The 72,089-nt window shown below is 42.4% G+C and overlaps 1 protein-coding gene across 1 annotated transcript; it reads right to left on the bottom strand.

Annotated features, from left to right (window-relative positions):
• Window positions 1-44,865: 44,865 nt before the first annotated feature.
• LOC120939660 (aquaporin-4-like) lies at window positions 44,866-61,437 on the bottom strand. The gene is made up of 4 exons (XM_040352001.1): window positions 60,948-61,437; window positions 57,234-57,392; window positions 54,611-54,691; window positions 44,866-45,582 (listed from the first exon to the last, which is right to left on the bottom strand). The coding sequence occupies exons 1-4, from the start codon at window positions 61,326-61,328 to the stop codon at window positions 45,307-45,309; spliced, it is 897 nt and encodes a 298-aa protein (XP_040207935.1). The 5' UTR covers window positions 61,329-61,437; the 3' UTR covers window positions 44,866-45,306.
• Window positions 61,438-72,089: the final 10,652 nt, after the last annotated feature.

The raw sequence follows: 72,089 nt of genomic DNA, 5'->3' as shown, positions 1-72,089 counted from the left end.
GACTTCAATGGGGTTCTAAATGTTTGCGCGAACGATCGGTCTGTTTGAACGTTCTGGTGCGAACCGAACGCGGGTATGTTCGGCTTATCCCTAACCTAGACCCCTTATTGACTCAACTACAGGAACAAACCAAACTATGGATGGATTTGCCTTTGGATCTTATGGGCAGGACCAACACCCTTAAAATAATCGATCTACAGAAGTTACTGCATGTTCTGGCTAACTCCCCTTGCAAAATCCCTAAATCTATTTTTAAGCGTATAGACACGATCTGCACAGCATTCTAATAGAATGGCTGACCCCCCCAGGTGGCACTTGAAGCGATAAGGTTGCAGACACATCAGGCAGGTTTGGTGTTTCCTAACTTTTATCTATACTATTTAGTATCTTAATATTATGGTCCATATTAATGATTGGCTGCTCTCAGTTGCAGCAAATGCATGTACTGCTACAGAGGGAGCCATTGCCTCTTCCTTAGAGACCCTCCAAAACATTATTTATAGAGGTCTGATCCCAGCACATCCCTTCACATCTATATTAGCTACTTCTCTTTCATTATTTTGCTCAATCGTTTCAAAAATATCCAAACATTCCTGGTCGATCTTCCCCAATAACCCTCAGGCCGCGTACACACGGTCGAACATGTCCGCTGAAACTGGTCCGCGGACCAGTTTCCGCGGACATGTCCGACCGTGTGTACGGCCTAGCGGACAGGTTTCCAGCTGAAACTCGTCCACTGGAAACATGTCCGTCGGACATGTCCGATGGTTAGTACACCAAATCGGACATGTCCGCTGGTTATGACGTGTAACCAGCATCCTGAAATCCCGCGCATGCGTCAAATTGATTTGACGCATGCGTGGAAGCATTGCACTTCTGTGTTTGAGAACGTCGGTGTCTTTTACGTCACCGCATTCTCTGTCCGCTGGGATTTTGGTCTGATGGTGTGTACACACATCAAACCAAAAGCTCCCAGGAGACATGTCCGATGAAAACGTCCGCGGACCGTTTTCATCGGACATGTCTCCTCATGTGTACGGGGCCTCAGTGGTTCAATCACAATCTGCAGGAACTGTACTCGATCCCAATCGAAAGGATGGACACCCCTGCTCTACAAATATTGAAAGGACTACGGGGGGTCATAACTTAACATTATAAATTAGTTTTTACCTGTTATTTGTAAAAGACATGTTTTGTTCTAAACTGAAACTATGTAAGCTGTTTATAAGATTTAAAATAAGTTTTTACGAGCAACTTGATTAAAAGTCAAATGTAGTTTTATGTTGTCTTTTAACGGCAGCCAGATATCTTGAGCTAAATATAAATCTATTAAAGATAACATCGCTATGTTGAAAGAGTAGAAATACGTTATTTGCAAAACGACATAAAAGGTACTTTTTCCAAAAAGTTTTAAGACATCATATTTCTGAATTCTGAAACATCTACAAGTATTTAAATTTCTAAAAACTACAGATCAGCAGGACTGTGATGAGCATGATTAGCAGACATGTATTCAATATAATGGGCTTGTGTAACATCATCTCAGCACAAACAGACAGCAAAACAGATTAATCCAAATTGGTTGGTAACGAAAGAACTAAAAATCCAATTAAAGTGTCTATTTGACAAAGTGCTAATCCCCTGTTTTATTTCTCTGAAGTTATATCACTGTGCACTAATTTGTATTGTGGGGGTGAATTCATTTTGGAGTAGCTTTACATCGTGCTAGTTTATCTTCACAGACAAAGGCAAAATTTTACATAGTTTAGTTAAGAATGTCGTCATCTGTAGAGAACAGATTCAGAAATTATGAAACAAAAATGTAAAAAATCATGATTTAACTATAATATGAAGCATATATAATCATGTCTGTGCCATTAATTTTATTATAATCCTAGTAATGCAAAAAAAATGCAGTGAAACTCTTGTCTTTCCCAGTAATCATTTGTTGTACATTTTCTAAACAATTAGCAAAATAGAAACGTCCTGCTCTGAACATTTCTTTTCATTAATTGACCATCACTAAGTTTGCATTATAATAGTTATTTTTTTTTATATTTGTGATGGGATGGAAGACACCATCATGGGAGCAGCACAATTGGATTATGTAGCTTCCAATGTATGAATGCTGATCTTGTTCCTCTTTTGTGTTGCGTTACCTTTAAAGGAGATAGGGATACTTTTTGGTAAGGTTGATCTCAATGTATCCATCCTTGTATAAATATGTCTCAGTTAAGATGCTCACAGTGACCCATTTCACGGATGAGGCTGGTTATGGCAATTTGGTTCAATATAAATGGCTTTAGCTAGTTTCTCTTTGTTGGCAGGATTGAGTGCTGCGGAATTTTCACACTGTGTAATCTTCCACAAGATATAGGTGGTTACTTGCCTAGGCTAGCCATATATGTAAGATCTCACCATCATAATGGATTGCCATACTTGTTGCGCTGACCAATAAAAAGGAAATGTCTTCAGTAGCCTGGTTTTCAGGTGTAAAGGCAGCTAAAATTATTATGCATAAGTGAATCCTTATCATAACGTAATGTACCATTTATGTTATGATGAGGATTATTTTGTGCAGGTTGGCCCCCACCCTCCTGATGTTATCAGGTACACACAATGCTGGTCATGCCTGCAACATATATCTGCAACCAAATATCAATCAAATGTTGTCCTTAGAAATAATTTAGAAACCTTTACACAAGAATAAAGCTCTTTATTTTCAGTCATGTGAGTGTGTTTTTCAAATTTTCTTGAGCCCAGCTGAAAATATACATTGCTTTATTAAATTAATAATCCTCATCCTGTTTTGTAAGCTTTGGAAAAATAAGTCAATCAAGGCTTCTGATGCATGACAATTCTGTCATTACAAAAATGGATGGGTGACACCAATTTGAGACACAGGGGTAGATTTACCAAAAGCAAATAAACAATTGAATTTGCAAGAAAAGTTGCAGTTTGCAGAATGAATATGCCCCAGGTTTGTGGTGGAGTTTCACTTTAGAAAAAAATATTCAATCATGTGCAGAGGAAAAAAGCAATTTTGCTTCTACATGATTAGAAAAATTGGGAAAAAGTCCTTGCAATATGCAACTTCCCTTACAAAGTGAACAGCCTATTGGTCTTAACCCTTTAAAGTTTTTTTAATGAGTTAGCGTGACTCAAAATGTGCGCTCTACCAAACGGTGGAGCAGAACGTTAAAGGGTTTTTAATAAATTAGTAATATGTAATACTAAATCAACCTCACAGTGTAACAAGAGATGTCATGGCAAGGTTTATTGTGGCCCCAGGTGCAGGCCAAAAAAGGCCAGTCTAAGAACCCTGGGGAGATCTAGCAAGTAAACACAGACATTGCCTCATTTTTTTTTTTCAAATGATTTATTGAGATTGGTTTGGGCAGGAAGGGAGTAAAAGTGGCCAGTAGGCAAGTGGTTAAACAATATAACAGGTTTATTAGGCTGAGCCAAAGCAGGCTGACTACGATATTACAGTTCTTACTTTTAAGCAAATCAGAAGAAATGCATGTTATGTAGCAAAGATCCCATTCATGTATACAGCATATTGTTTTACTTGACACTTTTTGGATCAGTTCATCAAAGTCCTCATTAGTGGTGGCTATATAACCTGCGTTTCTCTCGCCATATTGCGTTCCACGCTGGAACGCATACGTCGACCGCACGATGACGTCATCGCCCGGCGTCGCGTGCGTTCCAGCCTGGAACGCAGAAGTGCACCGCGGATCACCGCTGTTTGCTCCATGCAACTGTCAGCTGCCGTCAGCTGCCTATAAAGCCTTCTAGCCCCATTCAAACGGGGTTCTATTATTGTCGGCGTAGCCGGCTTGGCTACTTTTAAACATACAAGCTACTGGCATATCACCTGAACTGAGTAGCAGCGCCAACCGGATCCATGCTACCTCTTGGTTATCTACTGCCTCCTTCCACGCTGCCCATCTAACTGCTGTGGCTGGGGACATCCTAAGATATACCCCACCATGAGACCCTGCACTGCAGAATCCCAAGGCTGCTGCGATACCTGCTTACTGGAAAACACTCATCGCTGCAAACGGATAAGTGCCATTACTACATCACATTTGTTACTGTACAAATACCCGATTCATTTATAGCATTATTAAGTACTGTATTTGAATCTGGCTCTAGTAATTACTGCAATGCTGCTTGGGATGACTAATGGTGCCTTCATGTAACAGTTGTGGACTATGTTAAAGAGACATACACTTTTAAGGCATTTAAACTGAAATTGCCTCTCACAAGTTAATGCTACTTGCATACAGTATTTTAAATATGCTACATGCTTAACATTCGTTGTTATTTGTATACGGGCTTCTGCCCTAAAATGCTGAACATGTTCACTCTAACTTTTTCATGCTAAGGATAGAAGGTATTTTATACCTACTCCCTTAGTGACCTAATGCATTCCCTTATGTAAAATGATATGATGTAGAGAACCCCCAAACTCCTGTTTGTTGATTGGAGTGACACCTGGCATCCTGTACTGATAATCACTTGCATAGAGAAGTGCATTGGAACCTTTAATGCAGTTGTGCTCATTCATACACGTTTGTCATAGTCTTTCAACGCTAGGGCTTGGTGGCATGTTGTAATACCTCCTCCCTTAGTATCTCAACGCATTCCTATATGTGAAACTGATATGACGTAGAGAACCCCCAAACTCCTCTTCTTTGATTGGAGTGACGCCTGATATAATGCACCACATAATATAGAGAGGTGCATTGAAATCTTTTGCTATCCGCAGTTGTGGTTCACTTTGTTCACCGTAGTTTGTGACAGGCTAATATTCTGTGCTGAAATAATTTAATGGTTAGTGCTCAACACAGTACTCTTGGTGTATGGCTGCCAAAATATTATGACAACAATAGAACCATGCACGCTCTTTTCTCAGTCTTCACTATTCAACTAATTCTTTACCTTGTAGGCAATGGATGGTCTGAGGCAGTGTCCTCCATAGGCAGTGAGGAAATATTCACTTCCAATATTGGAAAACCTATGTCTTATTTTGATCTTTAATACCACTTCTACAAAGATGATACCCAGATCTATGTACCTAATATTGATAACTTCCTGTATTAGCAAATCCTTTAAATCACATAAACATTTTTTTGTTATAGCAACGGCAGATAGAAAACACACTTTTTGTACACGTTGTATGTGTTCTACAGCTGTCTATAAATAAGAGGCAGCAAAATCATAAATTGGATAACCTAGGGTTTTTTATATCTGCCCTGCAGAATCTAGGTCAATCATGGTTCTTGACTAGAAAACATCTTTAGGCATAGCAAACCATCTCATGTTTGAGTATATGTATGTAAAGTTCTGCATAAATTGACAGCACTATATACAGTACGTACCTGTAATAAATACATGAATAAATAAAATTTGCTTAGTAAAAACATTTCTTGGTGCATTATGGCAGCATGAGGTAGCTACACCCCTCAACCTGAAAGGACTGGTTAACTATGAATTTGAGAATGATCTTGCCTGTGGCATTCTCCTTTTTGTCCTCACCTGTTAGGACTGGTTTGGTTGTGGAACATCCCTTACCGCATAGTGCCCCAGCCTGGTTCAGCCTTTCTAGGGTGAAAGTCCTCTCCAGTGTAACCTCTAAATGAGCGTTGTACACAGTGTACTAATATATACACACATATATATATATATATATATATATATATATATATATATATATATATATACTCCATATTCAGTGTAAACTATATATACAGTGCGTTCAGTGTAGTTATGTATTGCAAAAAATGGCGTGGTCATTAAGGGGGTAAAACTTTCCGGGGCTGAAGTGGTTAAGCTATACCTGGGGCACTTGGCAAACTAGCAAACTAGCATTTTGCATTTTCATTTAGATACTGGGGTTGCTATCCTAAAGGAGTACAAGCTATTCACTTGGCAAAGTTTTCTAACTCTTCTAAGGAAACAATCTATTTTCCTTTAATAAATAAAACCCACTACATGCTATGACATCCTTGACCTTATACTTCAAAGAAGATAATAATAAATAAGTATTCATTAAGACATACTAGAGCATTACCTAATTATCAGTGCCCCCGCAAATGTATAAATATTTATTCTTTAGAATTTAAGTTAATTAACAGAACAAGGGTTACAGCATCTCTCCACCAAAACACGCAAGTGTGTTCTGTAAAAGTCACATGTTTGGTTTATATTCAGAAACCACGAGAATATCTGGAAATGAATACTGCTGAGAGCTGAAATGTCCCTGCTGAGCAAAAAACTAATAAAATAAGTTATTAGTGAAGTCTGGCCTGATGTCTGGCATTAATGTTGTGGCAATCGTATTGGTTGGCTTAATAATACAATTATAGGTCTTTTACTGAACTAATTGGTTAATAAGGTTCTCATTGGTAGAAATTTCTTGGGAAATTGTTTGTAAAGGGATAATGTCCCTTGTCTCTTTCTAGCCTTTTATTCATTACTTATGTTGCTGCCCCTCACTGTATAATGTTCCACCACCAATCACATCTGATGGGAATCACTAATTTGCAAATCCAAGTTTATATAGCTGCTTCAAAGAATTTTTTTTTTTTTTACCAAGAATAGAGGTTCCATCAGATAAATGCCACTGTAACTATGTAGAAAGTGTTTTTTATCAAGGACCAAAGGAATTCCCAGTAAATTGTAGCTTTACAAATTGTATCTATTCTAATGCTGGTTATACTTTTTGGACAGGTTCACACTTACTGTATCACATTGTCAAGCTGTTGCAATAAGCCATATTTATATAAAAAATAAAGTTAGCCATACATGTTACAACCACGTTTTATAATCTCTGTACAATATCCTTTAGATTTACCAAAACAAAGTATTGATTCTCTAAAGAAAATTTGATTGAATCTGTATGCATGCAGTCAGATTTAAAACCGACCTTACTTTGAAATACATTTTTTTCCAAGAGTTTGTGGAACTTTCCCAGGTAGGATTAGTTGGCATTATATAGCAGAACCTAAGTTTAGCCAAAAATGGCTAAAATTTTAGATGATTCCTGATGAATCAGATGAAATTTGAGCCATTGGTGATTGCATCTTATGAGATGCAGTCAGTGGCCCGGATTCAGATAGCAGTTACGACGGCGTATCTCCGGATACGCCGTCGTAACTGCTATCTGAATCCGGGGTCGTATCTATGCGACTGATTCATAGAATCAGTTACGCATAGATTTCCCTAAGATCCGATCGGCGTAAGTGTCTTACACCGTCGTATCTTAGGCTGCATATTTACGCTGGCCGCTAGGTGGCGCTTCCGTAGATTCACGCGAGGAATATGCAAATTAGGTAGATACGCCGATTCAGAAACGTACGTCCGCCCGGCGCATTTTTTTTACGTCGTTTACGTTAGGCTTTTTCCGGCGTAAAGTTACCCCTGCTATATGAGGCGTATCCTATGTTAAGTATGGACGTAGTTTCCGTGTTGAATTTTGAAAATTTTACGTCATTCGCGTAAGTCGTTCACGAATAGGGCTGTACGTAAGTTATGTTCACGTCTATAGCATTGACGATTTGCGCCGTAATTTAGAGCATGCGCACTGGGATTCTTTCATGAACGGCGAATGCGCCGTTCGTAAAAAACATCAAATACGTGGGGTCACAATTAATTTAAATAAAACACGCCCACATCATCCACATTTGAATTAGGTGGGCTTACGCCGGACCACATACGTTACACCGCCGAAACTTAGGGCGCAAGTTCTTTCTGAATACGGAACTTGCACCCTAATTTACGGCGGCGTAACGTATCTGAGATACGTTGCGCCCACCGATAGATACACCATTATATCTGAATCCGGGCCAATGTTTGCTAGCACAAACAGCCATGGGTGTGACAGCTTCCTTAATACAATAGAGATTTCTCCATCCACACTGTTTACATGGATTTGTTTACATGAATCTGGGAATTGACAGATTTTTTTTCACTCTCCTTCAAGCTCAATGGCTTGAACAATTGAAATTCAAGCTATAGCTACTTTAAAGTAATTGTAAAGTCTATTTTTTTTTCTATAAAAATACATGTCATAATTTCTGTACTTGCTCTGTGCAGTGGTTTTCCACAGAGCAGAATAGATCCCCCTCCCTCTTTTGTGATACTGGCCCCTTTCTCCTGTTTTGTGCCCACACAGCAAGCAGTTTGCAATGGGGGCACTCAAGCCGAGTCACTGCTCTGTGTGTCCATTTAAACACAGAGCTGTGGTTTGGCCCTGCCTCCTCTCACTCCTGATTGGCTAGTTGACTTTGATTGAAAGCAGCAGGCGCCAATGGCGCCGCTGCTGTGTCTCAGCCAATTACGAGTGAGAGTCCTAGATGGCCGTAAACTTGTGGACATCTCTAGACAGAGATGGGACTCAGGTAAGTATTAGGGGGGGCGAGGGGGACTGCTGCACACAGAAGGTTTTTTATCCTAGAATGCATTAAGATAAAAAACCTTCTGATGTTACAACCACTTTAACCACCCACTGTACATATAATGTTATTGGACAGAGAGAGAGGCTATCAGCGGGTCCTGAGGCCACGATGGACACCGCAATGGACACCACGAGCCGCTGATCGTTCTGTAGATGCACTTATCAGCAGTGTGCCGATGTAAACAAGGCACACCGCTGATCTGTCAGTGAGGGAAAGAGAGATCTAGTGTTTTAGCTAAGCTTAAAAAAATATTAGCTTTCCTGCAGTGTGTCTGTACCCCATTCAGTTAGAAAGCACCTCCCTAGAACGCACTTAACCCCTTGATCACCACTAGTGTTAACCCCTTCCCTGCCAGTGTCATGTATACAGGGATCAGTAATTTTTTTTTAGCACTGATCCCTGTATAAGTTTTACTGGTCCCCAAAAAGTGTCACTTGGGGTCAGATTTGTCTGCCATGATGTCACAGTCCCCCTAAAAATCGCTAATCGCCGACATTACTAGTATAAAAAATAAATAAATAAAAGTCCCATAAATCTATCCCCTATTCTGTATGCGTGATAACTTTTGCGTAAACAAATCGATATATGCCTACTTTGTTTTTTTAGTTTTTTACCAAAAATACGTAGAAGAATACACATTGGCCTACATTTATAAATAAATTATTTTTTTATATATTATTCTTTTTTTGGATATGTATTATAGCAGAAATAAAAAAATATTGTTTGTTTTTTTCCAAAAATGTACGTTTTTTTTTGTTTATAGCGCAAAAAATAAAAACCGCAGAGGTGATCATATATGACCAAAAGAAAGCTTTATTTGTGGGGAAAAAAGGACATCAATTTTGTTTGGGTAAAGTGTCACACGACTGGGCAATTAAGAGTTAAATCGACGCAGTACTGTATCGCAAAAAATGGCCTGTTCAGATAGGAAGTGGGTAAAACCTTCCAGTGGGATGAAGTGGTTAAGTTTGCCTGAGAATACAAGAATGCATGTCAGTCTGTTCATTTGTGGCTAGCAGCTTTTCTAAGTTTGAGTTATGTTCAGTGACTTAAATGTACAAGGTAACAAACTATATAAATTTATATGGTCACTGAAATGCTCAATCAATATAATACATTTAGGATCCTCCACACTGGTCAAGCCCTTGGTCAATCAGTATGGATAAATAAAAAAAAGAGAAATTCAGCCTAAAACTAACTAACTCTAATAGCTAGATTTAGAAAGAGTTAGGCCGGCGTATCAGTAGATACGCCGACCTAACTCGGAATCTGCGCCGTCCTAAGTTTGAGGCCTCGTACAAACGACAGAGTTTCTCGGCAGAATTCGGCGAGAAACTCGGTCAGAGCCGGATTCTGCCGAGAAACTCTGTCGTGTGTACACTTTCTCTATTTTCTCGTTGTTCTATGGGAGAACTCGGCCCGCCGAGCTCCTCGGCGGCTTCAGGGCTGAACTCGCCGAGGAACTCGATGTGTTTGGCACGTCGAGTTCCTTGGCCGTGTGTACGAGGCCTTAGTGTATTCTCAAACTGAGATACACTTAAACCTAGCTAAGATACGACAGCCTGCGCCGTCATATCTTAGGGTGCAATATTTAGGCTGGCCGCTAGGTGGCGCTTCCATTGAGTTCGGAGTAGAATATGTAAATCACTAGGTAAGCCTATTCACGAACGTACGTGCGCCCGTCGCAGTAAAGATACGCCGTTTATGTAAGGCATTTTCAGGCGTAAAGTTATTCCATCAAATAGCTGGACTAGTAATGTTAAGTATGGCCATCGTTCCCGCGTCGAAATTTGAAAATGTTACGTTGTTTGCGTAAGTCGTCCGTGAATAGGGCTGGATGTAATTTACGTCCACGTCAAAACCAATACGTCCTTCCGACGTACTTTGCCGCAATGCACACTGGGATATGTACACATATGTAAAAAAAGTCAATCACGTCAGGTCACCCCCCCATTAGCATAAAACACGCTCCCTCAGCCTAATTTGAATTAGGCGCGCTTACACCGGCCACATTTACGCTACGCCGCCGTAAGTTAGGAGGCAAGTACTTTGTGAATACAGTACTCGCCTATCTAACTTAAGGCGGCGTAGCGTAAATACGATACGCTACGCCACCTTAAAGATGCGGCGGTCTACTTGAATCTAGCTATTAATCTACTGGCAGCCACATTCTAAAGCCTGGTACACGTTGACGTGGAGCTGTCGTTTCACAAAACATTTGTTGTCGGAAAATTGGAAAACAATTGTCAAAAGGAGCGTACTAACCATAAGAATTTCAGACAACAGTCTGTCAAAAGACAATCCCCTTCTGAAAATCTAACCTTGTGTTCAAGGTTTAAGACTAACCTATCTAACCCTGTAAAGCAAAGATTGCTATACATACCTTTATTGCAACCAATCCAGTCTGGTCTCAAATAGCGGATGCTGTGTGAAGGAAACAGCCAACAATGGCTGGGAAATGCCTGGGAAGTGACATCACTCATAGGGCTCTTTCACACATGTCCGTATGTCCGTTTTTCATCCATCTGTTTTCAGATGAAAAACAGACATACATGTATCCCCATGGAATTGCGGATGTCAGCGGGCGAACCTCTATGCTACGATTCTGCAGACGGAGGAAAATCCTATTTTTCCATCCGTCTGCGGATCGGATGAATACAGCTCTGGTGAACGGAGTGAATTACAACTGCGGTTAGCAAGGATTTCAATGCACTTCTCTATGTGAGAATTCAGTATTGGACCCATGGCGTCACTCCACGCAAACAGGAGTTTGGGGGTTCTCTATATCATGTGTCTCTCACATAAAGAAAGGCGTTGATCTACTAAGGTTGGACGCATTACAACATGCAACCAGAACTTAGCGTTTAAAATTATAACATACACTTGAAGATTCCAATGTACTTCTATATGCAAGTGATTATCAGTACGGAACCCTAGGCATCACTCCACGCAAACAGGAGTTTGGGGGTTCTCTACATCATACCACTTAAACATATAGAAAAGCATTAGGCCACTAAGGGAGTTGGTTTAAAAATACAATCAATCCTTAGCATGAAAAGCGAACATGTTCAGCATGTTAGGGCAAGGCCCATAAACAAATTCCACTTATGTCAAGCACGTAGTAAATAGGAGTTGTAGAGACAACTAATAGTTGCATATGAGAGGCAAATATAGCTCAGGTAATTTTGAGAGTAGATGTCCCTTTAAGATGTTCCTTAGCAAACAGCCATAGACATAACAATTAGTCCCAAGCAGTATGGTAATAGCTACAAGCCATAATAAATAACAGCAATTGTTTTAGGTGGAATATATGCAGCAGTTCTTCCTATAGTACTACAAGTGAAACAATTGCTACTTATCCGTTTGCAGAGCTTAAGTGTAGCGACAAGGAATTCCGTAGTGTAGGGCATCAGCAAGGAAGGTCTTGAAGGTTGTCCCCAGCAATGGCAATGTGAAGTAGCCAAGGTAACAGCAGAAATGCTGGAGTTGCAGCTTGGTGAAGTTTTGCAGCATGGGGACGATGGCACCAATGATTGTAGCGTGGCTGAGCTACGGCTGACAATAATAGAACGGTGCGCAGTCAGCACACCGCTCTGTTTATAGCATCAAGGCAGCTGAAGTGCATAAGCACTAATTAAAAGGAAACTGCCGTTAGTTGCGGCACACTTCCACGTTCCACGGTGGAACGCACGCGGTGCCGCGCAATGACATCATCGTGCGGCCGTCGCATGCGCTCCACGCCAGAACGCATTACAATGGAGCAAAGAGCGCCTGTTACACACAGACAGACAGTCCGTGTTCATCCGATCCCCCCATAGAGGAGAGCAGAGATCTGACATCATTGGTATCCGCTATGCTCCGATTCTGCAGAAGGAGGGAAATCCTATTTTTCCATCTGTCTGCGGATCAAGTCAGATGAACACGGACACACGGTCCGTGTTCATCTGATCCCCCCATAGAGGAGAGCAGAGATCTGACAGGCTGCAGGGACCGCCCTGTCATCTGCCGGCTCAGCGGGGATCAACGGAACGATCCCCACTGAGCAACTGGGTGTTAAAGGTACGATCCTCACGGGATCCGTACTTGTGAAATGGCCCATAGAGTTACCTAGAGCTGCCTCCTCTGCACCTTCCTCCACAGAGAGACCGTCGCTGGCAGCTCAGTGTGGGATTCTCAGCTACTGTATGTCGTTGACGCTACAAGCAGTATATACAGCACTTACTGTAGAGCCAATGCAGCACTTAGTGAAGGAAATAGTCAATTTGAAGCAGCTTGGTCCAAACCAACTATTTAAAGAGGAAGTAAACTCTGTCCCACAAATGCTGCTTCTTAATCATGCCAGTGTAATAATACATTCCAACTCATTCTGCGTTGTTAATAACCCCTTCGGATGTTTCCTAATTATTTTACAGCTGTTTTAAAATTCTTGCTTACCAGGAGAAGCCAGGGCCATGCTTAGTAATGTCTTCCGGGTCCGCAGTGCCCTATATTTCCACCCTTTCTGTGTTTCTAGCTGTAATCTCGCGCATGCGCAGTCCGCTGTATAATACAGCTGATGTTCGCTCTTGTGTGCCGTGCTATGTGACGCTGCAAGTCCCACAAATCTCGCAGGATGTTGGTGCTGTCCACACACAAGCGGGGATGACGCAGTCACTGCGTAGTGATGAATTCACAGAATGAGCGGGCCGTGAATCAGGGGGAATTATGCACATGCGCCGCTGACATCACAAAAGAAAACTGAACAGATTACCAGCAAACTGAGCGGGTTAGGAGACAACTGCACACAGCGACTTGTACAGTGTCAATTAAGGTTTCAAATAAGGAACATTTGTGGGGGATGGTTGACAACCACTTTAAAGGTACAGGAAACATGGATATTAGCTTAAATAATTTTAATTATGCACTTTTGTGCTGGATATTTATGTGCTTTTAGAATACATATTACTACTTTATTAAAGAGAATTATATTTGTGAATACAGTCAATTTGGCTTCAACCCCAGGTGCAGTGAAGTTTTTTGGCATAGAGGGATATTTTTGTGGTGTGCCATTATAGTATGTCCCCACTCCTTTCTGCATGCTTAGTATTGCCAGCTACTTTAACCACTTCCCGACCAACCACATTATATTATATATTTTACTGTGGCAGGTAGGCTCATTCCCGAAAATTGCAGTAGCTGTACGTCGGCCCTTTAAACAGCTATAGCAGGCGTGCGATGCACGATGTGGGAACTGATGCACATGGCCGGGAGGCCGCAATGTCCACCAGCCGTGCACGATCACTCCTCAGAGAGGCAGAATGGGGATCTGTCAATATAAACAAACAAATCATCGTTCTGTCAGGGGAGTAGAGAGTGATTGTCTATTCCTAGTGATGAGGAACAGCAATCTCTCTCCTTCTCCAGTCAGTACACTCCCCTCAACAGTTAGAAGCGCCTCCCAGGGAACAAATTTAACCCCTTGATCTAATTGATCTAATCGATTTAACCCCTAGTGTTAACCCCATCCATGCCAGTGGAATTTATATAGTAATCAATGCATTTTTATAGCATTGATTGCTGTATAAATTTCAATGGTCCCAAAAAAGTGTCTGATCTGTCCGCCGCAATGTCGCAGTCCTGCTAAAAATCGATGGTCACCGCTATTACTAGTAAAACAATAAAAAATAAATTAATTTTTTTATTTATTATAGCAAAAAGTTAAAAAAAAAATTGTTTTCTTTTTCAAAATTGTTTTTTTTTTTTTGTTTATAGCTCACAAAAAAGAAAAACTGCAGAGGTGATCAAATACCACCAAAAGAAAGCTCAATTTGTGTGGAAAAAAAAGGACGTCAATTTTGTTTGGGTACAGCATTGAACGACTGCGCAATTGTCGGTTAAAACAACGCAGTGCCGTATCACAAAAAATGGCCTGGACATTAAGGGGGGAAATCTTTCTGTCCTTAAGTGGTTAATTGGTTTTATCCATTTTTCTGGTGAAATTCATTTGGTTCTGATTGTTAGGCAACCATCCCTTTAGATGGCTTACATACTTTAATTTCTTTCCTCTAGGCTTGTTTTCATACATGCTTTCAACAATTGTTCCCTTTATAGCTATAAACAAACTGTACATACAGTTTCCAATCTGCTATTGCTTTGTTATAACCTCAAGGCATTTCTTAGTAAAGGCATTTATTGTTTTCAGTGTCTTTATATTTCATGTTTTCTAAATGTCATTATGTTCACACAACTGGAAAAATTGCTGAGACATGTGCTGCTATGCTTAAACCATAATTTTTATTAAATTTTTTTAATGATTTATTACACATTTATTATTCTTAACATCCCATCTCTGGGTAAATGTTGTCACCCCTTTCTACCCTTCAACCCTACACATTCAAAGACTTTTTGTAAACGATTACACCTTCAAAATCTGTCTTTTTAGTGCATAAATCCATGTTTGTGGCTGTGCCTCTTTAGCTTTTGGAGACCAGTGATCCAGCGCTGCAGTCTGCACCCATGCTGACCAGTCCTCTCTTCTTGATGTCGACCCTGCAGATTTGGAGTATGAGAGCATCCTGCCGCTAGAGAGGTAATGAGAGGTGCCCATGTCACTAGAAAGGACACTTTCTCCTCTTTTGACTCAGGACTCAGTGCATCACATGAATGCAGATTTAGGTACATTAAGTATTTGCTCATTTTTATTTATATATATATTTTTTTCTAAATTTGCTGCAGTCTATAGTTAGGGAGGAACAGGGAGCATGGTTTGTAGGGGAACAGCTGGAGGGCAGCTTTAACATATCAAATCAAAGTATAACATGTATACTGACATTTATGACAAACAACAGAAGTATAGTATATGTATCTTTCATGAGGTTCTTCTATTGCTGCCACAGCCCTTCAGGCATTTGATAAATTATAAATAGAGAATTCAGTAGAAGGCATATGCAACCTATGCACACAGGGTACAATGTACTTTTTAAGCACCAGGGTGCTGGATCCTACTGCTAACCATGTGTTTAAAGCAAACATTCCATCTGCCGATGTTTACAGAAATTCCACCTAATAGCTATTTAGTGTTTGCCTCTTACACAGCACCGAGGAGGTTAAAGCGTAACTCCACTTTTGTTGAGAAAAAAACATTCTCCTCTGGGTGATCTACAGTGGGGATCGAACGTTTGGGCACCCCAGGTAAAAAATTGTATTAATGTACATAACGAAGCCAGGGAAAGATGGCAAAATCTCCAAAAGGCATCAAATTACAGATTAGACATTCTTATAATATGTCAAAAAAAGTTAGATTTTATTTCCATCATTTACACTTTCAAAATTACAGAAAACAAAAAAATGGCACCCTGCAGAATTTATAGCATGCACTGCCCCCTTTGCAAAGCTGAGACCTGCCAGTGTCATGGATTGTTCTCAATCGTCATCTGGGAAGACCAGATGATGTCAATCTCAAAGGTTTTAAATGCCCAGACTCATCTGACCTTGCCCCAACAATCAGCACCATGGGTTCTTCTAAGCAGTTGTCTAGAAAACTGAAACTGAAAATAGTTGATGCTCACAAAGCTGGAGAAGGCTATAAGAAGATAGCAAAGCGTTTTCAGATGTCAATATCCTCTGTTCGGAATGTAATTAAGAAATGGCAATCATCAGGAACAGTGGAAGTTAAAGCAAGATCTGGAAGACCAAGAAAAATATCAGACAGAACAGCTCGCAGGATTGTGAGAAAAGCAATTCCAAACCCACGTTTGACTGCACGATCCCTTCAGAAAGATCTGGCAGACACTGGAGTTGTGGTACACTATTCCACTATAAAGAGATACTTGTACAAATATGGTCTTCATGGAAGAGTCATCAGAAGAAAACCTCTTCTACGTCCTCACCACAAAAATCTGTGTTTGAACTTTGCAAATGAACATATAGACAAGCCTGATGCATTTTGGAAACAAGTTCTGTGGACCGATGAGGTTAAAATAAAACTTTTTAGCCGGCATGAGCATAAGTACTTTTGGAGAAGAAAGGGCAGAGAATTTAATGAAAATAACCTCTGTCCAACTGTTAAGCATGGGGGAGGATCAATCATGCTTTGGGGTTGTATTGCAGCCAGTGGCACAGGGAACATTTCACGAGTAGAAGGAAAAATGGATTCAATAAAATGTCAGCAAATTTTGGATGGTAACTTGATGCCATCTGTGAAAAAGCTGAAGTTAAAGAGAGGATGGCTTCTACAAATGGATAATGATTAGAGTTGAGCGAACCCAAACTGTAAAGTTCGGGTTCGGTACCGGCTTTGGGTTTTTCCCGAACCCGGACCCGAACCCGAATAATTGCTGAAAGTTCGGGTCCGGGTTCGGAGTTCGGGGAAAAAAAATGTGGGGAGGTCCCCCAAATTCAATAACCAGACCCTTTAGGTCTGGTATGGATATTAAGGGGAACCCCGCCGTCAATTTAAAAAAAATGACGTGGGGTTCCCCCTAAATATCCATAACCAGACCCTTCAGGTCTGGTGTGGATTTTAAGGGGAACTCCACCCCAAATAAAAAAAAATGGCGTGGAGTTCCCCCTAAAATCCACACCAGACCCCTTATCCGAGCATGTTTACCTGGCCGGCCGCAGAAAAGAGGGGGGACAGAGTGCGGCCCCCCCTCTCCTGAACCGCATCAGGCCACATGCCCTCAACATTGGGAGGGTGCTTTGGGGTGCCCCCCAAAGCACCTTGTCCCCATGTTGATGGGGACAAGGGTCTAATCCCCACAACCCTTGCCCGGTGGTTGTGGGGGTATGCGGGCAGGGGGCTTATCAGAATCTGGAAGACCCCTTTAACAAAGGGGACCCCCAGATCCTGCCCCCCCTGTGTGAAATGGTAATGGGGTACACTGTACCCCTACCATTTCACGAAGGAAGTGTAAATAGTAGTTTTCAGGAAAAAAAACACACGCACCGTAGAACGCAATGACGCAATGGCTGTCCCAGTGACATAGCAGAGTGTGCGTCAGAGGGGGACGGGGTCACGTGACGTGTGGCCCGCCTCCCCTATAAAAGAAACGTCAAAGCATTGGCGCGTCATTCGCTGAGCTGTGCTCTGAATGGATGGATGTTCTCATTGCTGGACCAATCGCTGGAGACATCACCCGACGCTGTATAGAGACAACGATGGAGCATCGATCGTCTATTTTTAACGCTGGATTTTTATTTGGTTTAATTAATAAAGTAATTTGTTCTACGGTGTGTGTGTTTTTTTTCCTGAAAACTACTATTTACACTTCCTTCGTGAAATGGTAGGGGTACAGTGTACCCATTACCATTTCACACAGGGGGGGGGAGGATCTGGGGGTCCCCTTTGTTAAAGGGGTCTTCCAGATTCTGATAAGCCCCCTGCCCGCATACCCCCACAACCACCGGGCAAGGGTTGTGGGGATGAGACCCTTGTCCCCATCAACATGGGGACAAGGTGCTTTGGGGGGCACCCCAAAGCACCCTCCCAATGTTGAGGGCATGTGGCCTGGTGCGGTTCAGGAGAGGGGGGGCGCACTCTGTCCCCCCCTCTTTTCTGCGGCCGGCCAGGTCAACGTGCTCGGATAAGGGGTCTGGTGTGGATTTTAGGGGGAATTTTGTTTTTTAAATTTGGGGTGGAGTTCACCTTAAAATCCACACCAGACCTGAAGGGTCTGCTTATGGATATTTAGGGGGAACCCTACGTCATTTTTTTTAAATTGACAGCGGGGTTCCCCTTAATATCCATACCAGACCTAAAGGGTCTGGTTATTGAATTTGGGGGGACCTCCGTGCATTTTTTTTTTTTTTACTAAAAGTCTGTGTCCCATTGACTTCAATGGGGTTCAGAGTTCGTTTTTTTTTTTAAAGTTCGGGTTCGGGTCCGAACCCGAACATCCAGGTGTCCGCTCAGCTCTAATAATGATCCTAAACACACCTCAAAATCCATGGGGGATTACATCAAGAGGTGTAAACGGAAGGTTTTGCCATGGCCTTCACAATTTCCTGACCTCAACATAATTGAAAATCTATGGATAGACCTTAAAAGAGCAGTGCGTGACAGGCAGCCCAGGAATCTTAAACAACTGGAAGACTTTTGTAAGGAAGAATGGGCAAAGATACCTCAAACAAGAATTGAAAGACTCTTGGCTGGCTACAAAAAGCGTTTACAAGCTGTGATACTTGCCAAAGGGGGTAGTACAAGATATTAACTCTGCAGGGTGCCCAAACTTTTGCTGACGTCATTTTTTTGTTTTCTGTAATTTTGAAAGTGTAAATGAGGGAAATAAAATCGAACTTTTTTTGACATATTATAAGAATGTCTAATCTGTAATTTGATGCCTTTTGGAGATTTTTCTATCTTTCCTTGGCTTTCGTTATGCACATTAATACAAATTTTTACCTGGGGTGCCCAAACTTTCGTTCCCCACTGTATGTACATTGAAATGATTTTTACAAACTTTGTTGCAGATTCCTAACTTTTGTTATTCTGAAGAAATCACTGTTTGTTCCTCTGTGCCCCTGTACTAAGCATCTCTAATGGGAGTGGTTTCATAATTACCAATTAGGTACTGCACCTGGAGGGTACCAATAAGGAAAGTTTCAGTGTCTGCATCCCTTTAGACATGATTTCATATTGGGAGTATCTCACCAAAAATGCTATTTTTGTTGCAGGGGGTGTCTGAAATCTGACTTGTATCTAAAGCCTCGTACAAACGATCGGACTTCCATAGGACTTTTCCGTGTATTTCTGTCTGAAGGACGTTGTCCGTAAACTTGGTATGCATACACACAGTAGAACATTTTCAGCAACAAACACGAATGTAGTGACATTTCAACATACTTACGACACTTCAAAAGAGGAAGTTCAATTCTCCGGCGTCACCCTTTGGGCTCCTTCTGCGAGTTAGTAAAAGTTCGATCAGTGTTGATTCCCGCTTTTCAGTTTCATGCTTTTCAGTTTGTTTCTGAACGGTCGTTCGTCAACCAGCTATGTTGCGCAATCCTATGAGAGTGTGCTATTTATGGGCTTGGAGTTATTGCTTTGACTCTAGCCCGGTCCAGGAACAGGAGTAGGAGAAGGAGTTGTTGGACCAAAAATTGGTTGCTTAATTATGACCAATTTTGTCACATGCCTTTGCTGCGGTAGCTCCAGGAGAATGATTCTAATGATTTTAGAAATTATCTCCGGGTGACGGACTCCTGTTTTCATCAACTCTTGTCCTTGCTGTCCCCCTATATTAGGAAGCAGGACACCTGCATGAGAGTTGCTATTCCAGCAAAGGAAAGGCTCATAGCCATCTTGCGGCACTTGGCGACAGGGAGAAGTCTCCAGGATTTCAAATTTACGAGGGGGATCTCTCCCCAGGCTATAGGAGTCATTATTCCAGAGACCTGTTGTGCCATCATACAAGTCCTTCAGAAGGACTATATTTGGGGTAAGCTTTATTCTTTAATATCACATTCTATGTACTTCATGTTTTCTAATGTCTGTTACAATTTTTTGGATTCTATCATTCCCCATATTGTAATATGCTGTGAATGTCTTCTTTGTCCTCATGCAAACTTTAAGCTTTTTCTTTGCATACATGCATATTTTCCTTCACTAACCTCCCCAGCATGCTACCCTGGGCCCATACACACCTAGCCTAGTAACTTAACAATGTTTTTTTGATGCTTAATTTTTGTTTACCCTAAACACCCCCTAACATGTTTTACAATCTTATTGTTCTCAAATTCTAGCAGAGTGCAAGAGTCCCTTTTTTCGGGTGCACAAACTCTTTTGTAACCCTCCCTCCCACCCCAAAAAGGAGAGTAAACCGATACAACTACTCTATCTGCTGACTTTGCAAAACCCATACACAGTATACCTCTTTTGTGGTAAGATGTCTGCATGAATTCTCCAAAGCATGTAGTGCAAGGGCCTGCCTGATTACCTTCAAATTGTACACTGTTCATTTTTGGTCTCCTATTATCTTGTTAATGATAAGTGATGTATGTCAAAATGTGCTTCTATTTGGACAGTGTGTATTCTTCTTTTTGGATTATGACACTTCTTATCTGTCCACTGGGCCGCCAATCTTGAAAAGACGGAGGGGATGGCCAAATTAACCTTCATTTTTTATGCATTTAGCTCTCATGGAAGTGGAGAGGGTTACCTGTTCAAAACATCTACCCATTCACCCCCCCCCCTAACATTTTTAGAATGTGCCACCGGGGGGGGGGGTGAGGAATCATATAAGTAGAACTTACCCTTTTTATTGGAAATACTAATTTAAATACTTTTATGTTGCCCAAGAATGTTTGTGTCAAATATGCTTGCAATTTTATGTGCTCAAGTAGTATTTTTTTTTTGCTTTGTTTGACTCCCCAGTTTCCTTCAAACCCTCCAATGGCAGGATATGGTGGCCCAGTTTGCGAATTTGTGGAATTTCCCCAAATGTTGGGGATTTTTTTTTTGCTTTGTTTGACTCCCCAGTTTCCTTCAAACCCTCCAATGGCAGGATGTGGTGGCCCAGTTTGCGAATTTGTGGCATTTCCCCAACTGTGGGGGTGCCATTGATGGGAAGCATGTGAGGATTGTCCCACCACCCAACTCAGGATCGTATTACTTTAATATTAAAGGCGTTTGCAGCATAGTTCTGGTTGCAGTTGTGTTTGCAACATACAAGTTCCTGTACATGGACGTGGGGAAGAATGCCCACCACGCGGATGGAGTTCTACCATCGGCTACAGAATGGCACCTTACATTTGCCACATGCTCAGGGCCTCAATTTTGTTTTTGTGGCAGATGAGGCCTTTGATCTGGGGGAACATCTTTTAAAGCCCTTTCCTATGAGGAACCTCACCCCAGAGACACACATTTTTAATTAGGCTGTTTTTAACCTCCATAAACTTGGCCAAGTATAAAATCAACCATGTCGTGTTGTGCTGCTGCATCCTCCACAATTTTTTAAGGAGGAATGCTAGCAGCAACATTGCCTTTAGGGCAAACAGATGAACTACTGTTGTCTGTGTTTACTAGGTTTGCAAATGGCCTTAATCTTTGTCATTTTCTCCACTAGTGCAAACCTACCTTATGTGCAGCATAAGGGGAAAATCTCGCCTTGAGCTAACTATTATGTTGTGCTATGTCTCTGCTACACACATTTTAGAGTACACTGTGACTGTAACTACACCAACTTAACAAATACACTGGTTGAGCATTGAAATAGGAAGCCACACATTGTTTAGCAAAAATATTTTTACTACAAGCACATTCACATGTGCGTTTTATGGTTTTAGAACAAACCAACATCATTATTTGTGTATAACATGTATATTCGCCCTTCTTTGGCATTTGTTTATTTTTTTTTATTGTATTTGTATTGGGTTTTAAAGAGCAGACAAAACTGTTTCATAAGGTACAAAGTACTGATAACATAAACATAATGTCATCGAAGAAACTTTTCGAAGAAGAAAAAACAGATACAGATACACAGTGTCCAGAAACACAGAGCACAGGGGTGTTCTGCATAGCTTTTCACGATAGTACAAAATAAACAACTCTTAGGTAAATAGTAGAATTCTAAATAAGAGAGCAATTGTAAAAGAAAAAAATAATAATGTTAATACAATTTAAGGTGAGGCCATTGGCAAAGGGGTCCCATATTCCGATCGATCCCAAGGTTCCCAAACGTTATCAAATTGTGGGATGGAATCGTGAACATAGGCCGTTAAATATTCCATCCTCCGAATCTCAGCAACCAGGTGAAGGGATCTGGACCACGGAGGAGGAGTGTTGGACAGCGAGCACAACGGAATGAGTCTTTTGGCAGCTAGCAAAATGTAGGAGATTAGTCGATTGACATTTTTGGTTAGGCCTGGAAGTGGAAGGCCCAATAGACAATTCAAGGCATCAAATGGAAGGGACACATCCACCACCTTCTGTATTAGTAGCCTCAAATCTTGCCAAAACGATTGAATCAAAGAACATTGCCAGAAAATATGAAATAAAGAACCAGTATCAGTTCCGCAATGCCAACAGTGCAGCGAGACTGAGGAATCATATTTGTGAATGATATCGGGGGTTTATACCAAAACATGAGAATTTTTATGGATGTTTGCCTTTGGGTTACACATTTGGAGGACTTAAAGATGGAAGACCAGATCTTATCCCAAACTTTAACCGTGATAGGTCTACCCAATAAGTGAGACCATTTTCTCATGTAAAGGGGTGTGGTCTCAGAAAGAGGGGGATACAGTGGACAGAGGATATTAAGTGCAATTGATGGGGGCCCTGGGCACACAAAAGTTCAAAAGTTGTTTGTTTATCAAGAGTCAGGGTAGGGGTATTGGAGTAAAAGAAATGTCTAACCTTTAAATAAAAATGAAAAAGGTGGGGGGGGTATATCAAATTTCTCGCATAATGTATCAGAATTATGTAATCTCTGTGTGATAGGATAAACCGAATTCCGGAGTTGAAATAGAGGTGCGTTAAGCCACGAAGATATCCTGCCCAGGGACATACTATCTAGTATAATTGGATCAAACAGCACATTCACAAGGAGAGGACAAGGCGAGGCAATAAGGGGACAGCATTTGAGACATATATATATATATATATATATATATATATATATATATATATATATATATATATATATATATATATATATATATATATATATATATATATAATGACATTTTGTTTATAATATTTTTATATATTTTTTAATATTTTTAATATTATTGTCATTATTAACTTGATTATTCACATTTTATCTATGTTTTTATTATGACCGAATAGGCACAAGTATTAGCATACACATTGCACCGTTTTAGCAGACTGTAGCAATAAGTGATGTTTTTTGTATGGTGTAACACGGCCCATAAGCCCAGTCTACAGTGCTGACAGGTCTGAATGTGCTGCACGTTGTTCACTCCTTCTGATCGTATCCTATGGCCCGAGCAGGGTAGGGCATCAATAGCACAGTACAAACAGATGGTGACACTTCCGCCCTCACTTGAACAAAGCGAGCAATCGCGGCTGAGTGTGAGCGGTGACGCGGACAACGCAAGTGCGCGGCCGACGTCAATTAGAGGCGGGCAATGCAGCCTATAAATCCGGTTGGTGCAGATTGAGAGTCACGCCCTCAGACGAAGTCCGGAAGTGATGAAACGCATCAGGGCGTGACTCTCTTGCATCCAAACGAGAAGTGATGTGTGCGCTCTACGGGGAAAACGAACCAGGAAGTCACCAGAGGAAGTGATCCAGGGTGGTCTTCACGGTCCAGAAACCAGTGAGACAATCTTGCACACAGTAATGCCTAATATTTTTAACATTGTTACGCATTCATGTATAAGGGGGTATCTGCTTTGGGGGTTTATTAAAAACATCAAAACGATATTGCCCTATATGGATTTTTCTTTCCTATGTATTTGCGGATTGAACATCTATATCTATAATCTATAATACTGAATATTGAATGCTGATTTTTTTTCATCATCTGGTGAGTGTATCCCCCGAAGGGGACCCCACATCCCCCCACGCGGTGAAACATTTTTGGTGAATGGAGCACTCAATTTAGAAGCACTCTTAATCTGGTCAACTAACACTGAACTGTCATTACAACAAACGTATAGTTTGCAGCGCTGCTGCAGGATCTTGGTCAGACTCTGTGGGAGTCTATTTATTGTGCTTATCTTATTGGACTTACACCAAACTGTTAAAGTAAAAGCCATTGGGGCAGTGCATTGGCGTTTAAAAATGGAATCCAGGGATGAAAGGGTGCCCCAAACCAAAGAGCAAGGATGAACCGGGTATAACACCCCCTTTTCAATGGCAGTCCATTGATTCGGTGCATGTAGAGAGGACCAGGAAACAACAGCCCTCAGGTGTGAGGCATAATAATATTTAATAATATCCGCCTATAAGAAAAAACTGCTCTGGCAGTAAATAAAAATTCTCGATGCAAACAATAGTGCTTTCCTAGTGGTGAACCCCACACACTGTGAGTAAAACAAATATGTTAACCACAATTGCAAATGTTATAGCAAATAGGAATAAATATATTATATAAGTAAACACGTGATTGCAAAGCTGATAGATCAAAAATAAACACTCATAAAAGAACCATCTGTGTGACAGAACTAATGTGAACAATAATGTGTCTCCAGTGATAAACCATACACACTGTGAAAAATGGTAATTGGAATACACTGACATCAGCTATGAACTGTTGTAACAAAGTCCCAATCAGAAATAGAAAATTAGTCCATACACCGTGAAGATAGTATTGATGTAATTCCCCTTCAGATAGACTTGAATCAGATGTATATTTCAAGGTGCAATCCCCAAAAACTTGGAAACAGGGTTATTTGCAAAAGCCACAAAACACAGTGGGCCAGATTCATGTACAATGGTGCAGATTTTTTAGACTACACCGGTCCAGCGCGGAGCGGCAGTTAGGTGATTCAAGAAACTTTTTTTGTCTACGATGCCCCAGCGGGGCGGATTTTAGACGGCGTAAGGCGGGGTAAGGCCAAATGGGAGTCACCCTATGCTAATGAAGTGCCGACCGTGGCGCAGGGGTCACGCCGGGGCGCATCTTAGACCGCACATGCTCAGTGACATCCAGGGGTAAATGCCCCAATCTGCACATGTTCATAACTGCGCCCTGGCGTGACCCCTGAGCTACGCCGGCCCACTACCAACGCCCAGTCCATAAATCAGCCCAGACTTCCGCCCTGCAGGTGCAAATGTACTGAAGCTTTTTTTTTCCAAGCTAGGTCGTTTGCAGTGTGTTGGGCTGGTGATGTCATCCTGCAGGATTCTGGTTAACTCCAGGATGACTTCACGGCTGAATCTGTATGTGCGATACACCTCCAATTCCCCCATGTCAAAGACGTCAATGCGCGTGCGGAATATCCTCTCCCGTGCCCGTCAACGCAATAGTGCAAGGACCACGGCTGCCCCTGGCATGTTGGCACACAGATGTGTTGTCCAGCAAGTGTTGTTGCTCAGGTCGTCTGTAACGCTGCTGCTTTAGCTGCTCTCCAGCTGACCTGTGCAAGTCTGGTGCAAAGTTACCCCTGCTTTTATGAGGGGTAACTTGGCACCGGAATTTTCTGGTCCGCGCACCGGGAGTAGCCTGCGCCGGTCAAGCTTAAGTTGATGAATCGGCCCAACAACCTAATTTGCATATTTAAAACACAAAAACCATGGCCACGCCAGATCCGACCAGCGTAAATCTGCACCAACGCCGCGCCGGCGTGGAAATGTTACACCGAGGCGATGAAGTCTATTTGGAGGCGTAATCTGGTTCTCTGGGTACGGCGCAGCGATCCGCCGGCGCAAATCTGCACTTACGCCGCGCATCTCCCAAAAAAATGGTGTAAGTGCTACATGAATCTGCCCCAGTGTGTCAACATGTGCTCTCTCCCATTACGGGATATCAATGTACGCGTTTTGGGGATGCAACCGCTTCCTCAAAACTAAAGTAGGCGAGAGGAAGGGTTTAATCCCTCGAAACACGTCCATTGATACCACATGATGGGAGAAAGCACAGTGGGGGTTATTTACAAAATAGAAATCCAATTTGCACTGCAGGTGCACTTCCCACTGCACTTGTAGTGCAAAGTCGATTGTCCTTTTGTAAATTACCCCCACTGTGTGTTTTGTGGCTTTTGCAAACTCCATGTAGGGAAAGTCACATATTTTAGACATGTGATCATGAGGGAAATTTAATGTTTAGGTTCCAATTTGTGTGCTTCCTCAAATTTTGGCTTTTAAAATACAAAAAAACCATCAAGTAAAAACAAATATGCAGGGCACCACTCAAGGCACTACATACAACAAATCCAGGATTATGTAGACATGTTAGCCAAATTTTTAAATATTCTGACCTTAAGTTTTCTTCAACTTGTTGCCTCCTGTCTGTTTGTGTTTTTTTGGCATCTTTTTTGACTACTTTGAAGCACAGGCTCAGATTGATGCTACTTCCTTAAAACTACCGCGATTTCAAAGTAGCAAGGAACGCTGCTATTGCCTACAATAGGCTGTGACTCTCTCAAATCGCATGACAAATCAAACATGTGAACCTATGCTTTTTTAGTGTCTGAGGTCAGTGTTTCTCCACTCCCCTTCTCTAGGTGCACGACCACGTCCTGTTTTCTTTATTTTAGGCAGTATAAAAAAGACTGTGTCAATTAATTACCTCAAAAATGATCACATCACCTGTGGTAAAAGTCACAAATAGAGAAAACAGGACCTGGTAATGCATCTGGAGAAGGAGAGTTGAGAAACACTGCCCTGCATATTTGTTTTTTACTTGATGGGTAAACACACAGCTCCCGGTCCTGTCAGGGGGAGAAATGCCTGATCGTCTGTTCATACAATGTATGAACAGCGCTCAGTCATTTCCCCAAGTCAGTCCCACCCCCCCTTCAGTTAGAACACACACAGGGAACATAATTAACCCCTTCCTCGCCCCCTAGTGTTAACCTTCCCTGCCAGTGGCATTTTTATAGTAATCAATGCATTTTTATAGCACTGATCGCTTTACAAAATGCCAATGGTCCCAAAAATGTTACAAAAGTGTCTGAAGTGTCCGCCATAAGGTCGCAGTACCGATAAAAATCGCTGATCGCCGCCAGTACTAGTAAAAAAAAAGAATATTAATAAAAATGCCATAAAACTATTCCCTATTTTGTAGACGCTATAACTTTTGCGCAAACCAATCAATAAACGCTTATTGCGATTTTTTTTAATGAAAAATATGTAGAAGAACACGTATCGGCCTAAACTGAGGGAAAAAAATGTTTTTTTATATATTTTTGGGGATATTTATTAATTAATTGTCGCTCTATTTTTGTTTAATAGCGCAAACAATTTAAACCGGTGATCAAATACCACCAAAAGAAAGCTCTATTTGTGGGAAAAAAAGGATGCCAATTTTGTTTGGGAGCCACGTGGCACGACCACGCAATTGTCAGTTAAAGCGACGCAGTGCCAAATCGCAAAAAGTGGCCCGGTCATTGACCAGCAATATGGTCCGGGGCTAAAGTGGTTAAATATCGTACCTGCTGGGTGTCTATAGTATGCCTGTGAAGTGGCACGTGTTTAGAACTGTCCCTGCACAAAATGAGATTACTATAAGGAAAAGGTAATTTAAAACTGCTTATGGCTTTAATGTAATGTCTGGTCCCTGCAATATGGATGAAAATCATTGAGAAAAATAGCATGGGTTTCCCCCCCCCTCCCCCAGGTCATTACCAGCCCCTTTGGCCCTATATACTTTGAACAGCAGTATACAGGCAGTGCAAACAAGACAGGGGCTGTAGATTTGTTGCTAAGTAGAATCTGTTTGCAATTTTGAACTGGTACTTCTTTAAAATGTAGCTCCAGCCATAAAATCTATTTTTAAGCTTTTCTGAAAACATAGAGAAGGGTTATCACCCCTGTAACATTTGTTTTGCTGTCTGTGTGCATCTGTTCAGAAGATTGCAATTCTCTTTCTGTCCCAATGACAAATGTTTTTTTGAAAATGTGGGTTTTTTAGTGAAACAAGGATTGGTGATACAGCATCAGCGAACAGGAGACACCTCTTACAGAAGAGAATTTCCCTTCCTAGGGGTAGATTTCCTCTCACTTACTGTTGTCTCCTTCCGTTTGCAAGTAGGAGTCATTTGTAAGTTGGATGTTTGAAACTAGGGGCCTGCCGTATATACTCTGCAGAAATTTGGGCCCTAAGTGTTGGTGTTGCCACAACACTGTAAGCCCTCACAGTTAGTCTTGGTGGGCGCTGGAACACCCTGCTGTGTGAACTATTATATCAAGAATTGTAATTACATGCCATTGTTGAACAGTTGTAGAAAAATTGGGCCTTTGGTGCTGGCGCTGGTGCCACAACACTTTGGGCCAGATCCACAAAAACCTGACGTAACTTAAAAAATCCAATTTAAGTTACACTGCCTTAAAGTTTCTACCTAAGTGCCTGATCCACAAAGCACTTATCTAGAAATTTCAGGCTGTGTAACTAAAATTCCGCCGGCGCAAGGCGTTCCTATTCAAATGGGGCGAGTCCCATTTAAATGAGGCGCGCTCCCGCGCCGGCCGTACTGCGCATGCGCGAAGTTACGTTACGCCGAGTTTTGAGGATCGCGACGGCTTAAAGTTGCGTCGGGGAAAAAAAAATGACAGCGGCATGCATTCCTGAGGGAGAACTCCATGCCCATTTTCAAAGAAAAAAACGGCATGGGTTCCCCCCCCAGGAGCATACCAGGCCCTTAGGTCTGGCATGGGTTGTAAGGAGACCCCCCCACGCCGAAAAATTGACGTAGGGGGTCCCCCTACAATCCATACCAGACCCGTATCCAAAGCACGCTACCCGGCCGGCCAGGAAGGGAGTGGGGACGAGCGAGCGCCCCCCCCCTCCTGAGCCGTGCCAGGCCGCGTGCCCTCAACATGGGGGGGTTGGGTGCTCTGGGGCAGGGGGGCGCACTGCGGGCCCCCCCACCCCAGAGCACCCTGTCCCCATGTTGATGAGGACAGGACCTCTTCCCGACAACCCTTGCCATTGGTTGTCGGGGTCTGCGGGCGGAGGCTTATCGGAATCTGGGAGTCCCCTTTAATAAGGGGGCCCCCAGATACCGGCCCCCCACCCTAAGTGAATGGATATGGGGTACATCGTACCCCTATCCATTCACCTGGAGGCAAAAAGTAAAAGTTAATAAACACACAACACAAGGCTTTTTAAAATATTTTATTATTCTGCTCCGGAGGCCCCCCCTGTCTTCGTTATTAGCTCAATTACCAGGGGGGGCTTCTTCTTCCGCTCTCCGGGGGTCTTCTCCGCTCTCCGGGGGTCTTCTCCGCTCTCCGGGGGGGGCTTCTCCGGACTCCGGGGGGCTTCTTCCATCTTCTCCCCTCTTCCGCTCTTGACTCGGCGAACCCCGGTTCTTCTGCAGATGTCCGGTGCCTTCTTCTTCAGCGCTGGCTGCCTGCTATGTTTGTGTGTTAGCTCGATTAGTAACAGGCAGCCAGCGCGGTCTGTGGCGTCAGGGTCTTCTCTTCCTTTCTTCCGATGTTGCCTCGTCGCCTGTTGTCGCTGTAATGATGGAAGCGCGCCTTGCATCCCATTTATATAGGCATCACCGTCCCATCATGCTCCGGTAGGTACCCACGTGGTGGGTGCCTACCCACGTGCACCCACCACGTGGGTACCTGCCGGAGCATGATGGGACGGTGATGCCTATATAAATGGGATGCAAGGCGCGCTTCCATCATTACAGCGACAACAGGCGACGAGGCAACATCGGAAGAAAGGAAGAGAAGACCCTGACGCCACAGAAGACCGCGCTGGCTGCCTGTTTGAAATCGAGCTAACACACAAACATAGCAGGCAGCCAGCGCTGAAGAAGAAGGCACCGGACATCTGCAGAAGAACCGGGGTTCGCCGAGTCAACAGCGGAAGAGGGGAGAAGATGGAAGAAGCCCCCCGGAGTCCGGAGAAGCCCCCCCCGGAGAGCGGAGAAGCCCCCCCCCGGAGAGCGGAAGAAGAAACCCCCCCCGGAGAGCGGAGAAGACCCCCGGAGAGCGGAAGAAGAAGCCCCCCCTGGTAATTGAGCTAATAACGAAGACAGGGGGGGCGTCCGGAGCAGAATAATAAAATATTTTAAAAAGCCTTGTGTTGTGTGTTTATTAACTTTTACTTTTTGCCTCCAGGTGAATGGATAGGGGTACGATGTACCCCATATCCATTCACTTAGGGTGGGGGGCCGGTATCTGGGGGCCCCCTTATTAAAGGGGACTCCCAGATTCCGATAAGCCTCCGCCCGCAGACCCCGACAACCAATGGCAAGGGTTGTCGGGAAGAGGTCCTGTCCTCATCAACATGGGGACAGGGTGCTCTGGGGTGGGGGGGCCCGCAGTGCGCCCCCCTGCCCCAGAGCACCCAACCCCCCCATGTTGAGGGCACGCGGCCTGGCACGGCTCAGGAGGGGGGGGGCGCTCGCTCGTCCCCACTCCCTTCCTGGCCGGCCGGGTAGCGTGCTTTGGATACGGGTCTGGTATGGATTGTAGGGGGACCCCTACGTCGATTTTTCGGCGTAGGGGGGGTCCCCTTACAACCCATACCAGACCTAAGGGCCTGGTATGCTCCTGGGGGGGAACCCATGCCGGTTTTGTTTTTACAAATTGACGTGGAGTTCTCCCTCGGGAAAGCATACCAAATGCCGTCGCTGGAATGGGCCTTTACAAGGTGTGACTAACTTTACACTTTGTAGAACGAGCCCTAATTTTACACTTGCAAAATAACACTTACGGCGCAAAAAGGAAGCTAGAAAGCTTTGTGGATCGCCTTAAGTGCTAATTTGCATACTAGCAACGGCATTTCGACTCGAAATGCCCCCAGCGGCGGATGCGGTACTGCATCCTAAGATTCGGCAGTGTAATTCAATTACACATGCCGGATCTTCTGTCTAACTTTGGAAAAAGCCTTTTGAGGATCGTTTCCAAAGTTACACACAGACTGAACAGCAGTTAAGTCGGAGTATCTCTTTTGATGATAACCCCCTAAGTCCTTACAGTTACCCACATCTGGGCGCAGGAATGGGCCCTGATGTGAGATATTAGATCAAGATTTGTAATTTCATGCCCCTGTTGAACAGGGGCAGAAAAATTAAGCCTTAGGCACTGGTGCTGGTGCCACAACACTGTAAGTCTTCACAGTTACTCTTGGTGGGCGCAGGAATGGGACCTGCTGTGAAATATTAGATCAAGAACTGTAATTACATGCCCCTGTTGAAAAGGGGCAGACAAATTGGGCCTTTGTTGGTGGTGGTGCTAGTGCCACAACTCTGCAACCCCTCACAGTTACTCTTGGTGGGTACAGGAATGGGCCCTGCTGTGAAATTTTAGATTAAGAATTGTAATTACATAACCCTGTTGAACAGGGGCAGAAAAATTGGTTCTTTGTTGGTGGTGGTGGTACTGGTGCCACAACACTGCAACCCCTCACAGATACTCTAGTTGGAGCGCAGGAATGAGCCCACTGCAAAGTATTGCATCAAAAATTGTAATTACATGCCCCTGTTAAACAGGGGCAGAAAAATTGGGCCTTAGGCACTGGTGCTGGTGCCACAACACTGCAACCCCTCACAGATACTCTAGTTGGAGCGCAGGAATAAGCCAGCTGCAAAGTATTGCATCAAAAATTGTAATTACACGCCCCTGTTAAACAGGGGCAGAAAATTGGGCCTTAGCCACTGGTGGCGGTGCCCAGAACCAAAAATGTTCCTATAAGCTATCAGCATGATCATTGAGGAGGAAAAGAATAGTCACTCAGCATAAAAGGATAGTCACTCAGCATCAGCATAGGCAGTCTTGAAGGGATCTGACATTTCAAAAAAAATTATTCAGTTACATCAGCATCAGGTGCTTGGTAGCTGGTGGTGATCCAAGCCTGATTCATTTTTATGAAGGTCAGTAGATCGACCGAGTCGGTGGAGAGGCGCACCATGTGATCGGTTACAAAGCCTCCAGCAGCACTGATTGTTCTGAAAGAACGCTGGATGCAGGACAAGCCAGTAGCTCAATTGCGTACTGTGCAAGCTCTGGCCAGTGATCCATCCTCAAGACCCAGTAGGCCAGAGGATTTTCGTTGGTAAAGGTGTCCAAGTCTGATCTTGCCCCTAGGTATTCCCTCACCATGTAAAACAGACGCTGGCAATGGTTGCTAGAACCGGTCATACCTTGGGGCTGCAGACTAAAAAATTGTCTGAACGCATCGGTCAGATGGCCATCTTCTCCAACGCTCCTTCTGTGACTGACCGAAGCCTCAGCAACACGTTGTCCAGAACCAGGATTTTGTAACCTCCCAGTCTCTGGGAACGCGTTGCACAGACCTTTATACAAGGCCTCCCGAAGATGTTTCAACTTCTGCTCCCTCTGTGCCGGCAAAATAAGGTCCGCAACCTTACTCTTGTAACGTGGATCAAGGAGGGTTGCCAGCGAGTAATGATCCCTCTCCTTGATAGCACAAATACGAGGATCCTTCCGCAGGCTTTGCAGGATCAGGGAGGCCATACAACGTAGGTTTGCTGAGGCATTCTGTGCAGAGTCCTCTGGGTCACTGAGGACGACATGATCCGCAGCCACCTCGTCCCAGTACAAGTCCATGGGTTTCTTGGGACTGTAATTGATCCCTTGAAGACTGCTGCTGATGCTGAGTGCTAGGCTCTACCTCCATGCTGACACAATCCTCCTCCTCCACTTCCTGTGTGATAGGCGGGCAAGCAGGAACACTGTCTGGATAAAGGGGGCCTTGAGAGGTAAGGAACTCCTCCTCTTCCTCCCTCTGTTCTGCCTCAAGGGTCCTGTCCATTCTTCCACGCAGCATGTGCTCCAACAGGTGAATAACAGGGACAGTGTCACTGATGCATGCACTGTCACTGCTCAACATCCTCGTGGCCTTCTCAAATGGTGACAGGACAGTGCATGCATCCCTGGTCATGGCCCACTGGCGTGGGGGAAATAAAACAAGCTCCCCTGACCCTGTCCTGCTGCCATATTGGCACAGATACTCATTGATGGCCCTCTGCTGTGTGTGCAGCCGCTGCAGCATGGGCAACGTAGAGTTCCACCTGGTGGGCATGTCACAGATTAGGCGGTTCTTGGGCAGGTTGTATTCCTTTTGGAGGTCTGCCAGCCGAGCACTGGCATTATATGACCATCGGAAATGCACACAGACTTTCCTGGCCTGCTTCAGGACATCCTGTAAGCCCGGGTACCTGCCCAAGAACCGCTGCACCACCAAGTTAAGGACATGAGCAAAACAGGGCACATGGGTCAGTTGTCCCTGTCGCAGGGCGGAGAGGAGGTTGGTGCCATTGTCGCAAACCACCATTCCTGGCTTAAGCTGGAGTGGCGTCAACCACCTCTGAGCCTGCCCCTGTAGAGCTGACAGAGCCTCTGGCCCTGTGTGGCTCCTGTCCCCCAAGCACACCAGCTCAAGCACCGCATTGCATCTATTTGCCTGCGTACCTGCATAGCCCCTTGAACGCCTACAGAGCACTGCTGGTTCCGAGGACATATCAGCACAGGAAGAGGCCACAGAGGAAGAAGAAGAGGAGGGGGTGGAGGAGAGATGTGTGTCACAACCAGTAGTAGCATTTTGGAGCCTGGGTGAGAGAGGGTGAGGACTGCTTGGTCATCCACTCTACCAAGTCTTCGGCATGTTGCTGCTCAACACGGCCAGCTGCCGAAAAAAAAGACGAGTGTGTCCAACGGCCACGGGCTGATGAGGATGCACTGTGTCCACGACCAGCACTGTTGCCTCTAGACGCAAAGCCTGCTTGCACTCTTTTATCAGCTTGTGACTCTCTGCCTCTTCTTGTTGTCCTTCCAGACATACTAATGGCCTGCAGAGGACACAGACAGTACACCACATGAAAGTACTTGCAGCAATATCCGCTGCCTGTAGTATTAATATAAGCAGATCCCTGCCTCTAGGAATAAACATGGGAAACACCAGCTTTACGTTAGGTGCACAATGTGCAGAGGACACAGACAGTACACACACCACGTAGCTTTAGGTGCACACTGCAGAGGACACAGACAGTACACCATGTGAAAGTACTTGCAGCAATATACCCTGCCTGTAGTATTAATATGAGAAGATCTCTGCTTCTAGAAGTAAATATGAGAAACACCAGCTTTACGTTAGGTGCACACTGCAGAGGACACAGACAGTACACACACCACGTAGCTTTAGGTGCACATTGCAGAGGACACATACAGTACACACACCACGTAGCTTTAGGTGCACACTGCAGAGGACACAGACAGTACACTACGTGAAAGTACTTACAGCAATATACCCTGCCTGTAGTATTAATATAAGAAGATCTCTGCTTCTAGGAGTAAATATGAGAAACACCAGCTTTACGTTAGGTGCACAATGTGCAGAGGACACGGGCAGTACACACACCACGTAGCTTTAAGTACACACTACAGAGGACACAGACTGTACACCACATGAGAATACTGCAGCTAGCACAATCACCTGCCTGCCTGTCAGTAAATTAGGAAGAGCGGATCTAGCTAAACTATACAGTGTATAAATATATGGCAGTGAATTATGGGCCGTGACACGCCACTCAAATTTGGCGCGAACGGCCCGTAACGTTTGTATTTCGACGAACTGTCGAAACTACGATGTTCGAGTCGAACGTAAGTTCGACTCAAACACGAAGCTCATCCCTAGCGAGGAAACGTGAGATAACAAATACACGTGTGTGTGATTTGGAGCACACACCTCCACCACCTCCACAACAAGCCTACCCACCCCAGCAAACCTTCCCACCTCAGCAAACCTACAAACCTCAGCAACCCTACCTACCTCAGCAAACCTACCAACCTCAGCAACCCCACCCACCTCAGCAAACCTACCAACCTCAGCAACCCCACCCACCCCAGCAGTATGGTGGTCTGTGGCTAAATCAGCCACAGGATCCCCAACAAGGCCACTGGTATGGGGAGTTTCAGGGGTACTAAGTTATGATTTTCTTGGTTACACTTTAGTTCCTTTATTGTGTATCATTTGCTGCTTTTTTGGTTTCAGTTTGTTAATTTTGATGACAGAGAATATGTCTATTATTGTTTTTTCTTTTTTTTTTGTTCTGAAATCACACAAAATGGCCTCATGGAAAAAAGTGTGGAGAGCGATGGGCATGGTTTGGTTTGGTCTGGTCTGTCAAAAATCATGTTTCTGGGTGTTGTGTCCTCTCGCTCCTTTTAGCCACATTGGTTGTTATCCCTGAAGAGCTGAAAAAACAGTACCGGGATGATGCATGCAACTGCATGCATCATCCCTGTATAACCCCTTATACCCAAGGCTGCATATGCACGCTTGGCGCTAAGGGTTAAACTATTTCTGAAAGATTTAAAAGGTAACTCCCCTTTCTGGGGAATAAATAGCAAATATAGCAAAACAATTATACAACTGTGGCACCCTCTAGCTACTGTGCAAGTTGTTAGAGTAGGTATATTGGATTGGCTGAGAGCCAGGCCTGGGTTGGGAATCTGGGTCAGGGTTTAGTGACACAGGGGCTGGATGACACATCTGGCAGTTCTCTCTGACACTTCCCCCTGGTTTGGAAATTGGTAGAAACTTCCAGAGCTGGAAGGTGGGAGTAAGGAGGGCTGCCATGAATATTTATGAAGTCCCTGACCAATTCCCATGCCGGAAAGGGCAGTCGGGTGGAAGATGAAGATTGAGTGCTAAGGAGGCTGTCGGTGGCTCTTGAGGATGCCCCCTAGTTTGGGGAGTGACCTTTGGTCTGGGGGTCGGGTTCTGGAAGATTCTCCCTACAACACATGAAGAAATCCTTCCTGGAGGCACGTGAGCAAAATAAAGGACAGCATGAGCAGGTCAGCACTTCCGGTTGATCTCCTGAAAGTCAGGGATCAGTGACCACAGAGAGGAAAGCTGTGTCACCCTATCTTCTCTTCAAGTATAGGGGCTGTGAGTCCCTGCCTGTAATGAGTCTTTGCTACAAAAACTACAACAGGGTGACATAGCTGGGATTTGCAAGCAAGTGTGTGCTGGAGGAAGAAGAGGAGCTGTATATAGAGGCTGTATATAGGAGGAGTTGTCCCTGAAGTTTGTTTGAAGTTAAGTGGGCATCCCATATTCTCCAATCCCTATCCAAGTTATATACCTCAATAAAACAAAACAAAAACAAAGTCACAGACAGGGGTGTAACTAGAAATCACAGGGCCCCATAGCAAAATGTTGTATGGGGCCCCCCCCCCGGATTTACTTCCTTTGCCGCCCCAAGGCCGGGTCCTTCAATGACGCCCCCCCCCCCCCGCCCAAAAAAAACTAAAAGTCCCCCAACCCTGAAAGCGCACGGAAAAATCATACGGGTGGACCTACATATAAAATGTATAAGGATTGAGGGGTGAGCTGTGTATGGGGGAATTTAAGGGTGATCTGTGTACGGTGTGCAGGATTTAGGGGTGATCTGTGCACATGCAAGTACCCTCCTTCCCAAGTACAGAGCTCTCCTCTCCCCAGATTAGTTTGGAGCCCACCCTCCATCAATACACATTCCTCTGGCATCAACCCCCCTTCTTCCCCCTTTCAGTAGTGAGCATTCCGGTCACCCAACTAACATCAGAGATGGGCTGCAGAAGAGAAGCTGTAACTCACTGCATGTCCGTGGAGCATAGGGTGACCACGTGTCCCGGATTGCCCGGGACAGTCCCACATTTTGCAGGTCTGTCCCGGGCACCTTCATTCCAGGACAATACAGTGTCCCGGAATGAAACTGACACAGCCACCCCCCCGGCCAATCTTATGACCCCAAAAAAGGCCGTCACATCACCGCTTTACTCACTGACGGTATTTGCCCTGGCCGGGAATGCCTGGAGGAGCACAGTCCCCGCCCCCTTCTTGTGATTGGAGAAATCATAAATCCCACCTGATTTTTGGGAGGGGGGGGTGTCCCTGAACGGTAGTTTGGAAATGTGGTCACCCTAGTGGAGCAGCTCCTGCCTGTGTACACCCCCCCACCACTTCCCCCCTCCCCTCTCTGCTTTCACATAGAGATAGATAGACAATGTGTTTTGTAGAGCAGAGAGGGTTCTAAACGGCTGTCGGGAGGAGAGTGCTGTCACTTGTAAATACAGCAGCGCTTCTGTATTGACAAGTGACAGTAGAGAGGATTTTTTCACCCCTGTGTTGCCGCAGTGCCCAGGGCTGCTGTTAGAAATCACGGGGCCCCGTACAGCCTACCTGACAGGGCCCCCCTAAAAAAATATTTTTGCTAACAATACACCACAAAAATCATTTTTAACATACACAAGCACAAAAAAAAACTTATAAACTTACAGGGGAACTGGGCTAAATATACAACAGGAAAGACAATTCCCCTCTTCCTTCCCCATCAGAGTTTCTGTCTCTCTTCTGGTGCTTTGCGGGGGTTAAAGAAGGATCCCGAGGTGGAGCATCTTACTACTGCTACTTGTGTGGGTCAGGGATGTGTACTGCGCCAATCACATGGGATGAATAGGAGAAGAGGGTCAGCAGGGATTGGCGCAGTACACAGTACACATCTCACCCACACAAGCAGCAGTAGTAAGATGCTCCACCTCGGGGTTCTTCCTTAAGCCCTAAAAAAAAAATGTGGTGGGAATGAGAACCATGGGGTACGGGAGAAAAAAGGGGGGGGGGTAAAAGTGGGGGTGGGTATGAGATGGGGCAGATAGATCGCTGTCAAGGAGACTGGAGAGGGATAATCAGAGATGGGCATGGGGCATACTCTAAGCTGGTAATAAATAGCCATAGTATAAAAAGTAAATGGGCTGTCTGGCAGGAAGGGGAGAGGGAGTGATCTCCATTGCCTAGTAAAGAAAGTGTTGGGGGTGTGCAAGGTGGGGGGGGGGTTCCAGACATTTGTAATGTTTGTAGATCCTGGGGGACACACACACACATGTGTGAAGGTAAAGTGTCTGCAGAAAAAAAAGTCAGGGAAGGGAGGGGGAGAGATAACAAGCATCTGAGAGGAGCAGTGTGACAGGCAAAGATGAATGGATCTGTGTGAGGACGACAGGGAGCAGGACGGCCAGATAGTGTCTGAGGAGGGGAGGAAGATGCCAGGGAGAGAGAACATTGCAGACACAGCCAGATAACAGAACTGACCTGTACACTGTAGCAGAAGAGAGCCAACGTGAGGAGACCTGTTACCACTGCTGCCCGAACCTGCTGGGAGGAAACTTCAAAGGCCCCCCATGCACCTAGGACCCCTGGGCAGTTCACAGAAGTGCCTGTGCATTAAGACAGGCAAGCTCTCCCCCGCTCTCACAGTGTCCTGACGAATCTCCCAGCTTTTAGGGAGAGGAAAACAGGCAGCGCTGGGGGGAGACCAGGCACCTATAGGACATAGAGGATCACATGTGGTTAGAACAGGGAGGCAGATCGGTGCGCTGTGACAGAAATATTGCCGACAGGAGGGAGAGAAACACAGCATCGGTTCTGTAACTGTCACAGCGCACCGATCTGCCTCCCCATCGGCGGGCCCCACTCGGCTGCGGGCCCCATAGCGCCTGCGTGGGTCGCTATGGCGGTAGTTCCGCCACTGGTCACAGACTGTTCTCTGACTCTGGAGTTACTGTGAAAATTCGGTATGTCTGGTTGTGCAGGGTGGGGGATGCCATTTTACTTGCTGCTCCTTGGGGGATGCACTACACAACATATATATTTGAGACACAGGCCATATTAAAATATAACATTATTACCTTTCTTTTTCAATCTGCATTACTGTAATTTTCTGTAAAATTCTATGCAATATGGAAACCTGGAGGTGTCTTGCAAACAATATGGTGTATGGCACTCACCCAGAAATGTAATTTCCCACTCATGTGATTGGCTGGCTGATTTTCCTAGGAGTTTGTACTAAGATATAAGACAGATTTTAGGCATCCTCTGCAACAAACATTTGATTTTTGGTGAGATGCTCCTAAAAGGTTAATCTCTTCAAAAGAGATGCAGGCCTTGCACATTTCCACATTATAGCACTTCAAGTGTTCATGTTATGTAATATGTTTTATTATGTTTCATATACATACATACATTTGCTTCAGTTATTATTTCTATCCTATCTATAGGAGTACATTCTACGGGGGGGACTCATATTAGATATGTAGCGGCCTGCTACTTTTTGGCCGGTGCTGCTTTAAATTTAAGGGGTAGTCTGAGGGTTAGTTGACTCAGACTGTATGTTTTTCACTAAATTTGGGCCTCTGTTCCAGCCATGGCTGTACTGTGAGTGACCACTATTGTTGTCTGGGGTGTCGTTATCATTTCAGGTCAAGGGTGGCAGCAGTCAGGTCGAGGTGTTTTGGGTGTTCGCCTTCAGCAGCCAATCAGAGGGAGTTGATCATCCCGCTGTGCATGCTGGGGAGGAGTACTTAAGGGACAGATGTCATTAGCCTGGGGTCGTCGGCGCCAATCCTGGCCTGTCGTCCCACCACCCCCCGTGTGTGGCCCTCATGGCCGGGGGTGCGTGTTCAGGTGCTCCTGGCTCTGGGACCACGTTGGTCCAGAGTTGTGATCTACTATGTACTGGTAGTCAGACTGGGTCTACGATCGCAGAGTGGTCCTGTGCTGTCCGTCCTGAGTGAGGAAGCCACCCAATGAAGAACCTGTCTTGGAGAGCACCGAGCACAAGGCTGGTATCTCAGGCGAGGCTTGAACTTCATCGAAGGATGCACTGTTACTAAGAGGCTGAGTGATGGTCGCCTGTCAGTTCTGAGTTCACAAGAGTTTATTCAAGAGAGATCCAGGTGCGTAATTCTGTGTTGAGAAGGATTCTGGACCGAATATATCTCCACATTTGGGAAGGTCTGTGATAGAGACTTTCCTAAAGTTTCCGTGTGACACTCTGGCTGCTAGGCTAGTGAGAGAGGCCTATGCTGGTGCACAATACCCACTCTGGCTAGAGTGGCGACGAAAGCTACGTTGCTTGAAGCAGGAGTGTTTCCAAACAAAGTTATACGCCTGAACCTACTACCTATTACCCTTCCACCTCTTCAACTACTACTTTTATTCTTTTACCATGCTGGGTAATAAAGCAAAGAAAAAGAAGCCTAAAGTGTGGACATTGAAGTTTTTCTTAACTCTCATTGTATACCCGAGACGGCAAAGTAATAGAGGTAACATGCCGCCCAAAACAAACCATCAGCTCCTTCGGGGTAGTGCTACAGATATATCACAAAAAACAAAACAACAACAAAAAAAAACAGAAATATCTACTAAAACCGAGATTGCCTCGCTCAACCCAACTCGGTACTAGTTTCACATCCTACCTCTAACCTATATATAGATTCCGTAATTCAAGGGATTTCCTTAGTTCCTTCCAAGGGAGCCAGATTTTGCAACATTGTTCATAAATGTCCAATTCCTGTGACAGAAGAATCTCCATTCTCTCAATATGGTCCAAATCTAAAACCCACTCAATTAACGATGGAGCATACACCGACCATAACCACTCTTGCAGCTGTCAAACAGTGTCTCAAAAAGCCTGTTTTAATGCTTTTATACAAGCCGGGTAAAATAGATAGCAAAGTTATTTGTGGTGTGTTATACTATAGATGAAATCCTTTAATTAATTTTACTATGATCCAGGTTGGAGGCAGGGCTAAACCAGAACTGGTCACATGTCCTGTGACATCCCTCAGGTTTTTAAGGCCCTCCCCCCAAGCCATGGTGGAGCTGTCAGTTACAAATCTGATCCACCCCAAAGTGTTGGCGTGCAGATCCGATCCTTGACTGACAGCTTCTCTCTGCTTTGTGCAGCCTGAAAGGGAGGCCCTAAGGCAGTGGTTCTCAACCTCTCTGGTGCCGTGGCCCCTTGATAACATTTTGCAAGTTGTGGGGACCCTTAACAATAAAATTATTTGGTGACCCCTGGCAAATCAGCATTTGACCCCCGAGGGGGTCCCGACCCCCAGGTTGAGAACCACTGCCCTAAGGGCTTGTTCACACTTGACTAAATGTCTAATGCTCAACAAACGCTCCTATAGCATTTGAGCGTTATATGGGCATAAGACAGGCTCCAATGAGTTTTAGTACGGGCATTAGATAGACATTTTACAAGCATTAATGAGCAGTTAAAAATGCTCCCCAAACACCCTATTGGCAATTTTGAAGCATTTGACGAGAGTTAAGTTGGCCATACACCATACAATTTTCTTATTCATTTTTTTTTTAGATGTACCTTAAACTGTGTGGTAAGGGCCTGCCTGATTACACACAAATTGAAAGTGTTTAGATTTACCAAAACCATATAATATGAGGTCAAATCTAAAGGAAATCTATAGAAAAAATGGTATAATGTATGGCCAGCCTTAAAAACTTCTTCACAAATGCCTATTCCATTACAGTAAATGAACGAATCTTAACGCCAAGCAACTGCCTGCCAGAGCATTTGCGAGGCATTACCATAGACTTAAATGGGAGGCGTTGAAAGACTTCAATTGCTTCCTGACATGGAATACATGGAAAACACTGTGCATGCATTTTTAGGGCCAGTTCACACCACAAAAATGCGTTCCGGATCAGTTTTTGCTTACAGTTCCCCCCAACACGCAGTTCCAATGCGTTTTTGATAACATTTGCTAGGTTCCAGCACGCTTTATTTCTTTTTCTGCACTGGAAACTGATTGGAAACTGACTGCACTGGTGTTAACTAGAGCCATTGGAATACATGGAAAACGCTGCATGGATTTTTAGTGCAGAAAAAAAAAAGTGAGAGGAACTGCATCTGGTGTGAACTAGCGCTTAATGCCACTGTGAACTCAGCCTAAAAAAGCTAAAGCAGTGTGACAGGACATGTGACCTGCTTCAGCTTTGCCCTGCCCCTAACTCGGCCATGCTGAAGGCAGAAAGAAAAAAGAAGTCACGTGACCTGATTAAAACAACAGTTAAAAAGCTATTTATTGATAAATTACAAAAATGTTTACCTTGTGAATTGTGGCTTCTGGTGTGCCACATAATTTAGAGGAGGCACTACTGTCAGGGTTTAGAATCACTTTAAATTCCCTGCAAAGTACATTGATTACATTTTTCACAACAAAAGTGGAGTTATTTTAAAGTCTTTCTCCTTGTATTATTATCTATTGTGACCAGCTATATTTCCCTAAAGGAAAACATTTTCATAAATTCTTTTAGCAATTCTTTTAACAATAGCAAACCAGATTGTAAATGTGCAAAGCCATGCCATGTGTTACAAACATCCCAGATTTCAATCAGAATAATTTACAAGATGCCAACATACAAAAAAAGGTAAAAAGTAGAGGTATGTCTGAAACCAGAACTGAAACAATTTGCTTTTGCGATTAGGTGATACCTGTAAAATGTATCATGATCTATAGATGATTTACTAACTGGCTGTTATTGATTAATCTCCTCAATGCAGCCTTACTGGCTGCAAACTCTATGCAAATTCTGGTAAATCAAAACTTAATGTTTTTTTTCCTTGTGATAAATATATTGGCATGGACTTGACATATGTTTTAATTCAAACACTTATTGTGGGCCAGATTCTCTAAGATTCTGCGTTGGCGTAGTGTAAGCCATTTACACCACGCCACCGCAACTTACTGGCGCAAGTGCCGTATTCCCCAAACACTTGCTCTGTAATTTGCAGCGGTGTAGTGTAAATGGCCTGGCGTATGGCCGCGTAATTCAAAGGGGGCGGCTTGTATTCAAATTAAGCGCCCCCCCGCGCCGATCGAACTGCGCATGCGCCGGGCGGAAAAATAGCCCAGTGCGCATTCTCCAGCTCACGACGGAAAACGTCAATGATGCCGACGTGAGCATCATTGACGTAAAGTCGTATTCGCGGACGACTTAGTAAAACGGCGTAACCGACGGAAAAAGATGACGCTGACCCGACGCCATACTTAAAATTGCTATTTTAGCCTCTTAAATTAATTTCCCCAAAAATCTTGAAATAAATATCTTTTTATAAAAAAAAATATTTTTGGTCACAGGACTGCATCCCCTTTGTTCTATACTCCTTTAAGAGCGCTGATGTAATGGCCGGAAAGGCAAACTCTAATTCAGTGGGAACCAGATTACCATAGATGGCCTTAAACAGGAAGTTATTGTCAGAACTGCGAACAGAGAGGATTAACAGATACATGAAAAGTGATTGCAGCTAAAATAAAAATTCAGCATGAGAATAAAGTTTATTCAATTTCATGTAGAAAGCACAAGGTGATTTGCATTTTTGGCCGGAGATACTTTACTTTCTTTCTTAAACATTGCTTTCATGTTTTTCAAAATTCCTTTGTTACACTTTACTATTGGATTGCTTGCTTTCTTGCATGTCCATTTACTTTGTTTCTCATGCCTGATACACTTTCATAACATATTAGTTCTATATACAGTGCCTTGAAAAAGTATTCATATCCCTTAAAATTGTCCACATTTTGTCATGTTACAACCAAAAATATAAATGTATTTTATTGGGATTTTATGTGATAGACCAACAGAAGGTGGCACATAATTGTGAAGTCGAAGGAAAATGATAAATGGCTTTTTAATTTTTTTACAAATAAATATGTGAAAAGTGTGGCGTGCATTTGTATTTTTCCCCCCTGAGTCATGATTTGTAGAACCATTTTTCACTGCAATTACAGCTGCATGTCTTTTTGGGTATGTCTAAACCAGCTTTGCACATCTAAACAGTTACATTTTTGCCCGTTCTTCTTTGCAACATAGCTCAAGCTCAACAGATTGGATGGAGAGCGTCTGTGAACAGAAATTTTCAAGTCTTGCCACAGACTCTCAATTGGATTTAGGTCTGGACTTGACTGGGCCATTCTAACATATGAATATGCTTTGATCTAAACCATTTCATTGTGGCTCTGGCTGTATGTTTAGGGTCGTTGTCCTGATGGAAGGTGAACATCTGCCCCAGTCTCAAGTCTTTTGCAGACTCTAACTGGTTTTCATCTGGTTTTCATCTAAGATTGCCCTGTATTTGGCTCTATCCATCTTCCCATCATCTCTGACCAGATTCCCTGTACCAGCTGAAGAAAAGCATCCCAATAAAATGATGCTGCCACCACCATGTTTCATGGTAGGATTAGTGTGTTCAGGGTGATGTGCAGTGTTCGTTTTCTGCCACACATAGCATTTTGCTTTTAGGCCAAAAAGTTAAATTTTGATCTCATCTGACCAGAGCACCATCTTCCACATTTTTGCTGTGTCCCCCATATGGCTTCTCGCAAAATGCAAACGTGACTTCTTATGGCTTTCTTTCAGCAATGGCTTTCTTCTTGCCACTCTTCCATAAAGGTCAGATTTGTGGAGTGTACGACTTATAGTTGTCCTGTGGACAGATTCTTAAACTTGAGCTGTGAATCTCTACAGCTTCTCCAAAGTTACCATGCTTCTCTGTTTAATGTTCTTCTTGCCTGGCCTGTCAGTTTAGGTGATCGGCCATGTCTTGGTAGGTTTGCAGTTGTACCATATTTTTTAAATTTTCGAATGATAGATTGAACAGTGATTCATGAGATGTTCAAAGCTTGGGATTTTTTTTATAACCTAACCCTGCTTTAAACTTCCCCACAACTTTATTCCTGACCTGTCTGGTGTGTTCCTTGGCCTTCATGATGCTTTATTTCACTCAGGTTCTCTAACAAACCTCTGAGGGCTTCACAGAACAGCTATATTTATACTGAGATTAAATTAAACACAGGTGGACTCTATTTACTAATTAGGCGACTTCTGAAGGCAATTGGTTCCACTAGATTTTAGTTAGGGGTATCAGATTCACAATTATATGCCACTTTGTCATAGTCTAGCTCATAAAATCCCAATAAAATACATATCTGTTTTTGGTTCTAACATGCCAAAATGTAGAATATTTCAAGGGATATGAATACTTTTTCAAGGCACTGTAATGGTCAGGATTTTGACATAGTAGCAAGTATTTCTTTAATAAACTATCTGCATTTTTTTATTGTCCAAGAAAAGGTAAAACTATTAGAACTTTGCCATCTTGATATTAAATATCTAAGATGCCACATGCACATCAGTGTAGCGAAAGGCCTGTCAAAACATTGCTATGGCAGATCTTTTTATTGTTAGCTTTAATCCAAGTGTCAAATTCTGGTACACCACAAATATTTTCACACCACTGAGACTAGCAAGTGGCTATTTCATTCTTGCACGTAATTATGAATGTGGCTGTTTGATGTTGACCCACAAATAAGTACATGTATAAAAATAATTTTTATATATTTTTTTCTGATGCTTCTAAATGTGAATTTTTTTTAAACCATTACTGTGACTAATACATTTTAGACTGTAGATAATATTTCACTTTCTGAGTCTTTTCCTTTCTTCCCTTCCTCATGCTCAATGTCAATTACATGTACAGTCCCCCGATGTATTATGTCATCTGTATCCATTTGGCTTCTATTGTCATCCACTTCAATGTATTTCCCTTTTGTTTTTTGTGCAGCTTTTTTCAGTGCTTCTTTTAAATGTTGTTTAAATTCAGCATCAGGGCAGTAAATATAATGATAAGCTGCTCCAGCACAGATTGCTCCAATAATTGGTCCAATCCAATAAATCTAAAAAATAAACAAAAATGTGATTATATTTATGCCTCCTAAAAGAAAGCCTGTAATGAATATTGAGTCTGACATTACTAGCTTCTCTTTCTGAAAAAGTTGGTTGTCTGGCTTTCATGGTGACTCTCTGGCTTTCATGGTGACTCTCTGGCTTCACTACGTTGATTCACTGTTTGGGAACAAGACTTTTGACATTACTCTGACTTTCGTGAACCTGTATCTGTTCTAGGTCAGTATGCAGATGACAAATTCCCACTGCATACCATACTGGAATTGACTGCAAAAAGGTTTCTGCATTCAATGTCGACTGGCATCAAATGCAAAAAAAAATCATCAGGCTTGTGTTGTGTTTCCCTTGAATGCTTTCATAAAGCTCTGAACATTGCTATAATATCCAAAGTATACTGGGGACATATTCTTTTTGTTTTAGGTCAGCGACTCTGAAATGTCTAAAAGCTGTGGGTCAGCAAAACTGCCAAGCAACTAGTATTTTGAGAAGGCAGTCCACAATGGCAGCCACTGTATTGCTCTTATGAAAGGCTTACTTTAAGAAAAAGCCTTTGAATATCTAAGAATGAATTGCATTTTTGATACATTAGCATAGTTATTCATTAGACTTTCGTAAATATTACTATATTTAAACATAAGTATTATTAAAAATATGAATAGTAATGCTAAAGGGATGGGCATCAATATGTGAACTTTAATTATGACATGTTTTTTTAATTTCCTAAATTGAATTTCTTTTTAAAAAGATTAGTTGACTTCATTGACATGTTTTTAAAGTGGAAAACTCAAGGAATGTCATCCGCTTTAAACCATGAAATAATTAATGTATATAGTACACAGAACTAGTTCAAGTACCTACATCTGATGTAATATCAGCTTTTAGTAATTATCTGCGTTGTTACAATAGTACTAGCAGAGGAAGCCCTTTGAGACAATTAGAACTGACAAGGCAGTCAAAGAAAAGGGGGGTTTGGGACTTTAAATGAGGTGAGTATTCGTGGTTGAAAAAGCACGAAAAGATACATAAAGAAGTATCAATTACATGTTAATGCATGAAAACATTTAAGAATAACCATAACATGGTATGGGACAATTGTCCTTACGTATAAAAACATTAAAAATACACAACCAATAATAATAGACTCAAAAATTATTATGATGAGTGCATCCAGTAAACTGACACGTTGACCACTCTTCAGGGGCATGTGCACTACAATCTACAAAAATAAAAATATGAGAAAACCAGTGTGAACTAGTGTTGTACCCACATAATGGCAAAACTGTATACATAAGGAAAAAGGGGGAGACATGTATCCCTATTAGGTACTTACATAGCAGTAAAGTCTGTAACATGTAAGAACCTAGATTTTGGGGGCTGCTGAATTGAGGAAGGGACCCGCAAAAGAAAAACCAAGCGTAAAACACATTCCCGAAGAACAGAGGAAACAAGTATTCAAACATTTGTGGACTCCCTTTCTAGGATATAAATGAATAGGGTATGCTAAGGATCTATATTAAAATTGTTGTATAATATAGAGGGAAAAACTGGAGCCCAACACCAAAAAAGGGGGGGGGTCCAATGTGAGTAGAATGTGAAAACGTGTCCAAAAAGCAGAGAACTCAATGGTGGAAAAAGAGACCATAAAATAAATGTGAGTATAAATGAGAGAAGAAGGAGAGAATATAGCATAAAATTGGATACCTAGAAAGTGTAAGCAGAAAAAAATAGGACTAGTGATTACCATATTGGTCGTATGGAAAAAAATTATCCAGCGTGTGAGTGGTGTGCACACAACGTGCTGCTTGAATGGCCTGACTAGCACCAAGTGGGGGTGTTAAATACCCTCGATACGACCCGCAGGCCCCTCCCAGAATCACACTGATACAGATAAATTACTATTGTAGTGGTGGCATCAAATATGTTGGCTTGATTCCGTTCCTATACATATTACATCTTCAAGGCTTCTTTAGTAGGAGAAGGGCAGGCAAACACAAGCACTGAGGAAGCCTTGGAGGTGTAACAAGTATAGGAGCGGTAAGAATGCTGTTTACTTTTATACTGTGCACAGAACGTGGCACTGAGAGTGCATTTGTTTGTGGGTGTCCCATTTTAGATTTTATGAAATTGTTTTAAAATGTATGGAGAGCACAATTGGTATTGTTCCTTTTGCATGAGTACACAGAGACGCAAAGGACAAACAGAAGCTCCAGTCCATGTGTTGGTGCCTGTGATTGTTACTGCGAGCCAGGAGCCAGTTGGAGTATAGCACTAAAGGGGCAAAATGGCGTTTGACCTTGACTATTGATTTAGGTCCAGCCCAGGAGGTGATCACATATGGTTCACTAGGTGTTTTGCATGTGACATGTGGGTGATCCATTGAGGAGAAGGCTGTGATATCTGACATTCACTGGTGGTTGGCCACATATACATACAGTATTTAAGGACTTTTTTGTTTAATCATGGGACTCATTTATTTAAGAGACACTGTTTTAGTTGCGCTGAATCATTATTCATATCATATCTTAAAGGGGTGGAGTGAAAACACCTAATTGTGCTGGGCAGCAACTAAGAATTAACAGGTTTGTGAGCACATTGATTTACTTGTGATTTATGTAATGTACATTAGATTGATATGTCACAGATAGTTTATGGTATTTTGTATTAATAGTGATTGAGTTGATTGTCTTTCACTTTCCACACTTATTTCCTTGTTCCCGGGGGGCTAAATGACAAAAAAATGAAGTGCTCAGGAGGAGCTTACTGTACTCGCTATGCATTGTTAGCATAGGTGTGCGCAGCCTATTGCATTAGGGTGTGCCCCCGAAAGCTCAAACATATTTTCATGTATATATACGGACAGTGTCAGCAGAGCAATGGAGAGTGTCAGAAGTTTTAATTTTTGTTATTTTTCACAATTTTGTTAGGAGCCGCGTTAGAGTGCTTTGGTGAAATATCATGGGGGGAAACTGCGCCAAACAGGGTGATTAGGGTTTGCATTGTTAGCATATGTGTGCATAGCCTATTGCATTAGGGTGTGCACTCTAAATCTCAAACATATTTGCATGTGTGTGCATGTGTATTGTAAGGGGTTAGCTCGGTAGCTGGGTGTGTGACCCCCTGGATGGGTTCACTACACACTGATTTTATACAGACAGGCAGTCGAAGACAGTTGAAAACAAAGATTTTGGTTTATTCTTCCATCTTGCTGGAAACAAGTGCAAGCATCCAAACAGCATAAACAAAATCAAACGTAAAATAAACCCTGGCCACTTGGGGCGTCTACCTTCACCACACAGGATCTAGGGAGTCTGGCACAGCCTAGTGATGGGCAGACACTGCTGGTCATACAGCAGAAAAACAATAGTCTCTTTTTGATTTTTATCACACAGAAAAATCATTGACCACCTCACCTCCTCAGAAGACTTTCAGCTACTGCTCTCCTTACTCACAAAGCCTCAGGATGCAGCAATATGTGGTAATCCTCTGGATTACATATAGAGGCCTTACTTGCCTCATTCTGAACAGCTGAAGTTTTCCAACACCCTTAAACCTTTTCTGGCTACTTCTGCAGCCGACGCCTAATAACAATTGGTGTATTGTCTAAACAAGGCAGAAATTTATCTCCCGTCTGTGACAACACCCACAGATTTACCTGACTTCCTGTCACATACCCCCCCTCTTGTTTCAACCCTAGGGTTGGGACACAGGTTGCCAGGCAGGCATGCACTCGGGACAACCCATCTGCATTCCCCATTTTAGCACCGGGGCGATGCGTTACCACAAAACTAAATAACTGGAGGGCCAGGAACCACCTATTTATTCTCCTATTGGTCTCTTTGTTCTGTGCCATCCACTTCAATGGGGCATGATCCGTCACCAGTTCAAACTGTCTACCCATGAGGTAGTACCGGAGAGAATCCAAAGCCCATTTCACCGCCAAACATTCTTTCTCAATGGTGGCATAATTCTCCTCATGGGCCTTCAACTTTCGGCTGAGGTACATAACAGGGTGTTCCTCCCCCTTGATAATCTGAGACAGTACAGCTCCTAAGTCCACATTTGATGCATCTGTCTGAACCACAAAGTCCCGTGAAAAATCAGGCGAATTTAAAACTGGCTGACTACATAAAGCCTGTTTTAAAGCCTGAAAAGCTGTTTCTGCTTCGGGAGTCCATTTGGTCATGACAGACTCCTTCCCTTTGGTCAAATTGGTCAGGGGAGCAGCCTGTGAGGCAAAATGGGGGATAAAGCAGCGATAATAGCCTGCGATCCCCAAAAATGCACGAACCTGTTTCTTGTTGGTGGGACGTGGCCAATCCTGAATAGCCTCAACTTTGTTTATTTGGGGCTTGATTAGACCTCTTCCAATGGAATATCCCAGATCCTTCGCCTCTTCTAGCCCAAGGGTACATTTTTTTGGATTGGCTGTAAACCCGGCTTTCCAGATGGAATCCAACACAGCCTGAACTTTTGGCAAGTGTGATTCCCAATCCTCACTGTGAATGACAATGTCATCGAGGTATGCAGCAGCATAGGCTCGATGAGGCCAAAGGGTCTTATCCATGGTGATGGGGTGAGTATTACCGCGCTTACCACGAGAGTGGGGGAAGGGGGAAGGGGAGGGGTACAGCTGCTGCACTGAATGGTGTATCAAACCAGGAACAAATGAAGAATAAAGGGGTAGTGCTTCGCTGTGAATAGGGAATGGGGTAATGTGCAGAGGAAATATGGCAAATCCTTATATATGGGAAAATATAATCTGACTAGTAATCATAAATAGCAATAGTAAAGAATGAAACTGGTATACCATAACAAATAAATATCATCAAAATAAACGCGCTACAGTGCAGCCAAGGCTAGCTGCCAGAATGTGAAGTAGTACAGAGTGACAGTGCTGGTGTCATATAGTGAAATACAGTAGTATGTATGTACTGATACACAATAGAATGAATGAATGAATGAAAAACTTATAAAGCGCGGCGCATGCGAACTGAATCGCTTCTGGGCGCGAGTTGTTCATGTCTCATGACATCAAAAGAGCAGAGTTTTGATCTGTCTTCTGAAAGTCAGGTGGTTTTCCTCCAACCGAATGCTGGTTGGTAAAGCGTTCCATAGTCTAGGACCCTGAAAAGCAAACCTTCTTTCTCCTTTGGACTTGTATTTCGTTTTTGGAACCTTGACCAGATTTTGGTCGGTGGATCGCAGAACGCGATTCGAATTGTGAGGTTCTATCTTGTCGCAAAGATATTGCGGAGCCTTCCCATGGATGCACTTATGTGTCAGGCAGAGTGCTTTAAATGCAATTCTGTCTTTTACTGGCAGCCAGTGAAGGGTTCTCAACGAAGGTGAGATTGATTCCCATTTTTTTTTTTCCAGTCACCAGTCTGGCGGCCGTATTCTGAACGACTTGCAGACGGGAGATTTGGTACTTTGGGAGTCCGAGGTACATGGCGTTAGCATAGTCCAGTCTGGAATTTACGATTGTTCCCACCACGACTGCTACGTCTTCTTTGGGGATAAATGGAATAAGTCTGTGTAGTAGGCGCAACAGATGGTGCGCTCCGCTGACTACTGACCCTATTTGTGCGTCCAATAAAGTGTACAACGTGCAAAGTACAACACACAACGGTGACTGTAATAAACTAGATTAAATGTCCATGCAGCAGACAACTGTAAACATAACAGCAGGCAAAATCCAAAATAAAAGTGCTGGTGTAGATGCCAAAGTGACGTGAAAGAAGGTTGATTTCCGGTGTTTTCTTCAGAGTAAGTGAGGATGTCTCCTTAATTTTTAAAACGGTCATATCAAAAATACTCATATGGGAATAAAAACGTGTACGGCATGATTTTTCCTTTTCGTACATTTATGTTTTTGCCACCTGAGGTCAAAACCGTATATGACGTGTGCGGACTAATATACATAGTAGACATATTCTTGTACCATTACTAGTTTAACCATATGTATACTAAAATAGGGAGAAAGGGAAGAGAAAAGAGGAGCAAAGTGATCCTGTTCAATTGGCTACGGGGATCTTTCCTTAAAAGTTGCTAAGAAAGCAGTTGAGGTCAAAGTCTATGTTCTAACCTCGTGGTGCAATGGTATCAAGTATGAATATCCAGCGGGATTCTAGCTGACTTAGTGTTATAACTTTATGGCTACCACGCCAGTGTCTCACATAGGGCTCTATGCCCCAAAACTTCAACTGTGTGGGGGTCTTTATTATGGTGGGCCTTAAAATGTCTCGATACACTATGTTTGTCAAAGCCCTTGAGGATATTTTGGACATGTTCTTTTATCCATACTCGTAGTGCTCTTTTGGTCCGACCTATATATTGGAGTCCATATATATAACGAAGATAAATCCGCCGTTGCTAGCCAAAAAGGGCCATCTTCTTTGGGTATGTTTTCTAGAACTATAGCATCAGTTTCGGGTCTCTCAAATACGCTCTTGTGTTTGGAACTGCTGGCTGTAGATAAAAATCAATATATTGGCCCATCCTTGCTGTTAAGGAGTCAATACCGTTTACTATCGGTCTAGAGCTTTCGGCTAAAGCACAGTAAGGAAGTAGTTAAATTAAAGAGTGTCATTTCCTTTTGAGTAAAGAATTGATACCACTCATCAGCAACTTCTTTAACCTTCATACCATCATTGGGTACTACATGCCACTTATGATCCTATGGGTAATTCCATCCTGCATGTATTTTTATAAAGTTGTGGTATTTCACCACATTCATATTTGCTTATCTAGGGTGTTTTTTTAGATGCTTACTTAGAGAGCATTTGTATGCTGGACCAAGTGTAGTAGGTAGGGTGTTTCTGGTATATATGTAGAGGAGGGATAGCCAAAAGTGCCTGCTTCTGAAGTCATTGCAGCTTGATGATGAAATTCATTGGGTGGGACTTCAGGGTGATGTCATATCTGCTCTTTGAAGCTGTCACAGTCAGGGGTTGGGCTCAGAGATCAGTAGCTATACCAGCTGGATAAGTACACAAGCAGGTCACCTTGGTGGATGACACAAGCTCATCTGAGGTGCAGGGTCTAAGTACTAACTGGTATTCACCATAGCTCCTGATGGTGGAGATGTTTTTTTTTGTGTGTTTGTATTGCCAAGATTGCCCCACAAGGAGGTGAGCAGTCTGAGGTCCAGTAGCAGATATAGCAAGAAGGGGTGAAGCAAAAGTTTAGTCGAGGAACAAGCCAAAGGTCAATAATAAATGGTTGCCGGTTGGGATCAAGCAGAAGCATAGTTGAGGAACAAGCCAAAGGTTGGTAAAGAGTGGCAGTGGAGATAAGGACAGCTTCAGGTATGCAAAGGAGCAAAAATATCGAGAGAGAGCACAATAATCTGGAAAAAGGGAAGGCAGAATATGGCTTATATCTGGAGTTCATGAGAGGAGCAAAGAGTTCAAGGTTCACCAGAAACAAGAGACAAAGCAAGATTGTTCTAAGAGATCGGACACCGCATTCTCCAGTATCACAGGTGGCTCAGCAAGAGTAGCTACTGTCAGATGCAACAGAGGTCAAATGTTCAGATCCTGGCCCTGACAGGAGTGTGTGCTGGGCACAGATAGAGCAGCGCTTTCTTGTTAACAAGTGCTTATTGTAATTTCGAATGTAAGTGAACTGGCGTTTATTATTTTAATTACTGGTAATAAAGCAATTATTTACAATTAGAGGCTTTTCTTTTTTTCTTTGTACCTGCCATGTATATTTGAGCTGCAATATGAGCTACTGAATACGAGTAAGGAACCATGATAGAATATTTATTGGAGTATTGGTCGTACCCATACCCTGGGCTCCTTGGCACTTTTTAACTCCTTCCTTCTGGTAAATATTGTGTGAAGAGACAGAGATTGCTGCTCCAGGAAGGTCTTGTTGGGTGCAATCTTCTTCTCAGGAACTGAGGGTGCTAGCAATGCACATGACAAATAAGAACAAAAGATGATCAGGACAGCCGCACTCCAATCCAACGTAACTTTAATGTAAAAAAATGGAAACGGGCACTACAAGTCACAGCAACGGAACCTAGGACAGCTGACGCATTTCACACTAACTTCAGTGTTTACTCATAGCTGTGACTTGTAGTGCCCGTTTCCATTTTTTTACATTAAAGGGGTTGTAAAGGTTTGTCTTTTATTTTCTAAATTGGTTCCTTTAGGCTAGTGCATTGTTGGTTCACTTACCTTTTCCTTCGAATTCCCTTCTAAAAAAATGTTTTGTTCTTTGTTTGAATTTCTCACTTCCTGTTTCTCCTCAGTAAGCTTTCCACCATCATCAGAGCGGTGGAAAGTCATTTAGAACAGCTTACTGAACACCTTACTGAGGAGGAACAGGAAGTGAGAAATTCAGACAAAGAAAACAAAGAAAAAAAACATTTAGAAGATAAATCGAAGGAAAAGGTAAGTGAACCAACAATGCACTAGCTTAAAGGAACATATTTAGAAAATAAAAAACAAACCTTTACAACCCCTTTAAAGTTACGTTGGATTGGAGTGCGGCTGTCCAGATCATCTTTTGTTCTTAAATATAAAGATGTTAAAAGTCACTCAAGTGGAAGACACGAGAGGGATAAATCACAAATGCTGGACACCATGCTGGTGTCTAGGCACCGTGTGACAACAGCTGGTAATAGGATTGTACATTGTTCATATTTACTGTAAATAACGCAGGTGATTTTGAGAGATTTTCAGCATTTATGAAAACTTCCTTTCGTTTGCTATTGTGTCAATGGGACAAGAACTAATAGGATATCTCTCAAATGGGCACACAGAACACAATACAACAAAATTAGAGTTCTAACTCTTTCCCACTCTATTAAAGACGTAAAAAAGGTTACCTATTATATTAGTTTCAAATGTAGCAATATAGCCCCAGAGGAAAGGCACAGTCTGCCATTCTATTTCTTTATCATGTAATAATGTGCATTATTGGACCAATACCCACCCAAAGTAATATGACCAATGGACTCTTGCCAGGACATTAGAGCATAGACACTTTAAAATGAAAAAAAGTTACCCAATGGTTGTCCCATTTCCACATAATGACAGCAGGCCCAAGAGATCTTGCTGGATTCATGCTTGCTCCCGTGTAGTTTATCTATATTAATATTGAAAAGGAAGATATTTTCTACAATAAATCATTTTAGGTCAACATATGAAAGTAACTTACAGACAGTGGAGACAGTTTTTGTGGGTTGACCCAGTTTTCCTGAAAATATAGCATAAGCCATAACAGTACTATTCATATATACTAACACATTGTAAATTCATAAAGTAATTATTGGAAAACAACTCAAAATCACTTTTCCTGACAACCCATGGAGCCATCTGCTTCTGGCCCTTTCAGGGGCTTAGGATGCTGGAAGGCAAGGCAGGGTTTAAGATCATGTGACCAACGTGATTGGCTGTCACGGCAGTCACATGATCGGAAAGCTCCCGATCACAAACAGCGATCAGGAGCTTTCCATTAGCTGCCGGAAACTGTGGCGGGAGTGTGCAGGGCGCATGCTTTCAGCACAGCTGTATTTGCACTAATGCAAGCCAATATGCAGCCGCTCACTGCACCAAAGCCCACCCACCGAGAGACTGCATAAATAAGGCTACTCCTAATCTCAAATAGCCATTGTGAAAGAAACTTACCTCTGTGTAATGCTAAATAAATTTAATATCAAAGTATTAGCTTACAGCTAGAAACATTATTCAAAGGATTAATAGTGTAATCCAACAACAGGAAAACAAAATTAGTAGAAACTAGCTTACCATTTCGTTCAGTCGACAGGAGCTTGTGGACTGCCTCCCAAATTTGGATGGAACAGTGAACTGACAAATTTGTAAATCATTGGGTTGAGCAGCATTTTACCAGCTCAATGCTACTGATTTTTTGGGGACTCTGAGGTAGAAGAAACACTATCTTGATTACTAAAACTCGGTGGCCTGCAGGGTAAGAAGGTTGTAGGCTATGAGATCAATGCTGCGGATTAGACTGGAACGATGCTGAAACTGCTATTTCTGTTACTCCATTCCTTATAACTGAAATTAAATGTTACTTTTCATTCTTTTTTTCAAATGTGTGAAATGCTGAGGGGAAGAAATACTTCACTGATGCCCAACGCATAAGGTGATGATGGCGCCCAAAGCCCAAAGCCCAAAGCCTAGGAGAAGACACTTGTGTATTGTGCTGGAGAGTCCTCTCATAACATTTGCAATAATCAGTGTTTCCAGGATCTTGTTGGAAGGATTGTGACATCATCCCCTCCAGTGCAAAAGCCAGGGGTAAGTTAAGATCTTATTTTCTATGGGGCATTTTTTTTACAACTGTCATGCGTGATTTGAGATAGGAAAGTGATGTCATTTTATTACAAATCTCGTTTGATATAATAAAAATATACAGGCTTTTGGGTTAAAACCTCATATGCTGATGCATATTTTACTTTAATTACACGCTGCAGCTGGAAAGGTACATGTTTGAGTATAAAGAGATGAAAAAGTGTGAAGCATGAAGGTGTTGTCTCCCATTGACCTGTGACCTGTGATTCAGGCCTGTGCAGGCAGGAATTTTACAGGTGTCCTCACAGCAATCTGTCCTGTCATTTGACATTTATTTTTGTCACTCTTGGTGTATAGAAGGTACTAATATTTACTTCTACAAGATGTATGTATCATCAAAATTAGGAGCATGTCATATAATCATAATTTTGAATGGTCTTTTATAAACAAAATTAGCAAAGTAAAAAATACTTGATTGTTTCTACACGCCAGTCCTGTCATATACTTAGAACATATATTATGGAATTATATAAAGCAAAATGTGCATATATTGGTGTGAGAGTAGTTTTTTTAAATAATTACTTATCGAAAAATGTTAAATAAATGGAAATAAATAGGAAAACATGATTATTTGTTGTAGTAGTAGGGAGTAGTAAAATACAGTTAATTATTCTATATCTGATAACTATGTAATACGATACTTACAAAGTCAATGATTATGTGCAAAGTGCAATAAGTCATGCTATCCAATCAAATTTTAGTTTATTAAAACCTGACCAGTAATAGATCAATCCTGATTTACAGCCACTGATTTGATTAACTCCACTTCATGTTCTTTGCTTATTGAATAAGCTAGTTTGACTTGTTTGTGTCCTGCGGTTATGCATAGCTGATGACATTTGGTGTCTCAATTATTTTTAGGTAAAAGTTCTTACTATGACTTGTGCAATTGATTTTAATGTCTTAAGAATTTCTGGTACAGTTGTTCTAATACATTGCATGATCCAAGATAAATCACAGTAGCACTCTTATGTGCAGAAAGCTGAAATTCATTTTTTTATGCCTAATTTGCAACAATAAAATTTGCACATAAAGCATATGGTACATAAAACATCTCTCCATGGTCTGTTAATTCCATATGGGCAACATTTTATAAACATATTTATAACACAAAGTGATCATAACATGCAGTCATGTCGATTTTCAAGCCTGTCATTCAATGTCTACAACCACTTCTACTAATCATCAGAAATAATCATCAACATCTTTACCATAACTTAACAATTTAAAAACTATTTTCCGAACCATCTAAAAGTACAATTAAATACAGACAGAAAGTCTGGCTACAATTTTAGCTGGAAAGAACTACTTACTGCAAATAAATGTCCAAATACAACAGAAATTCCAATTGCAAAGGCTGGCAGTCTGTCCTTGTTCTTTGGATCACAGCTTGCAGAAACGGTAAAGACTAACTGAAAAGTTATTATAAGTTCTATTAGGAGCCCATGACCAACGGAAAGTCTTTCATTGATCTGGTGAAAGAAAAGGTAATATGGGAAATGTATAATCATTTGAGTTGACATAAAGGTTAAATAATAAGAATAATGTTAAGATTTGATCAGTATTGCTGCACAAGTTATGCAGTAATTGTCTGTTTTATTTGTGCAGCTGTCACCCCAAACTTTGAGGAAACATTTATGACAACATACACTATACTACCAGACATGTATAGTCATATCTACAGTATCTCACAAAAGTGAGTACACCCCTCACATTTTTGTAAATATTTTATTATATCTTTTGATGTGACAACACTGAAGAAATTACACTTTGCTACAATGTAAAGTAATTAGTGTACAGCTTGTATAACAGTGTAAAGTTGCTGTCCCCTCAAAATAACTCAACACAGCCATTAATGTTTAAACCACTGGCAACAAAAGTGAGCACACCCCTAAGTGAAAAGGCCCAATAAGCCATTTTCCCTCCCCGTTGTCATGTGACTTGTTAGTGTTACAGGGTTTTAGGTGTGAATGGGGAGCAGCGGGTGTGTTCAATTTGGTGTTATCGCTATCACTCTCTCATACTGATCACAGGAAGTTCAACATGGCACTTCATGGCAAAAAACTCTCTGAGGATCTGAAAAAAAAAGAATTGCTGCTCTTCATAAAGTTTGCCTAAGCTATAGGAAGACCCTGAAACTGAGCTGCAGCATGGTGGCCAAGACAATACAGCGGTTTAACAGGACAGGTTGCACTCAGAACAGGCCTCGTCATGGTTGACCAAAGACGTTAAGAGCACACGCTCAGCATCATATCCAGAGCGCTGTCAGCATTTCTGCAGTGGTTGAAGGGGTGGGGGTCAGCCTGTCAGTGCTCAGACCATAAGCTGCACACTGCATCAAATTGGTCTGCATAGCTGTTGTTCCAGAAGGAAGCCTCTTCTAGAGATGATGCACAAGAAAGCCTGCAAACAGTTTGCTAAAGACAAACAGACTAAGGACTGGATTACTGGAACCATAACCAAGATTAACTTATTTGGCCACACAAAATATGGACTTTTTGGGCCCAATTTGAACATTTTAAATTAGGGGTGTACTCGTTTTTGTTGCCAGCGGTTTAGACATCAATGGCTGTGTGTTGAGTTATTTTGAGGGGACAGCAAATTGATACTGTAATACAACCTGTACACTACTTTACATTGTAGCAAATTGTCAATTCTTCAGTGTTTTCACATAAAAAGATATAATATATTTACAAAAATGTGAGGGGTTTACTCACTTTCGTGAGATTCTGTATATGTTCCCTGCATGTCTCATACAAGGTGCATGGTTAGAAAATGGATGTCCAGTAAATAATTATAATGTTAATGTCTTCCGCTATAACCATTATGCAGATAGGCAGACTTGGCTCCTCATGGCCAGGGAACTTACTGGCTTTGCAATAAAGATTTCCAAGAAATCCCATTACTGGTGACATTGACGTTTTGCAGAGCAGAATGGCCCAGTTAAAATAGAAATTATGCAGGTAGCTGGGGCAGCACTTTGGATTAGCAGTTTCTACTTTCACCTTAAGACATTGGTATTTTGGGTTTGATGCCCATTATGCCTCGCACACACACGGTCGGACCTTTGACTGTGTAAAAGTCCGCTGTAACCCCATCGGAAGTCCGATGGACAAAAAGAGAACAGGTTCTCTATCTAAGGTCCATCAGACACGCCCAGACTTTCCGAGAAAAAAAGACAGTCGGACTTTTCTTCTCAGAAAGTCCGGCCGTGTGTACAAGGCATAAGTGAAACAAAGTTTTGTTTTTACTCAGTTGACTTAAAGCCCCAAATAAATAAACTTAAGGATCGGAGTCCTACTAACATACAATTCAATATCATAAAGGGACTTATATTATTTGGGCGGATGCCTAGCCGGCATGACTAAAATATCCTAATGTATAGTGAAATAATTTGTTTCATTATAAGACACTATTTTGACAGACGCCTACTATTTGTGACTGCCTTTTTTATCAGCTTACCTTTAGGCTCCTTTGACTTTATCAGAAGTCCTAGTTCCATTTGTCTTGAGGTCACAGTGATCAACAAAGTGTAAAAAAAATCTCTGATCACTTTCCTCCCTCCCCACCCCTCTCCAGTAGTACAGTTTCACTATGGTGGAACCGAACTACTCTGTTAAAGTATGTAAAAAACAAGTTTCAAAAATCCAAAAAAATTTAACATACTGTCACCAGTCAGTATCCCCAATCACTGCCACATCAGCCATATGATGAAGCTGTACTGCACTGGTGACAGTGTGTAAAAAATAAATTAAAAAAAATGTATTTATTTCTTCATTTATAACTTTCACACAAACCAATTAATACCTTTCTGTCCAAAATGCCTATTGATGTGAAACACATCATGGAGGGACAAAAACAAAAATACATTTTGGCATACATTTAGGAAGAAATTCGATTTTATTGGATATGTTTTATAACAGAAAGTAGAACATTTCTATATTTAAATTTTTTTTTGTGGTATTTTTTCATTTATATAGAACAAAATTAAAAACCCAGTGGTGAACCAATACCACCAAAAGAAAGCTCTATTTGTGTAAAAAATATTGGGCTAGATTCAGGTAGAAGTTACGGCGGCGTATCTCCAGATGCGCCGCCGTAATTTCAAATCTGCGCCGTCGTATCTTTACGCCGATTCTCAAAGGCAGATACGTTCAAAAAATAGGCTTTCTCCGCCGACGTAACTTGAATACGGTGGCGTATAATTGTGTGCAATTTTACGCTGGCCGCTAGGGGCGCTTCCGTTGTTTTCAGCGTAGAATATGCAAATGACCTAGATACGCCGATTCACAAACGTACCTACGCCCGGAGCAATTTATTTACGTTGTTTACGTTAGGCTTTTTCGGCGTAAGGTTACTCCTGCTATTAGGAGGCGCAGCCAATGTTAAGTATGGACGTCGTTCCCGCTTCGAAATTTTTATTTTTTACGTCGTTTGCGTAAGTCGTTCGCGAATAGGGCTGGACGTAATTTACGTTCACGTCGAAAGCAATGACCATTTGCGGCGTAATTTCGAGCATGCACACTGGGATTCTTTCACGAACGGCGCATGCGCCGCTCGAAAAAAAATTAAAATACGCGGGGTCACCATTAATTTAAATAAAACACGCCCCCTCATCATCATTTGAATTAGGCGCGCTTACGCCGGCAACATTTACGCTACGCCGCCGTAAGTTATAAGGCAAGTGCTTTGTGAATACAGCACTTGCCTCTCTAACTTACGGCGGCGCAGCGTAAATACGATACGCTGCGCTGCCGTAATAATGGGCGCAGCTACCTGAATTTAGCCATGTATTTATTTTTTATTTGCATACAGCATTGCATGACTGATCAATTAACAGCTAAAGTAGCAGAGTGCTGAATAGCAAAAAATGGCCTGGTCATGAATGGGAAGAAACCTTCCAGAGGTCAATTGGTTAATATGACAGCATTAGAAAAATTGATTCAGATAGATAGTGCATTTGTGTCAATTTAATATGTGTGAGCAGAGAGTGATTTTAATAAAAATGATCTAGAGGAAATATTTACCATTGTTACACCTAGGTTCCCAGTGATATCAGTTGGTGTAATAAGATATAGTAGTCCTGCCCCAAAGATGGCTCCCAGGCATTGTGCCATGATATAAAATACTGACTTTGCAAGTGTTAATTTTCTTGTGCATACAAGAGCGATTGTCACTGCAGGATTAATATGAGCACCACTGATATGTCCAAAGCAATGCACCATGGTTACAATACCATATCCAAAGCACAGGGATATAAGCACTATGTCTGCTGACTGAGAGCTGTCTGCTGAGGTCCAGCTGATTGTTGAACCAAGACCAAGAAAGACAAAGATAAGAGTTCCCACAAATTCTGCAGAGACGGCTTTCCAGAATGACTGTGTCCATACACCTTTAAAAGCCACCATAATGATTCCTGGCAAGTTCCTGGCACAGAAAATAAGAGTTTTATCAGAACTTACAACAGAACAATATAATCGCTGACATATGTTTGTAAGTGCTAAATGGCAAAGGATTATTCAAATATATAATTTGATCCAAACCATTTTTCCTAGAAACATTCCAAAGATGCTGCCAGTTATGTGCAGTGCTTGAGAATAATTTCACAATCAACATCTGTGCTGCATAAATGGAATGCATGAAGTTTTAGAGACATATGGGTCCAAGACTAACTGTAGGCATGAGTGGCCTGTGTCAGAAAATATGCGCCACCTGTTCCACGATATCTTCCTTTCCAAACAAGCCTCTCATAAACCTGAACTAAATGTAAGAATTCACCACAAGCGGCATAATACAGCTCAACAATTTTCATCATGTGAAATAATGGGGTTAAATTACTAAAGAAATACCAGCTGCTCCCCTCATAAGGTGGAAGTTCACCTTGCAAATTGTGTGCTCACATACACTTTGTAAATAAGGGGAAAATATGTTCACTTTAAATGTGCAATTGCGTACATCAATCAAACAAATAATATTCCCACACTTAAATAATCTAACCTATATACTCTAAAGCCCTGTACACATGATCGGTTTGTCTGATGAAAACAGACCGATGGACTGTTTTCATCGGACAAACCGATCGTGTGTGGCCACATTGGTTTGTTTTCCATCGGTGAAAAAAAATAGAACATGTTTTAAATGTTTCCTATGGATAAAAAAACGATAAAAAAACGACTTCTGACAGTGAGCTTCTTTGATCCATAGGGGAAGTACAGTCAATTGAGCTTTTTTAAATGTAAGAAGCGTTAAGTACCTAAATCTGACTTAGTATCAGCTTCTTACAACCTCTTGTGCAGCAGCTTTCAGACTGGGAGAGGGACAAGCTGTACAAAGAGCCAATTACTGTTGCTCAAGTCCCCATGTGCTAACGTGGGGCATGCTGATAGAAAAAGAGAGCAGAGTGATAGAGAGATGAGCCAATCCATCTGCTTTTTTGCCTTTTACTGCCAAGGAACAGACTGGGAGAGGGACAAGACCTGTAAGCGTTACATAACTAAAGTATAGAAATATTCAGACATCTTTCACGGCAGACATAATTGCGTAAATTGGAAGATAGGGTGAACATAAATACAAATCCTTTTGCAGGAAAAACAACTCCCATATATGTAATTCGTCTATGTAATTAGCTGTTTGCTTAAAGGGTCACTAAAGGAAAAAAAAATTTGCTGAAATTACTGTTTACAGGGTATAGAGACATAAAAGTTAACTGATTCCTTTTAAAAATTATTAAAAATTTTATTTAATCTATCATATAATGTGCCTCTAGTTTCACGTTCGGTTTTAAAGTTACATACATGAATTTCCGGGTGAGAGGTGAGTCGGGAAGACTCTTAGAACCAATCAGATTCATTTTAAAAACAAAACACTGCCCTGGATTTGTTGTTTTTGTTCTGAGGAGTTTTAGACACACAGTAATGACAGCTTAGACCACCGTGAAAATCTCCCAGTATGACGGTTATAAGGATACAGGCAACCAGGAAGTGTGGAGATCACAGCAGAATTACAGCTACTTCAAAGCAAAAACGAACAATGAGGACATGAAACCAGGACTGCAGTAAGGTAAAGGAAGCTATTTAGCTAAAAAAAAAAATTCCTTTAGTGACCCTTTAAAGCACACAGGAATAAAAATCACAGAACCCCATAGCAAATGTTTTATGGGGACCCCTCCCCAAACAAAAAATAATAATTGACCAACACCTCATCCAAAAGGAAATTAGAATTGTGCACACTACTGAATCAGGTTTACAATCATAATCAATGCTATAGATAGGCAACCTTTTAAATGCTGCATCTCCACCACTCTTATTTTTGCTACATATAGTTTCTATTACGGTAATTTTTTTAAGCTTTTTCCAAGTGAACACTTGACTTTGAAGTTCCAGCATTTCTGTCTATGGAGGTCCAAGAACTCTGCTTAGTCCTTAGAGCAATTATGTTACCCCCACTGGTGTCCATAGCGCTAAGGTGCTGTTGACTCTGAAAGAGTTATGTTTAGTCACATGACCATTTGCAAAAACAATTACAAATAGATAGTTAGATTGAGATTTATTACAGACTGTATGCAGTAAATATTAGGGTAGTGGAGAGGCAATGTTTAAAAAGAGGGTTATTTTAGAACATTTATTACTTTAGCACTGACTCAAATAAAGCTGAGGAAAAGTAGTATTATAATTTTACTGTGTGTTTGTGGCAGAGTATTTTTTTTTAACCTTCAACCATTGTGTGGAAACCCCTGGGCCTCTCACTGTCCCCAGAAGAATTAGCAGCAACTGGCAAGTAATCAGCACCCATGCTCCATGGCTCTGTGCTTTGTCTCCTCCTGTTCACTAATCACATTAGGACTAGAACTCTCAGGCAGAGCTTGGAAGGAGATCACTTGGAATCTCAGCCAGTCCCAACATTAGACACACACTAACAGGGAGAGCCTTCACTTGGGTCAACAAAATACAAACACAATCACTGGCAGTCACACAGCATGCAACACAATGGCAGATATGGGCACAGGACCCCAAGGAAGAGCTTACCTCTACTAGTTCTGACTGAGCCCCACTCTGCCATGTAGGCTTCTATAGTGGTAGGTTGTCCACTGATCTTTCCAAAGAAGGGGTTCCACTTCTCGGAGCGACTTGTGTTGGAACAGTTAAAGCGGAGTTCCACTCAAAAGTGGAAACTCCACTTGTTCGTACCCTTCCCCCTCCACTGCCACATTTGGCACCTTTTGAGGGGAGCGGATACTTGCCAAAACCAGGAATCCGCTCCCACTTCCATGTAAGATCGCTGCATCTTTGTGCAGCTACCTACAAAACATCTGACCCCTCCTTCTCCCCCCTAGCTGCCATCTGGGAGACACACAGGTCCCAGAAGACAGTGCGACCATTCAGAAAGGCAGGAAATTTTGTAGGAAACAGCCACTAGACTTTACTTTCTATTTCCCTTAGTAAGGATGCCGGCGCCTGCACCCACAGCCGATGGATGGGTCGGGTTCAGGTGCCAACATGGCGGGTTCCCTGGACAGGAAAGTGTCCTTATATTAAAAGTCAGCAGCTACAGTATTTGTAGCTGCTGACTTTTTTTTTCACCAAAGCTAGAACTCTGCTTTAAGACGGCTCTCATAGGGAAAGATTTAATTTGACATGTCATGCCACTTGAGCCCTCAATTACTTACTGGCAGGGTCATGAGGTGAAAATAAAGAAAAAAATGCCTGATAAAATAAATGAATGCAGCCACACAATCTACATCTTATTAAGGTGAAATATATTGAAATTTTGGTTTTCAGTTAAATGCATTTTTTTTCTACATTATCAAATACACAGTTTTGCACAATTTCATGAAAATTCAACAATACTTTGAAAGAGTGTTAATGTGGTCTTAATAAATTGTTAACATTTTGCAAATTCCTGCATCTTTGTAAAAATGTAGTTAAGCTCTCATATGTGCCATAGAGCAATAACTGCTAAACCTACTGATAAATACAATTTTCAACAAGGATGTGAACATGCCAGATTACACTTGGTGAACATGCCAGGTTGCATATTGCTAAGTGGTTTCAGCATCCCATAATGAATCTAAGGCCCCGTACACACGACCGAACATGTCCACTGAAACTGGTCCGCGGACCAGTTTCAGCGGACATGTTCGGTCGTCTGTACGTTCGACTGGACAATTTTCCGGCGGATCAGACAGTTTCTAGCGGACAAATGTTTCTTAGCATGCTAAGAAACATGTCCGCTGGAAGCCTGTCCGTCGGACATGTTCGGTCATCTGTACAGACTCACCGGACATGTTCGCTTGGCCGAAAGCCCTCGCATGCGTCAAAGTGATTTGACGCATGCGTGGAAGCATTGACCTTCCGGGGCCGCGCACGTCACCGCGTAATCGTCGCGGCAACAGTGCGGCCACGTCACCGCGTATCGTGTCCGCGTGGATTTCTGTTTGATGGTGTGTACAACCATCACACAGAAATCCGGCAGCGGACGCAGTGGACATGTCCGATGAAAATGGTCCGGCGGACCTTTTTCATCGGACTGTCCGCTCGTGTGTACAAGGCCTGAGAGTCACTGCTGAATACTTTTTCAAAACCCCCTATTACCTAAATAACAAAACCTATGCAACTTGAAAACCGTGGGAAATAATATTATAAACTTTTAAATCATTTAAAAATGTATATATAACCATTATTTGCATGTGAACTAAAATTTCACTTTCAATGATTATTCACTTAACTAAAAATTTTCTACTTCTGCATACTCAACTTTGATAAAGTCTTATAAACTGATTGGATATGTTTACACGCTGTTTTGATAAATTATTCAGACAAGCTTTATCTAAGATGTCTAGTCAAACACAGGTTGTAATACTTGACTTATAAATGTCAAGCACATTAACTACAGTATGTAACTATGTATATTCTATTTTTAAGGTTCCATACGTTGAAGTACAGTCAGTATGGCACGCTATATTTTTTTTAGCACACACCCCCCACACACCAATGCAACACAATAGTGTGAACTAGCCATGCCAGAGACAAAGCATTTTGCCTCATCTTGCAGTGGTGATGCGGTGGGGCTGCGCTGGAATAGCTGCCCAATGAAGGCCCACTGCACCTGGTGTGAATGGACCCTAACACACTGGGGCAGTGGGGGCGTCGGAGGTAAAGAGCTGCTATTTTTAGCGGCGCTTTACCTTCATTTTAGCTGCACTATTCGGCCGCTAGCGGGGCGCTTTTAACACCCCGTAAGCAGCCCAGAAAGGGTTAAAACTGCCTGCAAAACACTGCTGCAGCGGCGCTTTGCCGGCGGTTTGGCGCCGCTGCCCATTGACTTCAATGGGCAGGGGCACTTTTGGACCGGTATATTCTTCGCTCCTACAGCGCCTCAAAAATGCGGCTAGCAGGACTTTTTTTTTACGGTCCTGCTAGCGTACCGCTCCAGTGTGAAAGCCTGAGGGCTTTCACACTGGAGTGAAAGTAGCGGCTTTTTCAGGGCGCTTTGTAGGTGCTATTTTTAGCGCTTTAGCGCCTACAAAGCGCCTCGGTGTGAAAGGGATTTAAATGTTCGACCAGCAGATTTTTTATTTTTTACACAATGAATGCTCTAACTTGCATGCCTTCTTTTTATTTTAACTTAACAAATCAAAGGGAAATCATAAGGCTAAATCATTATATATCAAGGGAAGTATCACACCCAGCCATCCATAAACTATTACAATTAAACAGTGTAAAAGTCTCCACTTAAATGACATAGAGAGGAACCTGGTTACAGTTTATGTAAACCCTCACCTTGTGAAACAAACCATTCAGTTTAAAAATAAAAATGAATGGCAAAACATTTTGTATAGATTAAAACAACATAAATACCTTTTTTGTCCCCTTTTATTTAAGAGATCACATTCCCTCTGTTCTCAGCTACATAAGAGCTGGGGGACGAGAAGCAGCAGCATACTGAGCTTCCTAGAAAATGACTGTGCAGCAGGGCATGTCAGGTCATTGGAAGAGAACAGGCTGAGTTCCCAGCATAGCTAGAAAACTGACAAAATGTTTTTTTTTTTTTAAATAACAAACATGTTATACTTACCTCCACTGTGCAGCTCGTTTTGCACAGAGTGTCCCCGAATCCTGTCTTCTGGGGTCCCTCGGCGGCTGTCTCGGCTCCTCCTCGCAAAAGCTTTCCACCTTCATGCGAGCGAGCGAGCGAGCATGGTGGAAAGCTTTTGCGGGCACGCTTCCGTGTTACAGCGGCGGGCATAGCTGCCGACTGTATCACTCGCCCCCGGCGCGCCGCGTCATCGGATGTGATTGACAGCAGCGCCAGCCAATGGCCAGCCTAGCCAATCAATGGCCAGGCTGGGAACCGAAGAGGATCACGAGGGGACTTTCGAGGGGTGAGGTAAGTAAAACGGGGGTTCGGGTGGGGGGGGGGCGGTACCTTCGGATGTTTTTTCACCTAAATGCATTTACCTTTACAACCCCTTTAAACCACGTACACACGATCGGATATCTGATGGAATCTAATCCAATGGATTTTTTGGTCGGATATCCAATGAAGCTGACTTTAATCAGTCTTGCCTACACACCATCAGTCAAAAATCCAACCGTGCCAAAACACGGTGATGTAAAACATGCATGGATTTTTCTCCGATGGACTTCCACACAGACGATGTTTTTTTTCTATCGTTTTTTTATCCATAGGAAAAAATGTTAAACATGTTCTATTTTTTTACACCGATGGAAAAAAGACTGATGGGGCCCATACACGATCTGTTTGTCCCATAAAAACAGTCCATCGGTCTGTTTTCAACGGACAAACTGATCGTGTGTACAAGGCTTAAGACTGCATGTCCTGAAAAGAGCTGCTGCTAAATCCATGTCAGAGGGATTAAGAGGCAAGTGTTTTTATGTTTAACACTTTCCCACCCAGGCTATAGCAGATTCACAGCCAGGAGGGACTTTCCTCCTAAGTGGACATCATATGATGACAGGGGGTCACACAGTGAGGCAATCTGTCACCAGTTGTGTCCACCGGACACAGGCGATGACTGATCACTATACCAGCCCACTGCCAGTGACCAATCACAGCAGATCACATGAAAATTTTAAACAATAGATGGCTTCCTTTCATGCCATCCATTGTATACAATTGTGTTGCTAGCTGTGGTCACAATAATCACATGGTACAGACAGGGTCAATCACAGCCCATTTGAGCCATGTGAATAGCCCTGGCCAATGGACCCATCCGGTGATGTCATTTCTGTACGTGTTCCACGCTGGTTTCATTTTTTGGTGGCCACAGGATGCCTATGGAGCCTGCAACTGGATGAAACATCTCCACAGACAGCACTATACCGAAGAACGCTTTGGGAAAAGAAACCTCCCCTCCTACTTCAAACACTGAGCTTGCCATTGACTTGCATCATAGGTTCCGTCCCCATAACATCTACTCACCATGGACCAGATCCCAGCGGTATCTACAGGACAGAGGATCCAAGGCTGATATCTACATTTTATGTGAAAGTTGATAAATAAATTGTCATCCTGTAAGGCCGCGTACACACGGTCATTCCAAACCAATGAGAATGGTCCGACGGGCCATTTCCATCGGTTCACCGCTGAAGTGGCCTAATGGTCTGATGTGCGTACACACCATCGTTCCAAAAACCGATCGGGTCAGAACGCGGTGACGTCAAACACACGACGTGCTGAATAAAACAAAGTTCAATGCTTCCAAGCATGCGTCGACTTGATTCTGAGCATGCGTGGGTTTTGAACCGATGCTTTCTGTACTAACCATCGGTTTGGACCGATCGGGCAGCGGTCCATCAATTCGATTTTAAAGCATGTTTTAAAATTTTGGACCGAAGGATAACGGACCGATGGGCCGTACACACGGTCAGATTTGACCGATGAAACTGGACTTAAGGCCGTTTTCATCGGTTTGGACCGACCGTGTGTACAAGGCCTAAGTGTTTTTATTTTTACATTAAATCCCCCCTGTAATACTGCACTTAGTGGCGCTTCCCTTTCCTCTTCCTTTTTGTACTCAACAGAGCTGGCTATACTCTGAGGAGTGCTTCTCACTCACCCCACAGACTACCTAACCCCAAGTATTATAAAATGATTATATTATTTTCTTCTGAACTGCCCACTGTTGCTGGACTCCAAGTACTGTTATTTCATTTCAACTAGCTACTGTTGCTGGCATGCACCCATTGTGCCTGAACTTTTAAACTCTATTTCCAAAATGTTATAACAGAAACAAAGAACAACGTGTTTTTTTTTTCAAAAATTTCTGTCTTTTTTTGTTTATTTAGCAAAATAAATAAAAAACCCAGTGGTTCTTAAATACCAAACTAGAAAGGCAGAAAGGGTTCACTACTCATGATGTGACCCCATGTGATCCTATGCTGCTTTGTGAAGCCGGGTGCCTGCCTGGTCCACGAACAAATCCACATTGCACAAAGGAAAAAGAGATGATGGCACTTTCAGCATAAAAATCAGTGTCTTTATTAAACATCAATTAAAAGCAGGGACAAGACATGCACATACAGCTCTTCAAAAGTCAGTTAATCATTGCAATGGTCCCTGATTTTAATAGATTTTTAATTAAGACACATATTTTTGTGTTGGAAGTGCCGCCGTCTCTACTTTCTTTGTGATTAAATACCACCAAAAGAAAGCTCTATTTGTGTAAAAAATATATAAAAATTTCTTATGGGGACAGTGTTGCATGTCTGCACAGTTGTCATTCAAAGTGCGACAGTGGTGAAAGCTGAAACAAAGGGGGTAAAAGTGCCCAGTATTGAAGTGGTTAATAGTGTACTATTGTTGACCATAGCTTCTGAGTATTACCATACATGCACTATACCAGATGCAGAGTGGATATGCATATGCAGACTGGACATGGACACAGCTCACTCTACTCTCCAATCCGATAGTTACATAATGGGTTTATGTGAAATCAGCTGTAAATAATATTGTAATTAGAAATATATTTCAGTTAGAAATATTTAAAGTATTGAGTGTTGTGTTGGTGTTACTGTAATTAGTTCAACTTCAAGGGTTGGCCTTTTGTTTCCCTGATCACATCTCACATGGTTAGAAAACTGCAGCCTTCTTAGACTCATCCAATCGGACTGTGCCCAATATCCATTTGCTAGGTACAGTGATCAATTAGGGAGAATTATATTAGCCACAGTACAGAAAGGAGGTGGGTATATAATGCTTTGTCACCAAGTTATAAATCTCTCTTTTGTGTGGGGACTCACAGCAGTTACCATGCCCCGACCTAAAGTGGAAGGTTAAAGGGGTTGTAAAGGAATTATTTGTTTTCCCTAAATTGCTTCCTTTACCTTAGTGCAGTCCACCTTCACTTACCTCATCCTTCAATTTTGCTTTTAAATGTCCTTATTTCTTCTGAGAAATCCTCACTTTCTGTTCTTCTGTCTGTAACTCACCACCGTAATGCAAGGCTTTCTTCCTGGTGTGGAGAAAGCCTCTTGAGGGGGGAGGGGGCGAGCAGGCAAGTCAGGACACTCTCTACTTTGCAGATAGAGAAAGGAGCTGTGTGTTAGTGGGCGTCCCGACACTCCTGCTCGCCCCCTCCCCCCTCAAGAGGCTTTCTCCACACCAGGAAGAAAGCCTTGCATTACAGTGGTGAGTTACAGACAGAAGAACAGGAAGTGAGGATTTCTCAGAAGAAATAAGGACATTTAAAAGCAAAATTGAAGGATGAGGTAAGTGAAGGAGGACTACACCAAGGTAAAGGAAGCTATTTAGGGAACAAAAAAAAATCCTTTACAACCCCTTTAAACTAACTCCATACTTGTACGTTGTATTGTAAATATGGCTGCTGTGGGTAATTTGTAAATATCATATAAGCCAGGGGACTTATAATGTACATTGCATTGTAAATACTGTCTGGTGTGTAATTTTTATATATTATGTAACTCTATCAATAAATGTGTATTGCGAATGGAACTACCTCTTTTGTGTAAGATCTCTCAGATCTACATGTGTATATGTACATGTACATACTACTACGATGTTTGAGGGGTATGCACTGATACACATAACCTAGGCAACACGATCTGCCCAGACAGATCCCCTTCTGTTTTGTTTTTTTTAGCATTGGAGAAAGACGGGTGTAAACTGACACAAGCCCATGTGAATAGAGGGGAATAGAAAGTCCGATTGGGTCAGACCCATTGCGTGAAAGGGGCCCAAGGCTGCTTTCATACTGATGCGCTGCGTTTACCCACACTGCAGGGGCAGTGCAGTGCACCTGTGGCTTTCCTGCAGGCTAGCTGCACTTTGCCATAGACTTCTATTATATCCTGTAGGTGTGGTACACTTTCTGAAAGCTCACTAAACCGCAGGTAATAACAGAAGTCTATGGCTCCGTGCAGGTAACCCACAGGTGCATTGTGTTGCACCTGCTGATCAGTTTGGAAGCAGCCCAGTAACCACTACAGATATGCCCATATATACACTGTGATTTTAGCAATACACTTCCTTTAATAACAGTCTTCAGTTCTGGTATCGCCAGCTGTTGCTATCCCAGGCAGATTTCATTTGGTAGCACTCCACCTGTGACAGGAGCCGGCGCTATACAGGAAACGACTTCCTCTACCACCGGCTTCAATCATAAATCACAACACTGATGCTCTGGGATGGCGGATCTGCAACCTGCTATCTGGGCTTCATTCCAAATATATATTTTAGTGTTTGTAATGTGCAGGAAGGCAATGTGAAAACAGAAAAAGCAAAACAGAAAGATAACACCAGTGGAGCCCCATAACATCTGAAAAATTACGACCCACTTAGGGGGACACAATTTTACTCAAATTCTTTATAGAAAATTTAGTTTTTTTTTTATAAAAAGCTCTCCTTTAACCACTTCAACCTGAAAGGTTGTACCCCCTTAATGATCAGAGCACTTTTACAATTTGGCACTAAGCTGCTTTACTTAATTGCGCTGTCATACAATGCTGTACACAAAAAAAATGTTCCCCCTACAAATAGAGCTTTTTTTTTTTTTAGGTATTTCATCACCTGTGGGATTTTTACTTTTTGCGATATAAACTAAAAAAGTCATACATTTAGGCCAAAATGTATTCAGTAACATGTCTTGGGTAAAAAAAAATGTCAATAAGCCTATATTTATTGGTTTGCGC

The sequence above is a fragment of the Rana temporaria genome, chromosome 5, assembly GCF_905171775.1.
Source record: "Rana temporaria chromosome 5, aRanTem1.1, whole genome shotgun sequence".
Classification (NCBI taxonomy): domain Eukaryota; kingdom Metazoa; phylum Chordata; class Amphibia; order Anura; family Ranidae; genus Rana; species Rana temporaria.
This window is presented reverse-complemented; position numbering and strand designations above follow the sequence as displayed.

Bases quoted from the DNA above. Each gene is read 5' to 3' on its own strand.
- LOC120939660 (XM_040352001.1), bottom strand. From the start codon at position 61,328: ATGGTGGCTTTTAAAGGTGTATGGACACAGTCATTCTGGAAAGCCGTC. The intron at 57,393-60,947 runs GTAAATATTTCC...TTCTTTCACCAG, and splicing joins GGAACCTAGGTGTAACAATG to ATCAATGAAAGACTTTCCGT. The intron at 54,692-57,233 runs GTAAGTAGTTCT...ATATTAATATAG, and splicing joins TATTTGGACATTTATTTGCA to ATAAACTACACGGGAGCAAG.